Below are 60,948 nucleotides of genomic sequence, written 5' to 3' on the forward strand. Positions count from 1 at the left end.
AAACTGACTGTTGGCAGCTGATGTCTAACGCACAGCGGCAATGACAGTCAGAATGGGTGTAGAAAATATCTCCAGATGCATTGCTTATTTGTCAAAGATTACCATATTCATTTTATCAATATGGATTTGAAAGATGTTTTTCTAAAGAGAGCACATTCGACAAAATTGCACTAAAGGGTTTTTAAAATGAGGTTAATCCATAGGAGGGAAAACAATATACAGAGATTATTTACCTTACGTAGTGAAGTCACTTGTGGTACAGGTGCATCTGAAACATTTACATTCCAACCTTCAGAAAGTGGAGCCTCCTCGGTGGTAGAATAATGTGGTGTAACGTTAATTTTGTTCTATTGATCGTCTCAATTAGCATTCTTAAACGAGCCAGAGAAAAAGTCCACGAAATCAAAGGCTATACCTCACGGTTTGCGAAATGGACTGATAACTGTGGTTTTGTCTGTTTTAAAATTGGTATGAGTACGAAGGGTTATTTCTAGTTGTTTTCAGCATATGCGACTGATACCCTAAATGTTTGGTTGGTTGCCCCACCAAATGTTTAGGGAACCAGCAACTACTGCTTCCTAGTACTCACTGTCTTGTTCTTATCCTGTCACATTTGCTGTGCATTCAAAGACAGAAATGAAGGCCATCATTATGAGTTTGGCAGGCGGAAAAGGCGGCCCGTGAAACTCCTGCGGGACAGGAGACTGCCAATGCAACCGGCTTCCCACTGGACCTATTATGTGTTTCCCGCTGGCCCAGCGAGAAACGCACAACATTGATGCCGGCTCATAATAGAGCTGGCGGCAATGCTGTTGTGCGTCGGGTGCACCAGCACCCGTCAGGCACATCACTGTCTGCAAAGCAGACTGTGATTTGCACGATGGGGCTGGGTAGGCCCCCCCCCCCCCCTGCACTCAACATGCAAAGTGCAAGTGCAGACGCCAACGGCACCCTGTCTGCACCAGCATTTACAGGGAGGTGAAACCGCCATATTAACGCTGGCGGAGAGAGGGGCCATAATCCCCAGGACAGCGCTGCCCTAGCGGATTGGGACTGCCGGCACCGCCAAGCTGTCTGGCATCCGAAATGTGGTGGTGCTGGTGGTCCAACTGCAGCCGTGACCCTGGCGGTCTGGTGACCGCCATGGTCATAATGAGGCCCCAAATGTCAGGCTTTGTCTTCCAAGGGAGCTTAGTGTTTACTTTTCTTTCTCTGACTTCAAAAGTGAGAGAATTTATGTGACCATCCTGGAATGGAAGAGGAAAGGCTGTAGGATGTTATTTTTCTACCACACAACAAAAATGAACTGTGCTGATATTTCAGAATAAGGAAAGTACAAATGAAGCTCATTTTTTTTTAATTCTCAAGTGTGGTGGAAACATTTGACTATGATCAGAACACATCAGTACACAAGGTGATGACATTTCTACAGATTATCGTTTGTGCACAGTAGAACTGTATGTCTGTGCAAATATAAAGGCCATTTCAATTGGAAATGTGTTATCTGTAATGGCATTGCACTACCATACTGCCCCCCTCGCCCCTCTACCCCACTCTATGGCACGCTACTCTACAACATGCCATTCCACTCAGACATGTTATGACACGCTACACCACTCCACTCTGAGCCACCTCCCCTCTTTTCTATGTCACTCTACTCTGCGCCCCTCCACTCTATGCCTCTCCACTCTCGACCACTCAACTCACTCTGCTCTAATCTACCCAATTCTATTCCAGTCTACCCTAATTCACTCTACTGCACTCCAATCTACCCAAACCCAATTCATTACTGTCTACACCAATCTACTCCACTCTACCCTGCGCCACTATAATCTACCCCAATCTACCCCACTCCATTCCAATCTACTCCTCTCAACGTACCCCAATTTACCCCACTACAGACTACCCCACTCCACCCCAGTCTAATCCATTCCACTCCAGTCTATCCAACATCACCCCAACTGCCCCACTCCAATGCACCCCACTCAATCTACCAAAATCTACCCCATCCACCCCACTGCACCTCAGTCTAACACATTCCACTCCAATCTACCCATCTCCCCCAGTCCGATTTACCCACTCCAGTCTGCTCCACTCCAATAGACCCCACTCCACGCCAATCTCCACTCATCTCCACCCCACTCCAGTCTACCACAATCTACCCACTCTAATCTACACTACTCCAATGTACCCAGATCCACCCACTCCACCCCAATCCACCTCACTATAACATATTACGCTCCAATCTACCCAACTGCACTTCAAGCTACACCACTCCGATCTACTCCATTCCACTTCAGTCTTCCTCACTACGCTCCAACCTACCCCATTCCTTCCAATCTACCCCACGCTACTCTATCTCACTCCACCCCGGCACACTGCAATCCACCCCTCCAATCTGCCCCACTCCAGTCCATCCCAACGCATGATACCCCCCTCCAGTTTACCCCATGCCACGCCAGTCTGCCTCAGTCCACTCTACTATGATTCATTCTACCCCACACCACTACAGCCTACCCAAATCTACCCCACTCCAATCAACTCCACTCCACCCTACTACCCGACTCTACTCTTCTCCACTCCAATCTACCCCACCCGCACTATACCCTAAACCAATCTATCCCACTCCACCCCATTCTAATCCACTCCGATCCATTCTACCCCCACTCCATTCTACTCCCCACCCCATTCTACTCCACTCAATCTAACCCAATCAACCTCAATCACTCCACTCTACCCCAGACCAATCTACCCTGATCCAACCCTGCTTCACCTCAGGCTACCCAACTCCAATCTAAACCGCTCCACCCCAATCTACCCCACTCTATTCCAATGTACCCCATTCCTTTCCAATCTCCACTACACTCTGTCCCACTCCAACCTACCCCACTCCAGTCAACCAAAGTCTACTCAACTCCACTCTACCACAGTCTACCCCACTACACTCCTGTGTATCCCACCCTTCTTCACCCCATCTACCTCAATCCGCTCCAATCTACCCCACTGAAATCCACCCAATCTGCTCCATTCCACCCTACTCTATTCCATTCTATCCCACTCAGCCTCAATCTATTCCACTCCACTATAACTCAATCCACCATACTCCTCTCTACCTCCTGTTACCCAAATGTACCCTACGCCACATTCCAATCTACCTCAATTTACTCCACTGCACATTACCCCACTCCAAACCCACTTCAATCTACTCCAAAATTCTCTACTCCAAACTACCCCACTTCAATTTACCTAGTCTACCCCTCTCCAGTCCAATCTACCCCAGTCTAACCTACGGCATTCCAATATACCCTACTCCGAGCCACCAATCTACCCCACAGCACTCCAATTTACTCCACTCTACCCCACTCTTCCTGTGTATCCCACTCCACTACATTCTGCCCTACTCCACTCCGATCTACCCACCTCCAATCTGCCCCACTCCTTTCCAATCTACCCCAATCTACTCTGTTCCAATCTATCTCACTCCCCAATCCAATCTACCCTACTGCACCCCATTCCATCCCACCCTCTCCAATCCACCCCACTCAACTCCAGTCTGTCACTCTGTTCCACTACAATCTACTCCAGTTTTCCTCATGCCAGTCGACCTGACTCGACCACAATGCAATCTACCCCACTCCAGCATACCCCAGTTTACCCCACTCCACTTTAACCCAATCGTCCCCATTCCAGTCTTCCCCAATATGCCCCACCCCTCTCCACGCTACTAACTTTAAACCATGCTGAACAGCAGCCACGCTGATGTATAACATGACTAAAACACATTGCCAAAGCCAATAGGCCTCGCACAAGGTGACTTATTGCATTTGCCAATGCTTGTTTAAATGTCTACTACTCTAATACTACTCCTGCAAGAGGACCACTACCTACCCTTACCCTCTTCTATGCCAGCTGCTCCTTTAGCCGAGGTTCATACGGTATTGCTTGCATTAGCTGTTTTCAATATACTGTAATATCTAATAATGAGAATGCGTGTTTTGTGCACCAAAAAACGTCTCTTTTAGCACTGGTTGGTAATGTTTAAACCAACCGTAGTAGTATTCGAATGTAACTTAAAGTAACACTCAGCTCTCCTCGCACTTGTAGAGCTAAAAAAATATAGCGCCTCCAGTTGTAAGGCAAGGCGCTTTTCTGCACACCCGGCAGTGTTGAGAGAAATATTTCAAAACCTAGAATAATCCAGTTTGAAGCCAAAAAAAAACAAAAAAAAAAAAAACGAGCAACTCTGTTCTACCCTGCAGCGCCATATTAATAATCGGGCTCTCTCACCTGTCCGAACCCCGCCCCCTCATCTCTGACGGCTGTGCATCCCAGCCCTCTCCTCTCCATCCCATCTGTTCCCCCCTCCCTCCCATCTCCGCCGACTCATCGCTCCATCTCCCGCCGACCCCGCCAGCCGACAGCCTCCATCTTCTCCCTGGTAAACGGAATTTTATATTTTATTCTCTGCGCGCGGCTTGGGGGGGTGGGAATGAATTTCGGGCTCCGTACAGAAATCAGGGGCGATAAAATCCTATCAAAATATTTCATGGCCGCAGCAGGACTCGGCTCGCATTTGTGGTGGCACCAGTCTGCTCTGCATTCCCTGATAATCTGATTATCTAACCAAGTTTCTCGTGAAAAATACGTCTAGACTGGCGAGAAGAACCCAGTGGGTTGAGGGTTTGTCGCAGAAGCGCCCCGTTTCAGCCCTTTTCATTTCTCAGTTTAATAACATAGGATATTTGATATTGTGTGATCATAACATCTAATTTATCCCTGAAAAGAATTCACCGTGACGTGCGTTTTCTCGACAACGATAGGTTATTGAAAATTGGTCAGTTATCCATACGGTCTACGTTATATAAAAAAAAAAAAAACTCTTAAATAATAAATGGCCCATCTGGTTGGAGCTGAGGTAACCCTAGACAACTGTTTAATCAAGTGTACAGTAAGTGGTTCCGGTGGAAAATCAGCCAATCCGAGGAAGCGTGACGTGTCACGCGGTCCAGGTGCTGGACAGTGTGTGTTTCATAGGGAAAGTACCACAGCTGCTGTTTTCCATGGCAACAAGGTGATGTGGTAGCCAAGCGGGACTGGTGTTTGGAGGTAACGGCGACGTGGGGACATCCCTCAAGCTAGTCACCGTGGCCTCCTTTAGAAAAACTGCGTGCAACCTGCAGATCCCAGGTTCAAAGCCTGGTTGGGGCAGATGTATACTCTCATTCTTCCCAGGCCACGCAAGATTACTGTTACGAGTAATAATGACGCCAAAAGACAACCCGGTTGTAGAAGGCTAGCACACCGGGGTTCTGTAATAAATTCTTTTTTTTTTATTGTTAGGAGCATTATTTTTGTTATTACTATTAAAATGTTTAAACTCGTGGTGTTAAATGCTCTATTGCTCCCGGGTCACTACAACAGTGCCCCTTGAGGGTGTCTTTCCGGAATATCTTTACTGAAACCCTTGTTCGGCTGGCTCCCTGGTTGCCCCAGAAGAGTCACAGGATGGGTCTCGTCCCCTCTCTTCCCAGGAGGAAGGGGGAGGTGCTAAATTCGTGTAATTTCCTTTTGCATAATTCTGCCAAGTTTTGGAAAAAATTAGCAAAATGCAAATCTAGCATTCAGCACTGTACTTTAGGGCAAAATGCATCTTTGCTTCCATTTTGGACATAAGGGCGCATTTTGTGCTAAGAAAAAGTAGTGAAAAGGACACACGTGCTGCAAAAAAATAGCCACCTATGTTCTGTTCATTTGCTTTGTTGCCAGTGCTCTTCCAATAGGATTTTTACCGAACAGACTTGAAGTTGTGTGACGTTGCATAATTTCAGAAATACCACCTGCATCAAAATGCAGAAGTTCCGTAAGATTACACCAGTGTGATGAAAGTTTCACCCAGGGATAGCTCGGACACCCCCCAGTGCAGATGTTTAAACGAGGGCGCAGACGCCATACATGTTGTGAATCAGGGTAAGGAACGTTTGGGGCCGGCGCTGCATGAATGCCACCGTGGATAGTTGCCTTATGGCAACTCCTTGATTCGCCCCAAGAGGGCACCATGTGGCAACAAATTGCCACAGAATTGTTTTTTTTTGTTTGTTTTGCAAAGGGAGAGGAGTTCCCAAACATCAAAATATAATTTTCTCTGGAGTTCTGAGTACTGTTATGCTGGAACTGGGAAATTCCTACAGATTAAAAAAATCTACACCTCAAGAAGCAATTTGTCAAATTAAAGAAGTTCTGGGTATAATTAAAGGTTGCTCTTCTACATAATTGAGATCCAGACACAGGAGAGGGGTGCGTTGGATGTTTATCTATTCAAAATATTTTATTATTAATTACTGAAATATAAACATGTACTATACCCAAAATATTACCCTAGCTGTAGGCAATATGTGTGATAAAGATAGAAAAGAGGTAAACAAAAAATACTTACATAACCTTATTAGAATAAACAGGCAATAGCATAATCAAACTAAGAGGGCCACTATATTGAAAATCGTATAATAAAATAGATATCTAAATTAAGTTATATTAGCTTGCATCATGTATAAATCATCACTAAACCACATAGAAGAAGCATTTTCTGCAAGTTCAGTATTAGGAGATTATATATATACATATATATATAGAAAAAAAATGTCCACGTCTAAGAAAAAGGACCCATTCCCACCATGCAGGATTAGACAACGAACTAGCATCTTTCCAATTTGACGTAATGGATTAAATAACTGTAGATGGAAGGAAGTCGAAAAGCTTACAATCCTTTGGAGAATTTGATTAAGGAAGGACACAAGATTTACCAATAACAATCTTATATTGATAACGGTAACTGTAAATGGAAAAAAAAGAATTTTAAATTATAATCACTTTGGATGTTTTTGATGTGTGATGTAAAATTTGGTTAAGATATCCTCAAGTAACGCAACCTTTGAACAACACCAATCGCTACACCTTCTATCAGCTCACAGTGAAGTCAGATGTTTTATGCTGAAAATGATGGATGTGTTTCCCCACTTAAAGAGGCAAGTAGACCCTGGAAATGAGAAACATGGCAAACACGCTTGTGTTGTTGAAACCTCTACTCATTTTCTTATTGACTGTCTATCAAAGCAAGATCTGAGTTTTTTTTTTTTTTTTTAACACTTCGACTGGGGTTTTCACAATCTTAAACACGTATTGAATTTGATTGAGAGCTGGTTTATAAAATTTTTGTTTTCTTTTTTTTTTTTACTAAAAAAAGATTATGAATTACATGTGGAGTCACTGTACACTGTTGTTTTCCTGCCTAAAAATTTAGGTTAGTAACAAATTAATAAAGTTGATTTTAGCAAAGAGTAAACTTCTGACTTGGACTGAAAGGTACCAAGAGGGTACACTGGAAGGAGTAGGCCTACTTTCAGGCTGGAAACAATGCATACTTATAATAATGTGAATTGACATATCCCAAGTTCCATCTGAGATTATTTGCACATTTGTTAGTCACTGACAACCTGGCTGTGTTTACTATTCACGAGGGACAAGCACATCTCTAACTGGAGGCCCAGCAGAGCTCAGGACTCCCACATCCACGCCGGAGCAGTTCCTCTAGGGACGTTTTTTTCTTTCATTTACAAGAATGCAAATAAAGAAACCTGGACTGGATGAGTAGGTAGTCCTGAGTATGTAAGAACTGGAATGTAAAGAAAAAGTTGAGTCGTGAGGAACATCTGTGCTTTCCGGACAGGTAAAGGTGTGCAGAATAATTACTGCAAGGTGCGATTCTTAGGCCAATGTCGACATGGCGAAAGTTCATGCCAAGAAACATTCTGTCCCCCACAACCATAGAAATGAAAAACCACACTCGAAATAAAGCCATGCATTTCCTTGTGGCAGGTCACAGGGAGTTCATGTAGCCTGGTAAGTGAAAGTCACCTTTTCTACCTAAGCGACCCACCCATCCCACCAATACCCTGATATGTGGGCCGGTAACCCTGATAGGGTCGGTAACGAGTGTTAACAGCCTTATCAGGGTTTCAAGTTGCGATGGAAAAGTGAGGGTCCAGTGTCCACAAGAAACTAGGCAAAAACTAGTTGGAACTGGTGCATTAATAAAGATTGCTGTATGTTATTCCCCAAAACTTGTAATGGGCAAGAACTCTTCCCCACTAAAATAACCAGTAGTTCCTGGACGGTTTTCTGCCCTACTCATACTAGGGTCCCAAGGGATCAAAAAAAAAAAAAAGTTAAGGAATTTTGGGTTTAGGTGCAAAGGGTTCAGAGCATCAAGATTTAGTGGGGTGGAGGTAAAGGTGAGGCTAAAAGGAGCAGATATCTTGTAAATATTTGTTGGCCTCTAGTCCACAGATAACGGCCTATTGCCCGCCTGCCTATCTCCGGGCCTGAGTAGGGCCCACCAGGGCTAAAGCATCTCTGGTGCTCCTATGAGGTTTCCTATGAGGCTCTTCTCAAGCTCTCAGCTTCTTCTGCCTTCATGCTTCTCTCAAGTCACTTGATATCTTTTTGTTTACCAGCTTCCCCTGGGGAACAACAACTCTAGCTTTTAATAATTTTAAGTCATACGCATGGTTGTTTACACACACTCATTCCGGAGCAGTACATATATTCTGACTGACTCCAGGACTTTCCTTCCATTGCCATGCGAGCTCTCCGCAATCTCTATCTGAGGCCACAAGCAGCTCCTCTAACTCCAGGTGGAGATTGTGGCAGCGCCAAGCTTGTACCTACCTAACCAGACAACCAACATTCAGCAGCAGCGTGCCATCTAACCAGAGAGCTCGTACCCTCTTTCCGAGGAACATCACTAGGTCTTATATAGGCCAGGACTCTGCTGTGTCAGCTAGGTGGCCCAACTATTCTCCATTTGGAGAATAAAGGCTAGAAAAATGGACGGCCCAATCACTAGAGGAGATATTCAAGGAATGTAACCAAATTCCAGAAGGAGCAATGGTCCTTGGCTCTGGTGGCCTCCAAGAGGCTTTCCCTTTTTCCCTTCTCCGCTTCTCTTCTGGTGTCTAATAACGTTTTATATTTAAGAACATCAAGCAGACAAGATCATTGATCTGTCCCACCCCTTCACTGTGTTAACCAATATGGCTCTGGGCCTTCTACACATGGCATCAAACCAGGGGTGATGGTGCCAACCCCTGCTAACTTGCCCGTCCTCTTTAAAAAAAAAATAACTATCCCCTAAGTTTTAAAGTGATTATTAGATAAGACAGCTGCCTCCAGATTCTCCCGATCACGCCCTAGATGATCCACTGTTAGCCATCCCTCCAGGTAGTCAGGAGCCTGGCTATAGAGCCCATTAATGGAATCCTGCCGCAATTGCACCCTACTCCACTCAACTCTGCGCTTGTTACTAGTGACTCCCAGCCTTACGGTCAGTAATATCATCTAAGGCATTAGGATTTATGTTAGTGATTATACTCAATGTTAGTGACAGGGCAGTATGGTCACTATCAGAACGTGGGAGGGCTATCATATCAATTAAGTTCTCCAAGAGTCTAACATCTAACAATATTTAGTCGATGAGGCTAGTATGGGTGACTCAATTGAATTAATTTGTTTATCAGAGATAGTTCTCCTATTACATGCCTGCATTCCCCGATTCAGAGTGAGAGCTTTTGTTGAAGCGCTACAGTTGACCATTTCTTGATGGCCGCAATTCTTATCTCAGGTATATGCAGGCAGTATCCTCTTCAACCAGGGGAGACCAACTATCAATACTGAGAGGTTCAAATTGGCAATTAAAATCCCACCCACTAGCTTCCTTGCTGTTGCAGGAATAGAAGACATATGGGCCTTCATAATGTCTTAAACGTTTGACTCCAATATGACGCCAGTCAACCTACAGTATACATTATAGATAAAATATGTTGCTTCGCCAGAGTCAATAAGACTAACGCAAAGCAGGTCGCTTGAATCAACCTAAACTTCCCTTAGCTGGCCTGCTATGGCAGATTCCATCCAAATCATTAAGCCCCCTGAGGGCCTACCCAGCCCAGATGAAATGGCCACGTTAGCAAAATTAACATAGCCGGGAAACTGCATGGGCTTCAATGCTCAGGTCTCCTGGAGCAAACAAATATCATAGTAATTTATAAATTCTTACTACTCAGGGTCTTACATTTTTGGACTCAAGCCCACCACGTTCCACAAAATTAGCTTTATATGAATATTCAGTACAGAGTTTTTTGCCTTACCACCTACTCTAGAGGATTGTACATCAGGGGCCACATTAAAAGGGTCAGTATATGGTGCTCATCTATCACCACAAAGTATTGTGTGGAAGGGAAGCTACTGGGGGACTAACAGGGCCTTGCCCCTTACATGCCATTGGTTGCAAATTGTCTCCCGGAAGTCAAACTACATCTAGGGATTCAAAGTGTAGGTGGTTATTGTAAGAATATCACCACCTCTAGGCAGAAAAGAATTGGATTGAGTGCAGAAGACGGGGGCTGCCGTAGCTTCCTATGGGTGGTCCTCTGATGTCGAGCAAGAGTCCTATGAAATATCCCAAGGGGAGGGGCTCAGTATTGCTATGAGTCTCATGGGGTGGGACTACATTCCCCAGGGTCATCGCTATGAGTCTCACGGTGGTTGTGTGCTCTACCAGAGAGCACCGATCGGGCCAGTGATGGAAGCCTAAAGTTGACAATAGTACAGTCCCCTTCACGATTCACCCTACCAGGACCTAACCAGGGAACCCATCTAATGAAAAGTATATCACAGGCCTAGGCCAATGGAAAATCTTTGTGTTTGACAAGCCAGACCAACTTTTTGTTAAATAATCCTTCATAGGACTCTTTCTGTTTAGCGAGTAGCTTCAGAACTCTACTCAGAAATACAACAGATGAACAAGAGGCTGGCTGGATATTAACCCTTGGTGATTTTATTCTCTCTGAGTAGCTTCCCAATCAACAATCATTTTGGGTATTAAAATCCTTACAGCTTTTCTTATTACTCTGCTGTGGCAGATTTTGTTGTGATAGGGAGGTGGTATTGGGGTGGGCAACATTCAGTGGACTACCAGTCTGCCGGAGAGCAGATGTAAAAATCCCATCTCATGTTGGTTTAGACTGGTGGGGGCCTTAAATTGATTGGACTCTTTTCCCCGCTACAGGTCCTCCCTGGATGGGCCTTGTTACCCTAGCAACTGTATCAGTACCTGAATCTAAGTGCACTCCATCATGCCTTAAAAGAGAGTTTCTCTTCAATGGACTCAGGTCGGGCATAGAGGGAACTAAATTCAGCCCAAAGGAGCTCTTTGATATTGGCCATGCAATCTGCTATAACTTGCTCAATCCATACAGGTCTATGTGTGTAAGCATCATGGGTAGACACCTCACTAGAAGCATCTACTGAGGCATCAATATCACATATCTGCCTACTAGAACTTGAAGAGGGAGCTGTGATGGGCTGGTGCAATGGATGTTTAGTTCACTTGGCTTTCCCTGACTGCTTAGGGGTATGACTGCTGCACAAGAGCCGAGTATTAGAAGTCATACTTATGACAGGTTCTAGGGGGATGTGACTCTGTGGGCAGATTGATTGCCCGTCTAGGTTACAGGTTTGCGGGGGGTAAGGAGACCCTGTAGGATAAGTCGACGTTCTGTGAGCTCTATCTCAGTGCTAATAAGATGCTCCATAAGGCACTGGGGGGTTATCGATAGAGATGCACTTAGGAGGGGTTTGTAGATGTGCGTCAGGGTTCTAAAACTTTCCTTTTACCCATCCTGACAACTACTTAATAGGAGTAAGGACAGTGGTAGGCAAGGGTCTTATCTGAATGTGCCTCTGCTCTCGTGGGCTTACCACATTGATACCAGTAACACAACCCTGCCAACTCCCACCCTGCGAATAACTGTTCCCCACTCAAATAAGGCTCTGGATGGTTAACACCTATTACCCACAGCTGATGAAGCAGCCTGGAAATAGACTACCAAGTCCTAGGTAGGGAGAATTGAAGGTAAATAAAGAGGCTCTAAAAAGGGAGAGTCAACAAGTCCAATTCTCTGGTGAAAAGGCAACCAGCCCAAATCCAAATTCTGCGATTGATAGGTGAAACGTTTGCTATGACAGTGTTGAGATGGGTGTAAGTGACAAGATTATTAAGTAATACTGTCCCCAAATGTGACGAATTATGCCACATAATTTGGCTTTTCTTGCGTCATAATCTAGTCAACGTTGCCGCATAATTTGGTCCTTTCCTGTTGCATAATTCCAGTTACCCTGGTGATATGGTTTGTCAATGCTGTCATTGTCCAGCTCAAAGAAGAGTATCACCAACCCTTGAACTCAGTGTGCTCATTAATAGTTTTGAACCAAGCAAACGCTCACCTTTATTGTGGCAGAATGTTGGCGATTTGACTCTGACAGTGAATGCAGGGGTCTGACATGACAGAAAAGGGGGTAAGATTCCACTGTATCCCATTTCCCTAATTAGTGGGTAACATTAACCTGAAATGAGGTATTCACCCGTTGAGATAAATACCTCCTACTCCAAGTTTTGAACTTGGAAATGAGGCATAACATGCAGAACCAGTATATCACACCAACTTTCACATTTTATCTATTTCACCTGCTGAAATCTGTTAGGAGAAAACAAAACACACATCTGATTGGATCAGAGCCCCAGCTCGTAATCGGGGTCTTTCTGTGGCACTTAATACCAGGTTAAAAAGTAGTACCGGATTGTAGGAAGTTGGCTCTGTATATACTATCTCACAGTGAGAGATGGTGTGCACAGAGTCCAAGGGTTCCCCAAGAGGCTTGACGGAGGCAATAATAGATAAATCTAATGCTCTATTTGTGGTAGTGTGGTCGAGCAGTAGGCTTATCAGAGGGTAGTGTTAAGCATTTGTTGTACACACACAAGCAATACGTGAACACACACTCAATGACTTAACTCCAGACCAGTAAGTTTTTATATAGAAAAATATTAATTTCTTAATTTATTTTAGAACCATAAGATTCAAATTGCAGGTAAGTACATTGAATGTAAGGTAATTTGCATAGGTAAAGATAGGACTTTGAATTAAAACAGTAACGTACATGGTTTGGCATAAAATGGCAATAAGCTATTTTAAAGTGGACACTGCAAAATTCAACAGTTCCTGGGGAAGGTACATACAGGTTAGTTTTTGAGGTAAGTAAAGCACTTACAAGTTCAGTCTCCGTGGCATAAGCAGCCCACCGTTGGGGGTTCAAGTCAACCCCAAACACCCAGCAACACAGGGATGGTCAGGTGCAGAGGTCAAAGAGGGGCCCAAATAACATAGGCGCCTATGGAGACTAGGGGTACTCCGGTTCCAGTCTGCTAGCAGGTAAGTACCTGCGTCCTCGGAGAGCAGACCAGGGGGTGTTTTGTAGAGCACTGGGGGGGGGTCCCAAGCAGGCACACATAATACACCCTCAGCGCACAGGGGCAGCCGGGTGCAGTGGGCAAACAAGGCGTCTGGTTTTGTATAGGAATCAATGGAGGGACCTGGGGGTCACTCAGACATTGCAGGCAGGGCACAGGGGGGCTTCTCAGGCCAGCCACCGACTGGGCAAGGGTGAGAGCCGCCTGCTGGTCACTGCTGCACCGGTGGTTGGTTCTTCACGGGCCTTGGGGCTGCGGGTGCAGTGCTTCTTCCAGGCGTCGGGTTTCTTTTCACCAGGAAGTCGCGGTCAGGGGGGTCCTCAGGATTCCCTCTGCAGGCGTCGTCGTGGGGGTGCAGAGAGGATGGCTCAGGGTAGACACGTCGTCGGAGTCGCAAGGGGGTCCTCTCTGCGGCATTGGTTTCTCTGGACACGGGCCAGGGGCGTCTGGTGCAGAGTGGTGGGGACTCACGCTTCTGGAAGGAGGTGAGAGTCCCTTTAAAGATGGTTTCTTCTTGTTGCTTTAGACAGGGCCGCTGTCCTTTGGAGTTGCAGAGCAGGATGCGTCGCTGTTGCAGTTTCTTTGAATCAGGAGACAGGCCAGTAGGGCTGGGGCCAAAGCAGTTGTCGTCTGCTTTTCTCTGCGGGGTTTTCAGGTCAGCAGTCCTTCTTCTTGTTAGGCCGTCAGGAATCTGAAATCCTAAGTTCAGGGTTGCCCCTAAATACGGAATGTAGGGGTGTGTTACGGTCACAGGGCAGTAGCCAATGGCTACTGTCCTTGAGGGTGGCTACACCCTCCTGGTGCTCCCTCCCTTTGGGGAGGGGAGCACATCCTTATCCCTATTGGTCTAAATCCTCCAAAACAAGATGGAGGATTTTCAAAGGAGGGGGTCACTTCAGCTTTGGTCACCTTAGGGGAGGACCTGGCTGAGGGGGTGACTCCTCTTTGTTTTTCTGATTATCTCCCTGGACTTGCCACCAAAAGTGGGGGCTGTGTCTGGGGTTCGGGCATCTCCACTAGCTGGAGTGCCCTGGGGCATTGTTACACAAAGCCTGGGCCTTTGAGGCTCACTTCTAGGTGTTACAGTAACTGCAGGGGGGAGGTATGAAGCACCTCCACCCAGTGCAGGCTTTGTTTCTGGCCCCATAGAGCACAAAGGCTCTCACCCCAGGGGGTCAGAAACTCGTCTCCAAGTGGCAGGGTTGCACAGACCAGTTAGTCCTGCACTGAAGTTTTGGGTAAAATACAGGGGACATCTCTAAGATGCCTTCTGTGTGCATTTTGTTAATAAATCCAGCACTGGCATCAGTGTAGGTTTATTATTCTGATAAGTTTGATACCAAACTTCCCAGTTTCAGTGTAGCCATTATGGAACTGTGGAGTTTGTGATGACAAACTCCCAGACCATATACTTAATATGGCAACACTGTACTTGCAATGTCTAAGAATGGACTTAGACACTGTAGGGGCATATTGCTCATGCAGCTATGCCCTCACCTGTGGTATAGTGCACCCTGCCTTAGGGCTTTAAGGCCTGCTAGAGGGGTGACTTACCTATGCCACAGGCAGTATTTTGTATGAATGGCATCCTGAGGGGGATGCCATGTCGACTTTGCCTTTTTCTCCCCACTAACACACACAATCTGCAATGGCAGTGTGCATGTGTTAAGTGAGGGGTCCCTTAGGGTGGCACAACACAAGCTGCAGCCCTTAGGGACCTTCCCTGGTCACAGGGCCCTTGGTACCACTGGTACCTTTTACAAGGGACCTATCTGTGTGCCAGGGGTGTGCCAAATGTGGAAACAATAGTACATTGTTAGTGAAAGAACACTGGTGCTGGGGCTGGGTTAGCAGGGTCCCAGCACACTTCTCAGTCAAATCAGCATCGATATCAGGCAAAAAGTGTGGGGGGGGGTGGGGCAGCTGCAACAAGGAGCCATTTTCCTACACTGAGCTAACACTGGCGCGCGCACAGTTTGACTTGTGCTATGTGCCAGTGTTAGAGTTTGCACTACTATGCTTGTCTCAATGACTCCCTAGAGCCACAGCAGTTTCATTACTAGCACCAGCTGCAGAATTATTAACTTATATTTGTATATTTAGAATTTGCTATCTCTGGTTCTGCAGATTGAAATAGCGTAAATAGCAAGTGTTTCTACAGGGGCATAGCTTTGGGTGGGGGGGGGAGTGTTTGAGGTGCGACACAATCTTAATAAATGCTTCCTTGTTTTGGTAGTTGGATCTGGTGTTCTTAGGGCTGCTATGTCTGTGTGTTTTTTCTCATCGTTCTCACTTCGCTGACAGGTTTAAATTGTTCATTTTTTGAATCTGGAACTTAAATATATAGTCACTGGTTTAACAACAAAAAAATAGTAAGTCTTCACCCATATAAATATTCTTTCCGTGGGTGCAAATGTACTACTTTTTGGAATTCGCAAACATTGGCATGGAAGATTTAGAAAGCTATGCCAGTCTCCTGTTTCCAGGCATGCTACTGGAAATCTAAAAAGCAAAATGTGATGAACGAGTGCGTGATAATAGTCTAACCACTGGCAATCACTCGGGGTAGCTCTCCAACCCATTGGCTTTCGCCCACTGTGCAACCCTAGACGGAGGCCAACCTAATACAGATCAGTACTGCCCCCGTTCCTCATGGGAACATTTCATCCCAATCCTTGGTCATCTCACCCCTCCAATGTAAGATTCACACCCCCAACTATCACTAAGCTATGTCCCTGCGTTTCTGTTGCTCAATTCAATGATACACATTTTATAAACCTCAAAGAAAGTGGGACTGGTTCTGCTGGGGCTCGAACCCCTGGCCAGTGGATAGTGGACAGATCTCTGAAGGAGGGTCCTGGAAATCTATAGCTGTTGCACAAGTGTTTGCAATAGTAATCAGTAACTTGCAGCATTAGTAGGCCTCTGCGATCATAGGCCTCCGGGAGAGTTCTCATTTTATCTTTGCATCCTGCCTCGTCACAGGCTGTAGCGCCACACATGTACACCCACAACATACAATTACATATGTCATCTACATCTGTGCTGTAAGCAACAATTTACAAGCTGCTGGGAGGAGCCGTGTTGTGGCTACCTCCGAGACCGCCTTTTTATTGGTTGTTTCCAATCTGATTAATGCCTGTTTGTCATCCATCCAGGTGGAAACCATGGGATCTCCATTGCTGCAGAGTGCGGCCATTTTGTTGGTCCTTGGATCAGCGCTGTGTTCATCTTACAGTCAGCGGAGTCCAGACCGTGTGTCGGAAGCTGATATCCAACATCTCCTCCATGGCGTCATGGAACAGCTGGGGATCGCCAGGCCTCGCGTGGAGTACCCCGCACACCAAGCCATGAACCTGGTGGGACCCCAGAGCATTGAAGGTAGCGACTCCAAATGGGTGTTTTGTGTGTTTTACCTTTTTTACTTTTTTTTCTCGGACTTGAATGCTGTAAAACTATAGCCCTCAGCCACCCCTTATTGTAACTCACTAAATATGTGGCTAGTAGATTGGTCCTGTGTCTCTGCGTCACCCTGGCATTGAACGTTTCTTCTTAGTGATGTGTTACACAAAGTGCCCTACAGGTGCAATTGGTTTTTGCATCTGCTTTCAATTCCCCCAGCTAATTTTGGTATTCCAGATGGGGCGGCAGACACCTGTGTGACCTCTTTTCTGATATGGATCAGACTGATGCTGATTTGTTTGCCTTCACGACCATAATTGGTTGCTCCCTCTCTTCTTTGAGGGCTTAGCCTCATGCAAGTGAAGGGAAAGTCTTTGCCATTGTGCCACACCATATTACAGACTCATGCAGAACAGCAATGAAGGTGTTAGGAAACAGACTAATTATGCGCCACAGGGAGGTGGTGCATAGTCAGTGCATCCACTAGTGCTGCCCTTGGCAGGGGCACAAGGGGGACTGATGGACCTTCAGACATCCCCACTGGAGGCAGGTACAGTCACATACAGGATATCCCTGAGCCCTCCTAAACCTGAATCCAGATGAAACTACAGCTCTGCCTCTCAGTGATGTGCTCTCTTCATTACAGGTGTATGTATGCCGTTTTTGTAAAGCGCATTCCGACTCACAAAGAGCATCGAAGCGCTAACAGCCAGAGTATGCACCTGTGCTGAGATTTGTGTATTTTCTTTCGTGATTGGGCACAGTGTCTCTATCTTTGCCGGAGCACCCATAACAGGAAGGTGTACTACGGTGTAGGCATGGAAAGTTCACCCGGTCATTACTATGGACGTGGTCTTTACATTTGCAAACTATTACAGTCTAACACACTCCACCAGTTGGTTTAATTGAATCTAATAACGACTACAAATCCCAGAAAGCACTATTTTGCAGAGTGAAAGCCTAGAACTGGAAACAGGCTGGCAACAACCTTCCAGAAGCACTGCAAAGCTGCTCTTCCCTTATTGAGTTTTGCAAGGGTTTGAAGATCTATCTGATTTTGCAGAAGGGTTGCTTGTCTTTTCACCTTGCCTGGAACTAGTGCCAGGAAACCCTTTAGGGTAGCTGTGCATTTTATAAGACGCAATAATAAGGTTTTTCATGGCGATATGCACACTGTAATCTAAGGTTCTGGCTCCTTGCATCTTAGCTTATCTGTGAGTGCATAGGGAAGGGTGTGAAGGGCGGCTTGATTTAAACTGATCATCATTGGTCAGATGATGGCTGTTGATTATGTGGCTGCAGTTCCTCATTGGTCGGATTGAAGCCTTCACAGCTGTTATTTCTATGGCTTTCCTGTAGTTCTGCCACTGGCTAATCATTAGTTTTTGAATAATGTGGCTCGAGGGTTGTGTGTTCCCTCTTTGTTCTTCCATAGTGACAGTGTGCAAAAACATAATCTGTGCCGAAGTCGATCTTGAGCCCAGGCAGCAGCTAGTACCATAGTAGGATGTCAGCTTCATGTTTGACATCTGCACGGGAGAGAAATACAGCAAAGAGAGATGGAAAGAACAGTGACAGTGTGTGATCAAGTGGGTAAGGAGACACTATTTTCCATTTGTGCGACTGATTTTTCTGTATGTGCTTGCGAGGAGTTTCCAGCAGTCAGTGTAAGCTGTAACTAAATGTTTCTGTGGGCAGAAGGAGCCATAGAGGTTTATCTGTTTTCATTGTGGGTAGTTTTCCAGTGCCAGGAGGATGAGGACTTCATGGGTGGAAGAGACCTGGATCTTATGAGTGTAGGCTGAGCTTTAGAACATAGGAATTCTTTTTATAGAACAAACCCTCAGACAAGACAAGTCTCTCTTACTTGTGGACAGTGATATGTATCCAGTGTCACTGCCAAGGCTTGCCAACTATTAGGGCCACATTCAGGATGCAAACCTCTTCTAAACTAAACAACACTGGCTGGATATTTTATTGTGTGATTACTGTGTCATCCTATATCTGGACCTAAACCTGTGCCACCTCCTAGTACAAGCGTTGACAGGGGAATAGAGCTACCCTTAGAGAGTCGAGTATAAAGCGCCTTGGCTACTCACTTGTGGAGTAGCACTATCCGAGCCCTGGAACACTATTTGTACCCAATATACTCACTGGGGATATTGCATCTAGCACTTTGACCATGTCATTGGTCACACACACACACATTCCCACTCCTTGTCTATGAACAGATCATCTATCACTGGACACCAATAAGTTGCTTATGGGTGGTTTGCACAGTAATCAGCATCCCACACAAATATCATTAAAATGTTAATTTGCCCAACAGCAGGCCAAAGACTGTTTCTCTGCAACCAAAGTTAAATTCTCTAAATTCTAGCTGTGAAAGCTATTGCACCACCATACCATCTACATTGTATACTAAAATCACTCTGGGCCCACATCTACTCATATCAGTTGTAAGCGAGGGTCTGCTTATCGCATCAATCCTGCCAACAGTGGGCATTAATCTCAGTTTAGTAGCAAAAATAGAGCCAGCGCTTTCACCTTGTGTTTTTGTTCAAGGAATCTCAGTTTACTCTCTGCGTCATCCGTGAATAGTGCTGTGAGTCTGAACCTGTAGCTCTCCAGATATCTCATCTTCCTCTTCTAAGGCTTTACCTCCTTCATAGTCGTTTTCATGAACAAAGATAATTGACAGGGTTTGCAGAGAGAGCACCCTACTTTTGAATAACTATTTGGTGGGGGAGATAGACCTTCGACATGGAGTATACCTGATTTCATACCATCCTTAGAATTTGCTTTCATCTTTGGGTGGCCACTTCCTTCTCATCTGCATGTCAGAGATCGAAATCTCCTGGCCACTCAGACACCATCAACCCACCCTTGTGAGTAAGAAAAGAAGAGGAACTGAAATAGAACAGGTAAGAAAAGCATAAGGAAAGTGAAAGATCAGTGGTTTGACAAACATCTTCAATTTTCACAAAACAATAAATTAAACACTCTAACACTGTTTCAAGAATAGTTGTCACAGAAGTGCCATTGTGTTCCAAGATAGAATATGGAATGGCATTTGCCTGGAGAGGTTTTAAATCATCACTTTCTAGACTCCTAAGGGCATTGAAAAGCCCACTTTGGCCCTGAGTTCTATCTTCCTCGGGATCTCCTCTTGCTGATCAGGAACCAAGTAAATTGTAGCTTGCATGTTTTTTTGTGTTGACAGCATCTCTCAGCATTGACAGTTCCTTCTTTCTCCATCCCATTCAGAGACCCTTGCATCCAAGTGGGACTCACTCATGCATTCTCTCTCTTTGACCTCTTGTAGACTGCAAATTCTTTTATCTACTCTGTACAGGTGATTTTGCTGTGCTGTGATCGAGCCTGTTGCTTCTGCTTGCATCAGTCATAATTAATCTAAAAGGCTTCTGATATCTCCTTTAGCTGCTGCTTCCCTCAGGCTTCTCTCACACAAAACATTGGGGTGCAGTGACGCCATACCTTTACGTGACAGCCACAATTCCTTAAAAGACCCAATGAACAGCGTTTATACACTCAGTCGTTACTCTGTCATTACTCTTATTTCTCTGTTCCTCTTAATTCCAGCAGCACATCTTGTTTGACTACATTGTTGTAACCCAAAACAAGTTATCACCCTCTAACAGTTTGATTTCAAGTTGTGAAATAAGAGTTTCTTAAATTGAGTAATTTATTTTTTAATTTAGACACGTCAACGTACTTAAAGGTCTAGCTTTTTTATTTTAACCTCGTCAGCTGGAATGGGTATAATTACTATGTTAACTTCTAATTGATAATTAAAAAAAATTCTACAGAAATCTAATCTGGGACTGTTGGCTGAATTTCATCCAGATTCGTATATGAAGGCAAACCTTTGTGTACCCCCTGTTAAAAGCCTAATGAACTCTTGCCTCATGACCCTAATATCGATCTTCTCTACAGGTGGTGCCCAGGAAGGCCTGCAGCACTTGGGACCTTATGGGAACATCCCAAACATCGTGGCAGAGCTGACCGGTGACAATATACCAAAGGATTTCAGTGAAGACCAGGGTTATCCCGATCCGCCAAATCCCTGCCCAATCGGGAAGACAGGTAATCTCCGTCTGTCACAACTATCTGGTTTTGATCAATGTTCAAGGAGAAAAGTGAATGCATAGGTTGATCTGTGATGGTGATTGTTGTGTTTCTGGCTGTGGAGGGGGTACTTATGAAGTGATAAACCTGGCTGAATGAGAGGGAGACAGACAGAAATAAATAAAGATTCAATATGGAAGAGGATATTACCAAAATGTTTAAAGAATCTAAGATAGAACTGATTGTATTAAGTACAGTACAGCTTACAAAATTACCTAAGCAAACCTGGGGCATGTTACCTTTAAAGATGTCATAAAAAATTGTCTTTAAGACCTTCAGCTTGAGAAGTTACATGTACAACTTCATCCTAACACAACTTCATCCAGAATTGAACTTTATTACAGTAATATGTGTGGGAAAACCTGTCCTAGTAACTTGCAGACAGTAGCAGCAACCTGCTGAAAACACAGGCACATTCAGCGGATGTTGTCCAAAAACTAAGGTATTGTTGCATAGTTTCTGCAAAGGTCACAGCCCATTCACAACCTCACGTGGGTATTGAAGGTGTGCTCAATAAATTTGAATCAGGTTTCAGAATGAGGCATGGATGTTCACAAGAGATGATCAGCGTGACGCCCAGCAAAGGTCCTCTTCTTCAGCAACATAATTTCTAACAAGTTCATTTAGTTTTAGGGAAATAAATAAAAATGCCAAGCCATCAGTATTTGTAGAAGGGCAGATGCAATCCCTGTGAATCATAAAAAACAGTTGGAGGCATTGTTCACTGGTTTTCAAAATAGAAATAACACAACAGAAGCAGGCAATTTGTAAATATCTGCTTAGACACGCCCAGTTTGCACCTTTGAGAATTCCAAGAATGATAGTTTAATACAAAACACTATCAATTAAAAAAACAATTTTGCCAGACAAAGCCATCTATTTCTCAAAAAGATATGCCAAGCAGGTGCTGATTCATAATAATATACAATGCATGTTTGCTCTGCTACAAATTGTATTTGTGTATGTTTGTGACTGATACAACACAAACCTAGTACAAAGTAAAGGAAAGCTGTACTAAGAAGGTGGTGGGGTATTGGGAATGAGAGAGGGTACCGCAGGACAAGGGGATTACCAGCAGAAGCCCATCATCCACAGGGTTACACAGGTGTTGCTTGACATGAAGGGATGAGCAAGGGGATGAAGGCAGAACAAGAGGGTAACACAGGTGTTACTTGAAGTAGAGGGTCTTCAGTTCCTTTCTTAAGAGCAGGGTTTAAGACACGTAAAACATTTGGTTAGGGATAGGGTTCCAGATCCTAGGCACATGGCAATAGCAGTGGCCTGTCTTCTCCTTCAAGCATCTGTTTTTATCTTGAGCCTGATGACGTTGCTGTTGTGAGTGTCACAGCTCACTAGAGGTCTTGATGTTGTGTTATGGATATGATGGAGTCCTCAAGTTTACCATGTAGTTGGGGATGCATCAGACTTGGATGACAATGTCTACTTCTAGAGGAAGACACTGCAACTCTTGAAGGGTTGGTGAGATTCCTCAAAACTTAATGAGATTCTTAATTCATCGGGCAGCAGCATGAAGGGCGATCTTCAGGGGTTCAGAAGAGATCTGAGGCTGCTGGTGAGCAGCGGTTTGCCTCCATCCAGGTGAGAGATGACATGGGTTTGTACATCTAGTCTGAAGTCTTCTTCAAGCAGAAACTCTTTCACTTTGCAGAACTTAAGTTGTTGGCAGGTCGTCTGTGTCATTCATTGGAAGCTGGGGTTGCACTTCTTGGTCACTTCTTGAATTCCATATTATAGGCAACCTTGACTGTTTTTCAGTTATACGACCTCTGAACATGTGCTAATTGCTCCAAATTGTTAGAAACTACATTAAACTACAATAGAAATAATCACCAAATGGGCAATGAGTGTGAAAGATGAGATAGACAACATAGGATAGAGAACATAAAACTGTACTTGGACATCTTTATACCAAATCATTACATAGTATAAAATATGAACACAAGGAGTACAACTCTTTGCAAAATTGGATCACTTCCACCAGATGTTTTGTGCTCTGCTGTTGAAAAGTGACATAAAACAATCCTTACACCCAAGAGACAAGAGGCATGCTTTCCTCCATAGCTTAGGCTGAATTTGTGCTCCAGGGCCACATTAATCCTTTGGGACTTCTGAACAGCGTTGTGCTAATGAGGGTCCTAGAGGGTTGAAGGGGACACTGAGCTCTTCCTATATATGAAGATGTCGGAAATTCATCCTTAAGAAGTCTTCAGGAGTTGTAGATACAGCTTGGTTTGAGCGGAGGGAGCTGTGAGTGGCATGCATTCTTCTCAAGTGGTCGAGATGAGCTACGCCTGGCTCCTTAACAGCGCTGGGTTAAGAGGGTTAAAGTGTACATGTCGGGTTGGACACTGTAAGAAACTTGTCCAGCCCGACATGCACACTTTACCTTATACCTGCTGCCTGCCAATCAGTAGGTTTGGTCATGCCTTGCCCTGCCAGCAACACATGAGCAAGAGAGCCATGTTGTATTTTCCGTCAAGAACTATTAATTAATTTAGAACACAATTGCTTTTTTAAATTAATAGTAATGCATGTGTTGGCTCTGAGCAGAAGTGGGTTGGCAACGCTCCAATGAAGAAACCGCCCCTGCACATAGGTACTTGCATGCATACTTACACGAGCTTGTAGAGGGAGCCAAATAATCTGCCACAAAACAGTTGACGTGATTGAAATTATCGGATCCCAATACCTGTCTGACTACAGTGTGTGTGAGGAAGGCCTTTTGTGTAGTCATCCTCATTTGTTTTGCAGACTGGTATTGTTGGTTTTTGATCTCTGCACATTAGGGCACCGCTGTCCAGGCCCCAGTATGCGTCTCCGACTCCAAACACATGGTGAGAGTGGCTAACTCCTAATTGGCCTGCCTAACCGTCCAGGAAGCCACAGTATATGGTGTAGGAAAATACACCAAAAGCATAGAAAAGTTAGTTGTCACCTGTGGACTGCAGCACTTGCTGGACCATACCTAGGATAATATAGAAACATAGCTTCAGGAAACCTGGGTAGCCTTTTAAACATGCCAGTGAAACAGTCAAAATAATAACCCTTTTGACAGGAACAAACCCTACTTTTGAATATCAAGTTAGTCACCTCTACGTAGTCCTTGTAGGCCACATGGTAGGGTGTCTATTATTTAAAATTGGCACATGCATTTATTGTTGGCTTCTACCTACAACAACTAGTATCCAAAAGCTATTTTCAGTGTGAAGGGCTCTAGCTGTCCTCTGAGCAAAACAAAGTTCAGAGTAAAATCATAATTCTGGTATCTCTGGTTTTGGACAAGCTATTGATATAATTCACTAATTGTTTAATGTTTATTAAAAATCCAATTCAGTGGTGGTTAGATTTTTAATAAATATGTAGGAAAAGTGACCTTTAAAAAGTGAAACTTTGTCTGCCTGAGTCTCTGGTAGGCCAATTAGCATTAACATTCCAGCAGCTTTCCTTTCAGTGCATTCCCTTAAAGAGGTGTGAAACAATGGGTTAGAGCTTGTGGCAAGAACATCTGGTTGTTAGTTATGTAACATACATGAGGTGAGGAAGGGCAGCTGGGGAAGTTTTGGGAACTTCACTAACTTGAAAGGGACCAGGGTGAAGCCTGCCCAACCAGGGATACTGAGCTAGTCCCAGAACCAGTTTTATATAGCTGGGGAGGAGGGGGTCTGCTAATTTCTCTAAACACACTCCTGGGTTGCACACAAGCCACCTCCAAGGGCAAAAAGGCTGTGCCATTTTGGATTTTACTTAGAATAGTACACTGATGGATATTTTGTACTAAGGCAAACAGGATGTGCTGCAAAAGTGGTAAGGTTTGCCCACCTCACCCACTGCTCATCAGAACTCTCAAGAGAATACTTCTAGACCAGCAGAATAATGGAAGAGGACTGAACTGGTTGTGTGAGACGTGTGGAAACTTGAAAGGCTGGACCCACTCCCGTTTGTACCAAGGACTAAGAAGTGGACTTCAAATGTCAGTTGGGTGACCCCTAGTGTGGCTACAGAAGCACAACAAGCTGCAAGAGACCATTTTCCTGAAAGATCCAGTTGACCACTAGCAACTGGACCCTGCAAGTGATCTCTGCTGAAGTATGACCTGGCTTCTGAGTGCTGTCCCATAGTCCTTGGAGCCTCACAAGGTACCAAGAGTAGCTGCTCTAGAAACTCTGAAAAGTTGGGACTTAGAAAATATTTGGACTTCCAAGACATCTGCAGCATCACCTATTTCGAAGGATCTTCATCAGATACAGCTTCAAACTTGACCCAATGGAGGATATTGAACTCTGTAAAAAAAGATTAGGGGCCTGATTCAGAGTTTGGTAGTGTATTTTTTTGCTTTTAGTGGCAAGCACACCTCCAGAATCGACTCTGACAATGGAATACTTAATCTGATGTCCAAATGCAGTAGGTTCTTTCTGAGGAAGGACATTACACTGTCCGCATTATTTCTGATGAACAGTGTAATGCCTTTTTTTCCTGTCCACCACTGCCAGGGAAAACCTGGCAATGAGGGACAAGAAGAAAAAGCTAATGACCCCAACACACTGGGAGAAAGCTCTCAGGGGTCATTAGTTGTTTGTTCTTCAAAAACAAACTCTTGCTTTGGGAGTTTGTTGGTTTTTGGAAAAAAAATGTCAATAGTATGATGTATGGCTGCCAAAACCGATGGTGACCGTACATCAAACTTTTAGTCCATTGAAAAGCGGCACTGTGAAATATCCTTTGCCAACCCAATGGACAACATTGCTCCATCTGCCAAACTTTAAATCTGGCCCTAAATATGAAGGTAAAAATCTTGACCGGGCAAAAGTGCGAAAAGAATCCACCCGACACTAAGATTTGAGTGGCGTCAAAATTTGAATTTCTCACACTCTGAACTTTTCCTATCAAAACCAACAGCGAAAAAACAACCTCGTCCAGCGTACCGCAACAATTACAGTCTGCAAACATGCACCAATGGAGGATTTTGACTTCCAGTTCAGAAACTGAGGGCCTGATTCAGAGGTTGACGAATGAAGTGAAGGCACTGAGGGTGGCACAGGACTTTATATCCACCACCCTGCGTTTACTCGACCCACCATATTTAGAGTTCATCGCCCACCCTGTGGTTAACCCAGTGGGTTTGTGCAATCCCGTCACCAGTGCTCATTCAAAGCCATTTAAACGTTTGGTGTATGTCTATCATTGGTGACGGATGCTTACACTGAACTTTCAAAGGTCTTTATTTTTCCAAAAGCAAACCCTCAAAGCAGGGGATTGTTTATGGAAAAGTAAAAACTAAAGGTCCCAACACCACCGGAGTTTTAAAACTTTTTTTTTACTGCCCTACACAACCAGGATAATAGATGGTAAAAAATAAAAAGTTATATGACTTCTCACTCTAAATGGGATGGGTGGTCGGATGGCTTACCTCCAATGGCCCATTATCCCTCAGGCCATATGTGGAATGTTTACGCCGACTGAGTGAATTTTACTCCATCAGCATAAATCTGGCAGTTAGCCAATCTCCAAATCAAGCAGATGGACTCATCCATCGCCGTTGCCCTGCATCAGAAGGTAAAATTTTAGACCGATACAAACCCATTTGGTGTATCCAACCCAGGCTCTATCGTGGTCAGCCTGAAATAGCACCTATATCCCATCCAGCCACCAACAGTGACTACTGATTGGCGCTTTACTTTTCCTTGGTACTTTCTACCTTACATCTTTAGAAATTCTTATCTCCAATTCTCCGTATTGGACTTTTTCATTTAGATGTCATTTTACTCATTTTCTTTATTTTTCTAAATTGGTTCTGGGGTTTATATTGTGCTGTGTTTTGACTTAACTGTTTTGTTACTGCTAAATACTTGACACTTTTTCCTAGGTTAAGCCTGTCTGCTATGTGCCGTTGCTACCAGGGAGGTGAGCCCAGGTTTACGTTATTGAAGCTCTGTATTACTTTAACAAGGTTGTGGCCTTATTCCTTGTGGTTGTCTCCCATACACCCCAATTATTAAGCCAATTTCTTCAGGATGGATTTGGGAAGACTGATACAAGTATACAATATCATAACTTTGTGTGCAAAATTTGGTAAATGATTTTATTTGGCTCATTTTGGGGTAAACTTTTCCTATTGAAAGTGTTTTTGTAGGAGACTTTTCCTGTAAAAAAAAAACATTTCCGAGGCTTCATTTTTCCCCTAAAAATACAGTTTGGTGAGATTCTCCCTCTCAAAACGTACTTTAAGCAGATCGTTTCAACCAGCTTAAAAAAAAAACCTGCAAAATTTAAGGTTAAAAAAACTCCGCGGAGTCTGAGTAGGTGCAATTACATAAATGTCCCCTCCACTAGAGACTCTCAAGAATTGCATTTTTCATTAAAAAACTACTGTACTATACCTTTTTGCCCTGATTTTGATAGTCAAATAAGACTAGAAATATGCAAATCCGGGGAAAGTCTTTGAGGAAGATTGATTAGTAGCTGATGGGCCTTCTTCAAGAATGTTTTAAGACCAGTCCTCCAGAAGGAGCAAGTATATTGTAAGTTCTATGAACTCCTAAGGGGCGTTGCCATTCTTGTCTGTGGTGTGCAGAGCTGAATCCCAGGCTCAATCCAGATTTTAGTCATCCTCTTATTCGGATGGAAAAAAGCACAAGAGCAGGGGGCACTATAAAGTCACAGACCACAAACCCCTGGAACCTTTGAATAGTCCTAAACACTTGGTGGAATGTATGTGCCAAATCAGATTCTGTTTGGCAGCTGGGGAGAGAATCAAGATGACTTCATTACAACATAACCCAATTGTGATTGGTTAAATGGCTGCCAATCTAAATAGGTCCCTAGGATCCGGCTCTGACCATTTTACCATCTTTGGAGGTATGGGCATTCCAAATAAAATCAGCATTCCTTTATTTGCGCCCTGGAATCTACCATGTTATTCCATTGAACTGTGGTGTCATTTTTTTGCAGTTTTAACATAGTTAATCTTTTCCAAAGATGAACTAAAACATTGCTTGTTCTCGCTCTGTCTGCTATCACATTGTTTCGTTCACCGACCCCTAATCAAGAGGATCTTATTAAATGTTTAAATTATGTTTGATCAATTTACTTATCCTCCTACTGTGGGTTCTTCTCAAATGTTGACCCTTCTTGCTCTACTTTCCAGTAGAGTAGCACCTGTAGTGGGATTATGACATATGACATGGAAATTATGACATAATATGACATCCTTTAGGCCTGATGTTTGTATGAGGATCTTTACATTGCTTACAACCTACAGTGGTTTACTTAGGCACCTTCACTTCCTTGTTCATATGATGCTTTTCATGGTTTCTAGTTGGTGATGGCTGCTTGGAAAACACACCAGACACAGCGGATTTCAGCCGAGAGTTCCAGCTGCACCAGCACCTCTTCGATCCAGAGCACGATTACCAAGGCCTGGGGAAGTGGGTGAGTAGATTTGGGACATGTCCCTTCACATGTCCTTTTCCATTGCTTTATTTCTGGGAGAGAGATGGCTGACCAGGTGCAGCAAGTAATAACAGTATTTAATCTCCAAAGAACCTTGAATAAGATTCCATCTATTAAATTACACCAACTTGTTGTGAGATCCCTTTTTGCCCAGTCTGCCCTACTATGTGCACCCCAGCAGCCTATGGGATGCTGATGTTGAGTTGCTATCTCTGCTGGGCAGAGGAGGGGCCTGTTGGATCTTATACCTGACAGGTCTCTGAGAGATACGCCAGAGCCTCCACAAAAATGTCCAGCAATAGGGCAAAAAAAGGCTGGTCTAGTTTTGATAGAATTTTTAGGCAGTCACCGCCAACTTCGTGTTATGGGAATGGTATTTGGTGCCATCAGAAACTGTGGGCTGAGTGGTTTTGCATAGGGCAGGTCACATGCCAAAGATGACTCAACCCGCTGACCACCTTTCATTTGTGATAGACTGTGAGTTTTGCCAATGGGGATAGCTCACCAGTGGGAGTCACCAGCAGGGAACACCTCCTGGATGGTGGCTCCCACCTTGGCAGCCTCTTCTACTTCCAGCCGAAAGCTACTCAAACCATCCATAATTGAGGCACAGCATTTATTACCTCACCCCCAATTATTTTAATGCACATTCTTTCAAGCTTGTAATGCAAGAATGTATTAAGGAGCTTATTTTGAGCAAGTAAAGCACACATCCATTTCTTAGGTTGTCACAAATCTTCGTGCAGAAAATGGAGTACTTCTAAAACTGCCCCTGTGGCTGTAGGTGAACATTAACTATTGCAAGCTAATAAGTGCATCAATGCACATAATGAAGGGACTAGATGAGATTAAAGGAAAAAAGTATTATATGATCTTCTGAAAACACGGCCCTGGGCATTTTTTTGAATGACATCCAGCAGTCTGCTCCATAACTTAGCGACTAGGAAGCCAGAGGTTTTGCTGCAAGCGGTTACTCTCTTGCGAGTTGGTACATTGAGAAACATTTGGTCCACAGTCACATGGACTCTGTGGCTTGGTTTATAAAGACTGGAGCTTTCAATAATTTATGAATGATATAAAGCAATCTGAACTGAATACCACCTAGCTGGGACCCTAGCACCGGAGCAATAGTGTATGTTCCTTTCAATGTGTGCTGGAGATCGTCTTGTCAGCTGTATTTCAGTAGGCTGTGTATGAGAGGCTCATTTTTCAGCTGTACTTCTGTAAAGTGATTTGCAATTTGTCAGCCTTAGACCCAACATCTGCTCTAGCTCTGGTGGCAAGACATTGTACGAGCAGAAAGAAGACCCCGGAGAAGTATTTCAAGATTCCGGGCAGTATATATTGTAACTGGCTAGGCCCAAATAGTCGTCTCACCCAGCTTGGCCTCGTTCAAGAAGGATCTGAAAACATTATGGTTCATAGAGACTTCCTTCAAGTGATGCTCCATTACAAGACCAGCTCCAGGTCCATCAACGGGGGCAGTGGGGTGGCTGAGGAAGAATTATTACTAAGGCTCCGCACTTTTTCAGAGCTCTGTATTTGTGCTACAATTTTGTACACTACTGAATTCTTCTTTCTCTCATTCTTCTAATTTCTTGCTCTACCCTATCCTCCACTTTTTAGCGCTTCATCTACTCCTCAGCTTCCTCTCCTCAGCCCTCCAGTTATCTAGCATTTCCCCACGTTTACCGCTACAAGGACCTTTGTCTTATATTTCTTCACGTATCCTTTCTCTTCATCTTGATCTTCCCCAACTCCTTCCGCCTCCCCATGTCCTCCAGCCCTTCATCCCCCCGTTCATCTAAGTTCTTGCTCCTCCGTCATCCAACCCTTGCTATTGTTAAAGAAAAAAGGCTTCTCTCCCCAGCCGTGTTTCCATCACCACCCATTTTCCTTTCTCCTATTTCAAACTTGCTTCATACTTCCCTTTTTTAGCCCTACCCATCATTAATCTTGGACTTTTATCTTGTCATTCCTTCTCTCCCACCGCTCCCCTTCAACCTTTACCTCTCCCTTGTGGCCCTCCTTCTTCTGCCTTATGTTATGCAGATTTCTAGAGTGCACCGTCACCTACTAGGGTATCCTGGCATCTTCTCCTCCCTTGAGCACTTCTTCCTTTCATCACTTTTGCCTCTTCCTCCTTCCGTTGACTTTAGCTCACTACCTCCACCATCTCCTCCAGTAGTTCATTTTTCCTTTATTTTCTCCAATATTTATAGATTAATGTGTTTTGTGAAATTGCAAGTATTTCAGTGGGCTGAGATACACAGAATGTAAAAGGAGAAACAAGGAGGAAACCAAATAATGGGGCGCGAGTCATGGACGCTGTAAGGAGATTCCCAAGCTAACAGTGCAGAGACTCAGCAGGGACCTTTGTCTCACACCAGCTCCTTTGTTTCACACCAGCTCCTTTGTCTCACACCAGCTCCTTTGTCTCAGCCCACCTCAGTCTTGCCTTCTGCTCCCCCTGCATAAATCACTTCCACAGAGCAAGAGTAAGCAGAATGGCCTTCACTAGACACCTATTTGATCAACCAGCTCATAGCAATGGTAGCTCGCTTATTGGGCCGTGGAGGTGCTGGCCCACCAAAAGACCATCTGTCCGTATCCAGTCCTAGATCTGCAAAACTCTACCATCTGCAACCTATGGGAAATGTCTATTCTTTGATCTCTTGTGAGTGGCAGTCAGCATCCACAGTGACCCATGCATGTGTCGTGGACTGAACAGTTCACCACATTTGCACTCTTTGGGCTTGACCTCAACCCTCAGCTCTCAGACAGACCGCCCATCATCTTCAGCATCTTCCTCCCCCAAGAGTCACTGCTCTTGATCACAGATGCTGAGTGAATTACAGCTCAGAGCTTGCAGTACATGGCCAATCACTCCCTGACGTACCCAAAGCTGTGTTTCGATTTGGCCATATAATGCAGACCCCATGCTCTTATTTAAACCTATATGTGGGAGCGTAGGACGTGCAAAGGAGGAGGTTTCAGGAAGAGGCCACATTGTTCCTGGCTGCGATGCGCAGGAGCGTAGGATGACAGACCAAACACTAAGGCTGGGTGAGTGCAGTTGCTGGAAGAAAGGGGATGAGAGTGAGAATGTGTTTGTCCGTCTTTGATGGTGGGTGTTTGATTGTGCACAAATGTTTGTATGAAAGAGCATGCACCTGTGTCTGCTGTGCAGTCCCCTTTCTAACATATAATTCTTAAATATTGTAGTCATGATTGGCATTTTGGATGGTGCCTCTGGCATGATATTGCCCATTGCTGATATATTATGGACTCTCCCAACATAATTCTCTCCAACATAGGCATAATATATAGAAAACCTTTTGGCATATAATGCACATCCCTTATACTTGGTGATGTTGTTTGATGGACATATTAGGCATAATCTGCCTTGTTGTGAGTGTTGATTGTGATGAACATAATCTGTTTGAGGACATGATTTTTACTAAAAATAAAAAGCAAGTATTTCTGGACAAAATAGTTATTTTTTTAATGAATATTAGTTTGCTGTGAGTATTGAGTAAACTTGTCCAAAATGAAAACTTTTGCATTTGGAAGCAAAACAGTAGGCTTTTCATAAATAGATAAGCTGATGCTTCGGCTTAAGTGATTTGTCAAAGAGTGGACACGTCAGCGGTCTCAAGTTTTCTTCCACGATGCAAACGCTGTAATTACCCTACATGTGAAATGTTTCAGGTGTCTCCTATCAAGAACAGGGCCACAGGGGCTTCAAATTGGGCAATTAAGCAAAATAAGCAAACTATTGTGCTGTGTGATGCATCCATCTCAAGCCAAAGCCTCTTATATAGGGTCCCGGCAGGACATGACATCACAGAAAGAGATTGGTACCGTCTTTGAGTGGGAATTGCAGACTACAAACTTGGAAAGGCATACTTTAAAGGCTAACAATGCCATCAGGAGAATGGTGTCCTACATCAGAAGAAAAACCCTTTGACAATCTTCCTCCTTTCTGTTCTCCCACACTCTGCCCATCACCTGCCCAGGCTGGTGCTCCTCAAGGCCTGTGTTGTAGACCTCTAATCAAACAACACTGTCAAAGTGGTTTAGGAGAAGACATCACTTACCTTGCTGAATGCAAGGACCAGAGATGCACTGCATCTACCATGATTTTGGAGCCCTACAAACATGTCTCTTTCTCAGGTAAGTGCTGTATGCAGACATAACTCTATGACTCCCTTCTGAAGCTCTGAGCAGGTCTGAATGCTACTGCCACTGCCAAGAACATTGTACCAACAACGGGGCATGAACTGAGGAAGCAGCTACCTGCCAACACTCACTAGCTGGATAATCTTTCCTAAGGATCAAAGATTAAACATGACCTCAAATCATTTTAGAATTACACATCTCCAGAACCACATAATCTGGCAGTTTCATCATGATTGGTGGTGGTTCATAAGGTAGCCGAAAAAAAGGATCACAAACATATGGTGTCAATTGTCAAGTACGGAAATCAGGAAAAGTGCTTTAGGAGTAACCTGATGAAGGATGACAATTAGAAGAAGCTGTTGTGGTCAAAACTTGACTGTCAATGTAAGAACAGGCTTGTAGTGAGAAGACAACCACACTTTTGCAACAGGAGCAAAAGGAGTAATTGTTAAACTTGACTTGACATTTTGATTTAGAATAACATAAGCCTTCCAAAACCAATTGTTTTAGTTTATATAAATGAGTTAATATAGTAGGTAGTTGTTGGAAGTGACATGAGGTGAAGAAGGGAAAATTCTTGTTTGAACACCTTGCACGCAGAAAAATGGTGAAACAATGGTGGCATTGTGTGAGTTGCATTATTATAAAAATAAATCTGTAAGTGGTAAATAAAGAGCCTACATATCCTAAGAGGCTTTGCAGCAGCATCAAAGATATTGTCCTTTGATTAGTTCCATTTGTCCATTAGGTTGAAAAAACAATTGCAAGAAAGCTTGTACAAGTACTATTACCTTTCAAGGATCTTTTTAAAAAATTTGAAACATATCACGTTCATCTATCAGAAATGATGCTATTTGGTAAACTTTAGAGGCGAAAAATGTCTAGAAGCATTTAGACATTTCTTTTGCTGTAGGTGACTTAGACAAAAGGAAAAAATGGGCCATCTTTCAAAAAGTGTTAGCTATAGTCAAAATAACTTGAAACCCTTATGAAGGTGGACGACACTTCATAAAATAGGTAGTGGTTGTATGCCGTGGTTCAGGAGCCACTAGGAAAGGCTACAAAAATCCAGAAGCCTTTAATGTAACAACTTATATTGAGCACATATGAGGATAGAAATGACAGACTTCACTGTAGGCCACATTATGATTGCAGAAGAAGACCTAATGCCTAACGTGGTCTTTGCTCCCCTTCAGTCTGATATTGTAGGTTCAAGACACATGCAGTACATCAAGCTGTAATTCTTTAATAGGAATATAAGTAGCTTGTTAACTGAAGTGAAAAACATTGTTGTATAAATGGAGTATTGCAATACAAATCATCCAACTCTTTAGGATCCATTTGTTCCTGAGCCTCTTTAAACGTTTCTAAAAAGACTGAACACTTCCAGTCACAACGAGAAAGAGTTAAAAGTTGATCATAACTAAATGATGACTCTAGATAATGACGAGACAATGCATCAGCCAAAAGATTCTTTGAACCAGGAGCATAAGTTATGATGAAATCAGACTGTGCAAAGAAAAATTAAAATTTTGCTTGGTGACAGTTTGCACATTAAAGATTTTGTAAGCATTGTAAGCTCCTGTGATCAGTCCGAATTTCAAAGGGTTTCCTGTTGTCCATTAATAGATGTCTCCATTCAGTACAAGCCACCTTCAAAGTTATTAGCTCTCTCTAAAACTGAATAGGTCATTTTACTGTCAGACAAAATGTCAACCAAGTAAAACATGAGATTTTCATGTTCATCACTTTCTTGCATTTGTAACAAAACAGCATGATAGCGTGACTGTGACATCAGCATCTACAATACATATTTTATAGGTGTCAAATAGCACACAAATGGAGCTTGAGTAAACATCCTTTGATCAAATTATGTGCCTTTTTACCTTTCACATCCCAAATGGAAACCTTACCCCTGTTCAATGTGATGTAATTGTCCAAATCTGCAAAACCCTTGAATAATTGTAATAAACATTTGCAAATCCCCCCAAACGATTTGAGTTTTTTGACATTGTTAGTTGAAAGCCATACACAGATGTCTTACACTTTCTTTGGGTCTACAGATAAATCAGAGACATTCAACATGAACCTAAGGCACTCAACCTTCTCTTTGCCAAATTCACATTCCTCAGGCATAAAGGTTAAAGAGTGTTGCTGGAGCCTTGATAATACCAAATTCATAGTTTCTTCATGCTCACTGATTTTTTTTTTAGAAAAATGCTCAACAACATCCAGATAAATCACAACAAAATGATTACAGGCATTACAAAAATGTAACCCAATTTTGTTAAATGGTTGAAGCATTACACAACCTGAATAGCATTGGGCAATATTCAAAATGTTTAAATAAGGCGCATAAGGCCATTTGTCACTTGTTGCCACTTTTTATAGGCAAATGATACACACCTTGTAAGTTATGTTTAGTAAAGATTTGAACTACTGCTTCCACAATGTATTCAATCAGAGACAAAGTGTAGTGATTCTTAATTTTAATATGATCTATCCCTCAGTAGAAAATGCAGGGATTAGGAGCTTGATCATTCTTCTGGGAAAAAAACCAAAGGTGCCCAGGAGTGGAGAAATGTACGGTCAATCCATTGTGCAAATTCTCCTGTAAATAAGTTTTAGGAATCACATTTCATTCTCCAAAGAGAACAGATGTGTTGTGATGCATCAATTTCAAGGGTGAGCTTTTCTATATATGGTCCAGGTAACACAAGACATCAAGCAAAAGATATTTGCACCATCTTGAATTGAGAATTTCAGACAAGCACGGAGACCATTTTGGAGAAGCACAGATTTAAGAAAATGGTACACTTCAGCTAGAAGAAGAACCTCCTTTTTTTTTTTTTTTTTTAACATCCTTCCTCCATTTCCTGCTCCTGCTCTCTGCTTATCGCCCTCCCAGGTGGGTGCTTCTCATGATCCAGGGAACATCCCTCCAGTCACCCATGGACAGGAGGGCACTAACATATCTATAGGAGAAGATGTCACCCCTTGCACTGAGTGTGAGGACCAGAGATGTGCTGCCACCTTCATGAATATGGAGCCCTGTGAGCACACTGCTGCCTCCGGTGAGCCACCTGTGCACATGTAACAGGAGTTTTAGAATATATTTAAAGCTGATATTTCAGTGATAACTCATGGTGAATTTGGAAGACTCATTGATGTTCGATCATTGGTGGGAGACGGTGTTAGCTGCTTGTGATCATATGTCATAGACCACGTTGTGCTTGGTATAACTTTCACAAGGTCAGATTGCGCCATCTGAAGGTAAGCATGCAGAGAAAAATAGTTCACTGACTTAATAAAAGAAACAAAAAACTAGATAGAATTGATACTTTAGTAGGAAGACGGCAGAATCCTCTAAAGCATGTGGTCTCGTCCAAAACCAGGATTTGCCAGAAATATTTCATTATGTATGAATATATTCAAGGAAACTTTCTTAACTATTATGGCTCTGCAAGAGTCCTCCACTGCCCGCCAAGAAGAGTTGGCCCCATTTTAAAAGGACCCCTGATATTAAAATGTTATTAAGTGAATGTTTCTTAACTACTTTGGTTATTCGCAACTTCTGTTGATGCTTTTTGCTCCCAGAAGTGTCTTCGAAAAGGTGATGCTTACGACTGCTGCACCTCTACCCCTTCCTTAGACTAGGCTCTTGTGTATATTTTCCTGCATTACGTATAAGGCATTGCTTTTCGAAGCTCTCCACTCCAAATTTGTTAACATGCAAATATTTACTTAATCTATAAAGGTGTTTCTTTCTCGTGCAGAACAAGAAGTTGCTGTTCGGAAAAATGAAAGGCGGACAGAAGAGGCGAAAAAGGGTAATTGTGAACATTGATATTTTTATTTGTATATTTGATTATGGTTACAGTCTGATGGGCTTGGGGATGTAAAATGTAGAAGGAGTCCCTGGGAGAGGGAGGTTGTTCTCAAAGTTTAACTTTTGCCTTCCAGCTGTGGGATCTGACTACTAAACCTGGGTTTGCTCTTAAAAACAATATGATCCTGAGCCAGTTGTTTTACCTTTCTTACACTCAATGCCCTTATCTGTCAATAGTGTGAGCATTTATAATTAGGGATTCTGGATTCCAGGTACACCCAATTATAACTGATTAAACACCACCAAAGAGATTATTTCCTTTTCAGTAGAAAATTGGAAAACAAACAGATTTTGCTCCACTGTTACTGCTTTGCCACCTTCTAATTTCAAGCTGTATTATACCTGCAGCCCCAACCTCTAAGCTATGTTCTGTAGTGGATGTTCCCTTTATTACCCATCCAGGCCATGGTTAGCTACTTAATAACCCCTTTTGGCTATCTGCAGGGCCACTGGACCCCCAAGGTCTACTTCACACCTGTTATGGGATCCTGGCTCCTGGCAGGTGTCCTCAGATCACTGCTTGCTGCTGTGTAGTGGCCAGCAGATGAGTAGCTGAATTCTGAGCAGTGCCTCAGTCGAGGGAAAGTGGGATCTCCATGATGTGTTCCTCCTTCATTGAGACAACAAAGATCTCTGTGCTTACGGATGCCTCCAGAATCAATGCCCCCCTATAAAACAAGGCACCCAGCACTCCTGTTCCCAGCTTTAGTTGATGGTGATCTGAAAAGTGAGTTGATAGGAGGCACATCCCCTCGCACAGAAGGATCAGAAGACATATCATGAACATCTTCTCTTCCTATGTTCAGACCAAAAAGGGGTTTATGCCCCTTAAATTGTGTTTCTGAAATTGTGCTGCTTGTCGCACTTAGACTCAGAAAGCTTACAAATTTCTGTATGTGTTTTAGACAGGTCAACGCGAAACATGAAGAAACATTGACTGCTCTGTGTTTTATAGTATTGCTTGCAGATAGGACAATTTCAAGAAAAACAGGTGTATTGGCCTGTTCTGAGCACACAAGTTTAAGTAGGCTATGTTCATAGAATTGCTCCAGCATCACCAAGTACAGCTTCTATTCCTCCTTCCTCCATGTCAAAATGAAGATTGGCACATATGGTGCTGAAACAAGGTTTGACACTTAGCAACATCACTTGTTCAAACCTCTGTGACTACACTTGATAGAAACATTTTGAGATGTACTTATTTTTTCTCCCAAGATGGAAGATATTTATAACTCTACATGCTGCACAGAACACAAAGCTAAAGTGGCTTGTGCGATTCCCACAAATGCCCAGTTGGAACACAGCCCCACAATGCTTCCAAACAATGTCCGCATGATTCGTAAAAATCCATGCTAAGATGCCCTTCTGGTGGCTTGCATATAAACTTAAAGGGCCTAAGTTATGTGTTTGGCGGAGAGAAAACTCTGTTGCAACAGTGACTGTGTTCCCTCCCCACCAACATGGTGGTCCACCCACCCGATTTAAATACTGGCGGACCATAGGTTTAATCTCCGCCATGATTAAACCCCTCTAATGGCACTGGGAGCCATCCAAGGCGGACCTTTAATTCCGCCCACCTGACTTAGATGGTTTTCACTTCCCGTCATTGCCAGGAAAATCCTTTCAGCAATGGGCAGTGAAAACTGCTAAATGCTCCCCTTGCCATTAGTGACTCCCATGGCGAAGGGACCGTTTCCTTCTTGTTTTTCAAAAAGAAACATCCACATTGTGATTTCATAAAAAAAATAAAAATACAGAAAACAGTTTGATGTAAGGCTACGTCATGGTGACAGAGCCCTGCACCAAACTTCAAAAAGTATTGACAGGAGCCGACATAACGGTTGTTGCTGCTACTGCTTTAGAAAATGACCGCCATCTTGGCCGACGTCTCTAAATTAGGCGGGCGGCACATCCGTCAGGGCGACAGAATAATTTAATCCATCGCCCTGGCAGAGAAATGGGCCACCCAAAATGTACTACCTCAGCTACTTCTTCATACAGCAGCACACTTTGTCTTCACCAAAGCCCCCCAGTATGAATCCTGATACCCCAGCAGTCTCCTCCCCTGTGACCAGGTATAGCAGAAGCAGGGCTGGGGCTGACAGTAAAAAACCCTCTTGGTATTTCGAGACGAAGAACGAGGCGTTGTGGTACTGACTTGCAATAGCAGAGCGCTGAGAAGCCCCCATTGCATAGATCTCTTGCTGTAAATAGAGAATATTATTTGGCTGATCTTTGCCATTTGTCTAATGAATACAACAGCAGGAAAGTGAATACAATGTCCACAATAACCTTTTATCAACCACAACGAGGTGTTAGTTAGGTACAAACACCCTCCATCCGTGCACATGGTTGACAGGAGCGGTCCTCTGCTGCTGAAAAGACAGCTTTGAGTACCTAGAAATCAGAGGGGCAGTGAGGTGAAATGATGAAAAGTTACTTGAAAGAGAAAATTCAAAGAAAGTGAGCAAAGAAGGGAGTTTAGAGCAAGACGAAGTCAGGAATATTTGGCAGTACAAACAAAGAGACGTCAATAAAACTAAATGCCTTCAAAAGTACTGGAAAAACCCCACCCCTCTGATTTTTTTACCTAGCAGTAAACACTGATAACCACTGATTTTCACACTTTTAGAAAGCACTGGAAAACACTGGAAATAATTAATAGAAAATAGAAACTGAAGAGAGGAATGTTGATTTATAAACATAGTAATTGACACAAGACCTTCATATTCCCAGAATATTTCACTGGTATTTTGTCATTCTTCCCCTGAGGTGTCCGCTCTGGTTGGCTTTTATTGTGTGTCAGATCGTCCAGAGTGGCATATTTTCCTTTACATTCTGCCCTTTGTTCGGAAGCCTGGTTACCTATCATTATACTCTTTGATTACACATATTTAACTATACACAAATTCCTTTAGTTACACACTACATCTCCTGGTTATGCATTATTTCCTTTGCTTACTTACTATGCCCTTTGGTAGTCACTGCACCCTTTACTTGTGCACTACTCCCTTTGGTAATGCACCACACAATTAGGCTATTCTTTACTCTACTGGCCTATGCATTGCATCCTTTGATTACGAACTACACCCTTTTGTTACACGCTGTACCCACTTGGTATGTACTGCACCCTTTGATTATGCACTGCTTCTTTTCCTTATGCACTACTCTCTTGGGAAACGCCTTACATTCCTTATTTACGCGCCACTTTATTTGGCTAACTACAAACTTTTGTTATGCCCTACACTGTTTGGTTATGTACTGGGCCCATTTGTTATGCACTACACCCCTTGGTTTACACCACTCCCTTTGGTGTTGCACTACTTTCTTTCAACCTGCACTACTCTAGCAGGTTCTACACTCCACTCCACTGATTGTTGACTTCACTGTTCGGTTTGACGCATCATCGTACCCTACTGCTCAACTATCCCCTTTCCACATCACTTATGCACTAACTTTGTTCTTCATTACACTCTTTGGATATGAACTATCCCTCTCAGGTAGCACTGCTCCTCTTGACCATGTAGTACCCTCTGGGCTATGCACTGCACCCTGTGTGATGCACTGCTCCTCTAGGCTACGCACTGCACCCTGTACTGATGCACTGCTCCTCTTGGCCATGCAGTACCCTCTAGTCTATGCACTGCACCCTGTGCTAATGATGCACTGCTCCTCTTGGCCATGCAGTGCCCCTCTAGGCTATGCACTGCACCCTGTGCTGATGCACTGCTCCTCTTGGCCATGCAGTGCCCCTCTAGGCTATGCACTGCTTCTCTTGGCCATGCAGTGCCCCTCTAGGCTATGCACTGCACCCTGTGCTGATGCACTGCTCCTCTTGGCCATGCAGTGCCCTCTAGGCTGTGCACTGCACCCTGTGCTGATGCACTGCTCCTCTTGGCCATGCAGTGCCCTCTAGGCTGTGCACTGCACCCTGTGCTGATGCACTGCTCCTCTTGGCCATGCAGTGCCCTCTAGGCTATGCACTGCAGCACCCTGTGCTGATGCACTGCTCCTCCTCTTGGCCATTCAGTACCCTCTAGGCTATGCACTGCACCCTGTGCTGATGCACTGCCCCTCCTCTTGGCTATGCAGTACCCTCTAGGCTATGCACTGCACCCTGTACTGATGCACTGCTCCTCTTGGCAATGCAGTGCCCCTCTAGGCTATGCACTGCACCTTGTGCTGATGCACTGCTCCTCTTGGCCATGCAGTACCCTCTAGGCTATGCACTACACCCTGTGCTGAGGCACGGCTCCTCTTGGCCATGCAGTACCCTTCTAAGCTATGCACTACAGCCTTTGCTGAGGCACTGCTTCTCTTGGCCATGCAGTACCCCTCTAGGCTATGCACCGCATCCTGTGCTGATGCACTGCTTCTCTTGGCCATGCAGTGCCTCTCTAGGCTATGCACTGCACCCTGGGCTGGTGCACTGCTCCTCTTGGCCATGCACTGCACCCTGTGCTGATGCACTGCTCCTCTTGGCCATGCAGTTCCCCTCTAGGCTATGCACTACAGCCTTTGCTGATGCACTGCTCCTCTTGGCCATGCAGTACCCCTCTAGGCTATGCACTACAGCCTTTGCTGATGCACTGCTCCTCTTGGCCATGCAGTACCCATCTAGGCTATGCACGCACTGTGTGCTGATGCACTGCTTCTCTTGGCCATGCAGTGCCTCTCTAGGCTGTGCACCGCACCCTGTGCTGATGCACTGCTTCTCTTGGCCATGCAGTGCCTCTCTAGGCTGTGCACCGCACCCTGTGCTGATGCACTGCTTCTCTTGGCCATGCAGTGCCTCTCTAGGCTATGCACCGCACCCTGTGCTGATGCACTGCTCCTCTTGGCAATGCAGTCCCCTCTAGGCTATGCACTACACCCTTTGCTGCTGCACTGCTCCCCTTGGCCATGCAGTACCCTCTAGGCTATGCACTACACCCTGTGCTGATGCACAGCTCCTCTTGGCCATGCAGTACCCTTCTAAGCTATGCACTACAGCCTTTGCTGAGGCACTGCTTCTCTTGGCCATGCAGTACCCCTCTAGGCTATGCACCGCACCCTGTGCTGATGCACTGCTTCTCTTGGCTATGCAGTGCCTCTCTAGGCTATGCACTGCACCCTGTGCTGATGCACTGCTCCTCTTGGCCATGCAGTGCCATCTAGGCTGTGCACTGCACCCTGTGCTGATGCACTGCTCCTCTTGGCCATGCAGTACCCTCTAGGCAATGCACTGCACCCTGTGCTGATGCACTGCTCCTCTGGGCTATGCATTGCACCCTGTGCTGATGCACTGCTCCTCTTGGCCATGCAGTACCCTCTAGGCTATGCACTGCCCCCTGTGCTGATGTACTGTCCCTCTTGGCCATGCAGTTCCTCTCTAGGCTATGCACTACAGCCTTTGCTGATGCACTGCTCCTCTTGGCCATGCAGTACCCCTGTAGGCTACGCACTACAGCCTTTGCTGATGCACTGCTCCTCTTGGCCATGAAGTACTCCTCTAGGCTATGCACCGCACCCTGTGCTGATGCACTGCTTCTCTTGGCCACGCAGTGCCTCTCTAGGCTGTGCACTGCACCCTGTACGGATGCACTGCTCCTCTTGGCCATGCAGTGCCTCTCTAGGCTATGCACCGCACCCTGTGCTGATGCACTGCTCCTCTTGGCCATGCAGTGCCTCTCTAGGCTATGCACCACACCCTGTGCTGATGCACTGCTCCTCTTGGCCATGCAGTACCCTCTAGGCTATGCACTACACCCTTTGCTGATGCACTGCTCCTCTTGGCCATGCAGTACCCTCTAGGCTATGCACTACACCCTGTGCTGATGCACGGCTCCTCTTGGCCATGCAGTACCCTCTAGGCTATGCACTACACCCTTTGCTGATGCACTGCTCCTCTTGGCCATGCCGTACCCTCTAGACTATGCACTACACCCTGTGCTGATGCACTGCTCCTCTTGGCCATGCAGTGCCTCTCTAGGCTATGCACTGCACCCTGTGCTGATGCACTGCTCCTGTTGGCCATGCACCACACCCTGTGCTGATGCACTGCTCCTCTTGGCCATGCAGTACCCTTCTAAGCTATGCACTACATCCTTTGCTGATGTACTGCTTCTCTTGGCCATGCAATGCCCCTTTAGGCTATGCACTGCACCCCTTGCTGATGCACTGCTCCTCTTGGCCATGCAGTACCCCTCTAGGCTATGCACCGCACCCTGTGCTGATGCAGTGCCCCTCTAGGGTATGCACTGCACCCTGTGCTGATGCACTGCTCCTCTTGGCCATGCAGTGCCCTCTAGGCTATGCACTGCAGCACCCTGTGCTGATGCACTGCTCCTCCTCTTGGCCATGCAGTACCCTTCTAAGCTATGCACTACAGCCTTTGCTGAGGCACTGCTTCTCTTGGCCATGCAGTACCCCTCTAGGCTATGCACCGCATCCTGTGCTGATGCACTGCTTCTCTTGGCCATGCAGTGCCTCTCTAGGCTATGCACTGCACCCTGGGCTGGTGCACTGCTCCTCTTGGCCATGCACTGCACCCTGTGCTGATGCACTGCTCCTCTTGGCCATGCAGTTCCCCTCTAGGCTATGCAGTACAGCCTTTGCTGATGCACTGCTCCTCTTGGCCATGCAGTACCCCTCTAGGCTATGCACTACAGCCTTTGCTGATGCACTGCTCCTCTTGGCCATGCAGTACCCATCTAGGCTATGCACGCACCGTGTGCTGATGCACTGCTTCTCTTGGCCATGCAGTGCCTCTCTAGGCTGTGCACCGCTCCCTGTGCTGATGCACTGCTTCTCTTGGCCATGCAGTGCCTCTCTAGGCTGTGCACCGCACCCTGTGCTGATGCACTGCTTCTCTTGGCCATGCAGTGCCTCTCTAGGCTATGCACCGCACCCTGTGCTGATGCACTGCTCCTCTTGGCAATGCAGTCCCCTCTAGGCTATGCACTACACCCTTTGCTGCTGCACTGCTCCCCTTGGCCATGCAGTACCCTCTAGGCTATGCACTACACCCTGTGCTGATGCACAGCTCCTCTTGGCCATGCAGTACCCTTCTAAGCTATGCACTACAGCCTTTGCTGAGGCACTGCTTCTCTTGGCCATGCAGTACCCCTCTAGGCTATGCACCGCACCCTGTGCTGATGCACTGCTTCTCTTGGCTATGCAGTGCCTCTCTAGGCTATGCACTGCACCCTGTGCTGATGCACTGCTCCTCTTGGCCATGCAGTGCCATCTAGGCTGTGCACTGCACCCTGTGCTGATGCACTGCTCCTCTTGGCCATGCAGTACCCTCTAGGCTATGCACTGCACCCTGTGCTGATGCACTGCTCCTCTGGGCTATGCATTGCACCCTGTGCTGATGCACTGCTCCTCTTGGCCATGCAGTACCCTCTAGGCTATGCACTGCCCCCTGTGCTGATGCACTGTCCCTCTTGGCCATGCAGTTCCTCTCTAGGCTATGCACTACAGCCTTTGCTGATGCACTGCTCCTCTTGGCCATGCAGTACCCCTGCAGGCTACGCACTACAGCCTTTGCTGATGCACTGCTCCTCTTGGCCATGAAGTACTCCTCTAGGCTATGCACCGCACCCTGTGCTGATGCACTGCTTCTCTTGGCCACGCAGTGCCTCTCTAGGCTGTGCACTGCACCCTGTACGGATGCACTGCTCCTCTTGGCCATGCAGTGCCTCTCTAGGCTATGCACCACACCCTGTGCTGATGCACTGCTCCTCTTGGCCATGCAGTGCCTCTCTAGGCTATGCACCACACCCTGTGCTGATGCACTGCTCCTCTTGGCCATGCAGTACCCTCTAGGCTATGCACTACACCCTTTGCTGATGCACTGCTCCTCTTGGCCATGCAGTACCCTCTAGGCTATGCACTACACCCTGTGCTGATGCACGGCTCCTCTTGGCCATGCAGTACCCTCTAGGCTATGCACTACACCCTTTGCTGAAGCACTGCTCCTCTTGGCCATGCCGTACCCTCTAGACTATGCACTACACCCTGTGCTGATGCACTGCTCCTCTTGGCCATGCAGTGCCTCTCTAGGCTATGCACTGCACCCTGTGCTGATGCACTGCTCCTGTTGGCCATGCACCACACCCTGTGCTGATGCACTGCTCCTCTTGGCCATGCAGTACCCTTCTAAGCTATGCACTACATCCTTTGCTGATGCACTGCTTCTCTTGGCCATGCAATGCCCCTTTAGGCTATGCACTGCACCCCTTGCTGATGCACTGCTCCTCTTGGCCATGCAGTACCCCTCTAGGCTATGCACCGCACCCTGTGCTGATGCAGTGCCCCTCTAGGCTATGCACTGCACCCTGTGCTGATGCACTGCTCCTCTTGGGCATGCAGTGCTCTCTAGGCTATGCACTGCACCCTGTGCTGATGCACTGCTCTTCCTCTTGGCCATGCAGTACCCTGTAGGCTATGCACTGCACCCTGTACGGATGCACTGCTCCTTTTGGCCATGCAGTGCCCCTCTAGGCTATGCACTGCACCCTGTGCCGATGCATTGCTCCTCTTGGCCATGCAGTGCCCCTCTAGGCTATGCACTGCACCCTGTGCTGATGCACTGCTCCTCTTGGCCATGCAGTGCCCTCTAGGCTATGCACTGCAGCACCCTGTGCTGATGCACTGCTCCTCCTCTTGGCCATTCAGTACCCTCTAGGCTATGCACTGCACCCTGTGCAGATGCACTGCTCCTCCTCTTGGCTATGCAGTACCCTCTAGGCTATGCACTGCACCCTGTACTGATGCACTGCTCCTCTTGGCAATGCAGTGCCCCTCTAGGCTATGCACTGCACCCTGTGCTGAGGCACGGCTCCTCTTGGCCATGCAGTACCCTTCTAAGCTATGCACTACAGCCTTTGCTGAGGCACTGCTTCTCTTGGCCCTGCAGTACCCCTCTAGGCTATGCACCGCACCCTGTGCTGATGCACTGCTTCTCTTGGCCATGCAGTGCCTCTCTAGGCTATGCGCTGCACCCTGTGTTGATGCCCTGCTCCTCTTGGCCATGCAGTGCCTCTCTAGGCTATGCACCGCACCCTGTGCTGATGCACTGCTTCTCTTGGCCATGCAGTGCCTCTCTTGGCTATGCACTGCACCCTGTGCTGATGCACTGCTCCTCTTGGCCATGCAGTGCCTCTCTAGGCTATGCACCACACCCTGTGCTGATGCACTGCTCCTCTTGGCCATGTAGTGCCTCTCTAGGCTATGCACCGCACCCTGTGCTGATGCACTGCTCCTCTTGGCCATGCAGTACCCTCTAGGCTATGCACTACACCCTGTGCTGATGCACTGCTCCTCTTGGCCATTCAGTGCCTCTCTTGGCCATGCACTACAGCCTTTGCTGATGCACTGCTTCTCTTGGCCATGAAATGCCCCTCAAGACTATGCACTGCACCCTGTGCTGATACACTGCTCCTCTTGGCTATGCAGCGCCTCTCTAGGCTATGCACTGCACCCTGTGCTGATGCACTGCTTCTCTTGGCCATGCAGTACCCCTCTAGGCTATTCACCGCACCCTGTGCTGATGCACTGCTCCTCTTGGCCATGCAGTGCCCCTCTAGGCTATGCACTACAGCCTTTGCTAAAGCACTGCTTCTCTTGGCCATGCAGTGCCCCTCTAGGCTATGCACTGCACCCTATGCAGATGCACTGCTCCTCTTGGCCATGCAGTGCCCTCTAGGCTATGCACTGCACCCTGTGCTGATGCACTGCTCCACCTCTTGGCCATGCAGTACCCTCTAGGCTATGCACTGCACCATGTACGGATGCACTGCTCCTCCTGGCCATGCAGTGCCCCTCTAGGCTATGCACTGCACTCTGTGCCGATGCACTGCCCCTCTTGGCCACGCAGTGCCCCTCTAGACTATGCACTGCTCCTCTTGGCCATGCAGTACCCTCTAGGCTATGCACTGCACCCTGTGCTGATGCACTGCTCCTCTTGGCCATGCAGTGCCCCTCTTGGCTATGCACTGCACCCTGTGCTGATGCACTGCTCCTCTTGGCCATGCAGTGCCCTCTAGTCTATGCACTGCAGCACCCGGTGCTGATGCACTGCTCCTCCTCTTGGCCAGTCAGTACCCTCTAGGCTATGCACTGCACCCTGTGCTGATGCACTGCTCCTCCTCTTGGCCATGCAGTACCCTCTAGGCTATGTGCTGCACCCCGTACTGATGCACTGCTCCTCTTGGCAATGCAGTGCCCCTCTAGGCTATGCACTGCACCTTGTGCTGATGCACTGCTTCTCTTGGCCATGCAGTACCCTCTAGGCTATGCACTGCACCCTGTGCTGATGCACTGCTCCTCTTGGCCATGCAGTGCCCCTCTAGGCTATGCACTACAGCCTTTGCTGAAGCACTGCTTCTCTTGGCCATGCAGTGCCCCTCTAGGCTATGCACTGCACCCTATGCAGATGCACTGCTCCTCTTGGCCATGCAGTGCCCTCTAGGCTATGCACTGCACCCTGTGCTGATGCACTGCTCCACCTCTTGGTCATGCAGTACCCTCTAGGCTATGCACTGCACCATGTACGGATGCACTGCTCCTCCTGGCCATGCAGTGCCCCTCTAGGCTATGCACTGCACCCTGTGCCGATGCACTGCCCCTCTTGGCCACGCAGTGCCCCTCTAGACTATGCACTGCTCCTCTTGGCCATGCAGTACCCTCTAGGCTATGCACTGCACCCTGTGCTGATGCACTGCTCCTCTTGGCCATGCAGTGCCCCTCTTGGCTATGCACTGCACCCTGTGCTGATGCACTGCTCCTCTTGGCCATGCAGTGCCCTCTAGTCTATGCACTGCAGCACCCGGTGCTGATGCACTGCTCCTCCTTTTGGCCAGTCAGTACCCTCTAGGCTATGCACTGCACCCTGTGCTGATGCACTGCTCCTCCTCTTGGCCATGCAGTACCCTCTAGGCTATGCGCTGCACCCCGTACTGATGCACTGCTCCTCTTGGCAATGCAGTGCCCCTCTAGGCTATGCACTGCACCTTGTGCTGATGCACTGCTTCTCTTGGCCATGCAGTACCCTCTAGGCTATGCACTGCACCCTGTGCTGATGCACTGCTCCTCTTGGCCATGTAGTGCCCATCTAGGCTATGCACTGCACCCTGTGCTCATGCACTGCTCCTCCTGGCCATACAGTACCCTCTAGGCTTTGCACTGCACCCTGTGCTGATGCACTGCTCCTCTTGACAATGCTGTATATCCTTGGATGTGAACTACCACCGGGGTCACTAAAGGCTTCGAAAATGCACTTCACCGTTTGCTTATGCACTCTTTGAGTAGTTTGTGGTCTGTACCTCCTTTGTTATTCACAGCAGCATTCATTCGGATATGTGCTACTCACCATATACCCTGATCCATTCCTAATGTGAAAACAGTAGCCCAGTTGCCCAAAACCGCCATACTGTAAATAGCTCACAGTTAAGTGAATGAAAGAAGCCAATGAGCAGACAAACAAGGAATACATTCAAATAATCTGTTACCATATAGACACATTAATTTACTTAGCTGGCACAATGGTTCCTCTTTAAAGTTTAAAGGGGCTATCATTAAACAGAGTGACATTAGACATCAAACCCCATGGAGATGTCATCAGGCAGAGGGGCATTCTGCAATGTATAACCTGGGCAAGCATTATAAAATAAAGAGCATTAAACCTACAACCCAACCAGACATCATCAAACAAAGGGGCAATAAGGAACCAGGCGTGCTAGAAACCATGTCCGCATCAATATTCAGATCTGACAAATTACAACAATTTTCAAGCCTACCGTGCACAACTGAAGTACAGCTGGTGGGGCCACAACAGACAGACACAATCCAAAGGCCAAGCACACTTGGTAGAATCACACTGATATAAGGCACTGACAGGCTCATTATTATGTGCTGGAATTCCGCATGCGGAGGACCAGAGTTACTTGCACCATTGCACTTGCAAATTCTGTGGAAATACAAGGGTCCGGTCATGTGTCTCCTGGAGCTTTGGTGAGGGAAACCGCAGGGGAGAATGAAGAAATATTGAGGGAGTTGGACCTATAATTAGCAATTCCCCAATTAATGACTTACAGTTCAGTTCTATCCCCTTTAATTTTGTGCTTCCGTAGTGTACAGGACCCACTGGTGCATTAGTCATCAATTGATCAGCAGCTGATACCTTAGCTGTCCAGTTAGCAATACTATGCATTAAAGCAATTTCCTTTCCGGGTCTCACCAAGACCTGCCTTACTGACTCCTCATAGCCAATAATAGTAACCTTACAACCTGGAGGTTATAACATTATACAGGAAGGCACATCCTGTAAAATCATCACAATCATCTGTGTAGATGACCTTCCCTGTAGTAGCATCAGCACGGAACCCTTCTCCTTTCATGCTCCCACCGTGCGACATTATTGCCCGCCAGGTAGGAATAAGCCAAACAATGAGACCTTCATTGCGTCCATCTCTGGCCAGCTACTTGCAGAACAGATTGATAGAATTGTCAACCTGCAAACGTCAAATCCTGATCTCAACTCAAAGCCTTTCTGTATGATCACACCCTTGTCAAACACTATCAGTTCCCTACTCCTGATAAAGGATCCATACTGGATATTATATTCATCTTAAATGGAAACTTAGAAACTTAGATCTTCCTCCAGTGGAGTGCCTGGTCATCACCTGCTCTCCTTCCACGTCTGTGTGACCATCCACTCCCAAAAGCAGATCTGGAACAAAAGCCTGTAGAATCTCCAGAAACATCAAAGATGGTAAAATAAAATGCCCTCATCAATTTGATTACTTCCCTGATACAGTTGTGACCCGAATATGTTGATCCCTTCCACACCCTGCATGATTACAGCAACATTCCAGGCTTCTGCTAGATTAAGCTGTCCTTACTGACACGAGGCACAGATCGTCTAAAAAATCTTCTCATTGGCAAAATCATCTATTTAACCGCCAGTGGACATTTCTATGAGAAGGCAAAAGAAACTACAGGAAAACCTCTTCAGAAAACTCACTTTTACTCCTTTGAAAAAAGAGAGAAAACCTTACAAGTAACGCCTTTACAGTGCTAAAGCCACATTCTTCAACATCAGACTAGAGTTGGCCAAAAATTGCTATGAAGAACCTTTCTATATTCTAAAAGGCACCTCCACTGGAAATAAACAAGTCCATATCAATGTATCAACGCGAGAAGAACCGGTCCAGTGCTTCCCTCTCAAAATCACAGACATCAGAATGACATTGATTTCCATTTCCAAACACACCCTTAATTATCTTGGAAATCATACTCCTCCAAATGGTGCGCTTTCACACGCACAACTAGGCAGGCTAACAAAGAGGCTGTTAAAACTTGACCCTCACTTTACACAGATGTCCTATCCCTCCACACCTCACAAATTGACTCATGGAAGCCTTATTTCATTTCTGGGTTCATACTATACAGTCCATCCTTGAACAAAACTCCTTTCTGGACCCTCTGAAGTTGAACATGTTGACCACTTTTTAAATAAACTGATTATGATTCACTCAAAATGTAGAATTTTAGACCCATTGTGGCCTCTGTGTTTTGTTGAAAGCTTCTGCCTTCTAGCATTGCTAGGCTTATCCTCTGCATTTTACCCAATTGCTTACAACATTCTCCTGGTATTACTTCATGATCCGATGAGCATCAATGACAAACTGGACATTTAGACTTTGGGGTTACATCTGTGCCAAGAATGGATTTCAGAGGTAATGAGAGACTTTGTTCACGCCAAAGAGGAAGAAGCTGGTGTATTGTACTCACAGCCTTTTGGAAGGGCGCTCTGGAAGTTGTTATGCCAATGGAAGCTGCAGGATTGTAGTGCACCATGGCACAGTGGTGAAAGTGTGCCCTTACTGTAATAGGGCGTCTGATATTTCCTTTCTAAAGATGAAAATCATTCTTCAGAATGCACTGAACTCTTGTTCTGTAAATGGGATTGCCTTGCTCCCCCAATGTCCGATTCCATTTCAGGGGCCTCGGGGCAGGCAGGGGCTGCTGGGCCACAACTGTGGTGGTTGGGGTAATTTCCTTCTGGTATTGTGGGGTCTGTAGGAAGCTGGCTATTTATGTAGTGTCCCAATGCAAGGGGACGCTATGCAGATAGTCCAGGGCAGCTCTTATTCGTTTACAGGGATTAAAATAATAACCCTAAAAACTCTTTTGTGGTAATGTGGGCGAGCAGTTAGTCTTATCAGAGGATAGTGTTAATCATTTATTGCACACCCTGTCAGTAAGCAAGACACACACTCAATAACACAATCCAACACCAATTTATAAAAAGTGACAGATTTTTATATCAATTTAGACCCCAGGTTCACTGTAAACGGATAAGTGCTTCTCGAGTTATCAATTTTTCAGTCACAGTAAAATACACTTATACTGTGGGCTTCAAGTGGTAATGTTATATGATGAGTAAACATATACTACAAGCATGCAGTTAACAATGGTTTATGGGACCAGTCTTCTGGAGTTAAGGTGAGTATGGGGCAAGGTCCGAGGCAGCACCAGGAGTTCACTTCGGAAGGCACTGGGGCGTCCGGGTGCAGAGGTGCATACTGCGTTGGGTGTCCCATTCACTTTAATGGGAATCAGTCCTGGGGTAGAGAAGCTGCAAGTGGGGGCTGGGTGACCAGCTGGGCTAAATATAATGGGGGGCTTAGGTCTTGAGGGTCTTGGGCACGCAGGAACTCCATTGGTCCACTCTCTGGCTGAGGGGCTTGTGTGCAGTAGTGCGTTGTCCAGTGGGGTTGCTCTGTTGAAGGTCCTTGCGGTTCTTTCTTCCAGCAGAAAGAGGCTGCAGGTGGTAAATGAGGGACCAGTGTGGCCTAACCCAGGGGTGGACTCGGCTCCAGTGGGTCTCAAGACTCCGTTGGCACCGTCACCTGCCTTGAGCTTGGCCTGTGGGGCTTGGGTGCAGTGGACAGACTTACTCTGGGAATTGGTTAAGCAGAAGAGGGGCAAACAGGACAGCTGGGTCACTCTCTGCATTGGTCTCACTGACCCTAAAGTCCCTCGACATGCTGGTCGATTTTCCTCAGCGTTTGTGCCTGGACTGGACACAAAAAGCACTGTCTGTTGCAACTGCTCAGGTACCCAGGGTATTGTTGCTCTGGGGCTCCTGGAGGGGTCAGCATCTCGAAACTCGCAGGAGAGACGGAGCCGGCCTCCTACCCTCAGTGACTTCAGAGAGCAGGAGCTCTCACCTCCAGTAGTCAGAAACTCATCTGTGGTGGCAGGCTAGTCAGCCAGCACACTAGGGGGCTAGTATGTTTCAGGGGGCACCTCTGAGGTGCCCTCTGGGTGCATGTCATAATACATCCAATACTGGTGTCAGTATTGATTTACTAAGACAAGATGTTTGACACCAAACACAATTATTTTCCGTGCAACCCTCATGTAGCTGGGTCACTTGGATTGACCAGTTGCCAGTACATGTCCTAAGATGGTTGCCTGGTCACTTGTAATATCTAGTAATAGAACTAGACATCACAGGGGCATATCTGCTTGTGGAGACATGTCCTCATGTGTAATATAATGCACCCTGCCTTGGGGCTCTTAAGGCCTGCAATAATGGTGACTTTATATAATACATGCATTGACTTTGGTGTGGCACACAATAAAGGTGCCATGTCGTGTTTTCACTCGGGCCTGGCACCCTCACATGCAGTCTGCGATGACAAGCTTTGTGAAATTTGTGAGTGGGTCCCTTAGGACGGCTTAAGATACAGCAGTGGCACCTGTAGGGGCAAAGCGGCAGGTGCGCAAAAGAAACACAACATCAATAAATATTTTTAAAAAGAAACTTACCTCACCCGCTGCATCGCCCTCGCCGCTCTTCTGGCTCCGCTTGTAGGCACATGCTCCCAGCCTGCCCTCCAACCAATCCTAACACTGCTCTCACATCAGAAAAGCATTAGAATTGGCCAGAGCACCTTGGCTTGGCGCTCGTAGGCAGATTGGGAGCCTGTGCCTGCTCTCTTTCCAACCCGGCAACAAAGAGCATTTCCAAAGGTAAGTAACTTGTTTATTGAAGGTAAACCTAAACATTTTAATTCCAATCAGCGCCCATTGTTACTGCACTTTGAAGAAAACTTTTTTCCCCAAGTTGACTACTCCCACAATAAACGTAATAAAAAATACAAAACAGGTAAAGTGTAATATGGCCCTAAATTCCCATTTGGGATTTCTGGTGACATTTATAAGCCGCTGGGCTCTCAGCATTATGGTTCATGATGTCATCGAAAGCCCTTGATAGCAATATTGGACATTATTTCTCAGTGACCCAGTTTGTACCCTCTATATATTTGTTTTTCACACTGTTTAATTTTCAACTAGAGAAACCATAGCAAAAGATGAGTTGAAAACCCCTTTCTTCCTCCCATAGTCATAAAGTTATCCCTGAAGTTTAGAAACACTCTTGGCAGTAATTGTATCATGCTTTCCTCCGCGTAAACCGATCTCACGTCGACAGTGGTGTGGTCTGTGCTACATAAAACCTCAACCATGTGTATGAATTTAAAAAAAACTGTGATCAAAACCGGAAGTAGACATCCTCAAAAAAGTGAAATTCGAGATCCTTCTAGTCGGAAATCGGTGGTGAGTTAGAATTGTTGAAAACAATTGTGTTTTCCTTCCTTTTTCTCAGTATGGCCTTTTAAGACCGGGTTCCATTCCTGTGGAATAGTCCGACATAGACGGCGGAATCCTGCCATCTAGTGGCCAAGAGGCATATGCAGATTTCTGTTTTAGTATTGAGAATATAGGGCCTGATTACAATTTTGGAGGAGGTGTTAATCCGTCCCAAAAGTGACGGTAAATTGACGGATATACCACCAGCCGTATTACGAGTCCATTATATCCTATGGAACTCTTAATAGGGCTGGTGGTATATCCGTCACTTTACCGTCACTTTTGGGACGGATTAACACTTCCTCCAAAGTTGTAATCAGGCCCATAGTGCCCGCAGCAGAAATGTGAAGTTATTTTATTGTTTCACATAAAGTGTTGGATGGCCCCGAATTTAGTGATATTAATTATTGGCTAGTTATGAAAATCTTTACAATATATCAAACCACTCTAGCTGTGAGCAGAATAAGCAGTATTGAAAAATTGGACTGTGATTAAAAGGCTTATGGAAGCATTCTTTTAAGATTTTGTTTTACTAGTTAGTTTCAGAAAGAAGCCAGTGGGCGCTTCGCCGCCCTGTAGCTAGTTTAGCTACCAAAATAAAATAAAAAATATTAGCCACGGCTCGGTAGCATCCAGCTTGACGAGTGATCTATTAAAATGTTAAAGTTTAACAATAAAATAGAATAAAAGAACAAATTGTACTTACAAAAAATATAAATAAGACCTAATTGCCCTGCTAAACCATTGTGTAGACGCAAAATACACGTCTGTGCAAATTACACTATCCGAAGCCACAAGCAGTCGTGTGTTCTTAAAACGCACTTCAGAAGAACATTTTCTTAAAATCAGAGACGAAAGAAGCTCTAGTAAGACACGAAGGCCCTCATTCTGACCTTGGCGGTCGGCGGAGAGGCGGCGGTCGGACCGCGAACAGACCGGCGGTCAGAAAAATGGCATTCTGACCACGGCGGTCACCGCCGCGATCGACCGCCACTTCCCCACTCCGACCGCCACGGCGGTCATGACCGCCGGGCTGGAGTTTGCGCACTCCGGCCCGGTGGTCGTCCCAAGACCGCCAACGGTATCATGACCCTGCCTACCGCCGCGGTTTCTGGTGGTCGGGAACCGCCATGCGAACCATGGCGGTAAGCACTATCGGGGCCAGGGAATTCCTTCCCTGGCACTGATAGGGGTCTCCCCCACCCCCCGCTACCCACCCGAGTCCTCCCCCCACACCCTCCACCCCCCTGCCACCCCCCAGAGGTGGTACGAACCCCCTCCCCACCCCCACCCCGACATGCACATACATGCACCCCGACATGCACACACCCCCAACATGCACAGATACACACCCCCTACACACACATACACAACGGGGACACATACCCGCACACATACATGCAGACATGCGCACCTGCCGAACAGCACACATTACCCATAGACACAGCAGCACCCCCCGCCCGCATACACGCACTCACACACCCCCTCTACACACTCACACGCACACCCCCATGCACGCCCACATCACACAACACCCCCCCTCCCCCCACGGACGGTCAACTTACCTTGTGCGTTGGTCCTCCGGGAGGCGACGGGAGCCATGGGGAGGTGACCGCCAACAGAACACCGCCAACAGAAGACCGCCACACAGATATGTGGGTCGTAATTCTGTGGGCGGTGTTCTGCTGGCGTGGCGGTGGAGGTTGACCAGTCTCCACTTTTCCGCCGACCGCCAGTGTGGCTGCTGGCGGTTTCCCGGCGGAACGCTCCCAGCGGTCGGAATGCGCACAGCGGCATACCGCCGCGGTCGGCGGTCTTCACCGCGGCGGTAACTCGGCGGTCTCGCGAAAAGACCGCCAAGGTCAGAATGAGGGCCGAACTGTTGTGCGCTTGTACAGTTTTGTTGCAGCTGCTTTTTGTGTAGTTTGTTTACCTAGGCCACTCCTAAAACCTTAGCTCCATTCCTAATTGGAATGTCTGACAAGAAAAAAAAACCAACATATTACATAAAAACAAAATGCTCTCTGCTGTGAAATTATCACTAATCTACGCCATAGTTAGTTGAACCCGTTTTAGGCGCACCCTGAACTGCCTGTTTGGGGGTCGACATATGGGCCCCAACTCTTAGTTGACAGATCTGGGGGACACGAGAATAATGGGGTCTGAATTAACACTTCCAGTACGTCCACCTCCGTACTGTGCAATGCTTAGTGTGCACGGCCGGAATGGGGAATAACACGTGGCACCAGAGTTGCTGCCCCCACTTCCTTTCCTTGCAAAGACTCCTCCGTCTTGTTGCCGAAGGCGTCTGTGCGTGGTTTAAGTACAGTGACGCGAGGGAGGAGCCAGAAAAATAACAACCCCCCCCCCCCACACACAAACACACACTTTGACCCATACTTGGCAATAAATAAATGTGCGAGTGAAGTGAGCAACCCCAACCCTTCCTATGAAGTGCAGTGGCAATTGTACCACGGGGAAAAACCGCAGACAGAGCTGTAAAATGATGAATATTATTGCATGAGATTAAAGGGATTTGGCAAAACTACACAATTATCAGTACTTCTTTATTTCTCTCATTCATCCTTTCCATCTTCTTTTTGCCTTTTATTGTTCTTTCCTTCTATCATCTTTCTTTTGTTTTTATGTGTAATGTATTCTTTCTTTTCATCGTTCTCTCCTTCTGCCTATTCTACTCTCATTCCCATCTGCCCTTTTTTCTAGTTTTCTACCCTTCATATTTAGGGTTAAGCCTGCGTCTCATGTGCTTGCGCATGCGTTTTGCTTGCGAGACGCTTTAGTAGTTAGAAAAGGGCTCGGAGCCCCGTCCACGTCACTTCAGTGTCTTTCATTGGTTCATGGGCTTGCCTGTTAAAATCTGCTTGCTTCCATTAGTTGAAGGCACCCATATATCATGCCTTTTCCGGTGGTTAGCCCTCCGCGAGCGCAGCGACCAAGTACTGAAAACATGTGAGGCTCGCTGTTTTCCGTCTGGTTTGTGGACTACTTTTTATCTTTTGTTCGCAGCGTGATCTCACTTGGCAGAAGTCGAGCGCTTTGCATAACATCGACCCTGTTACATAGTTAATTGCACTTTTGCTGGTTACGTGGATAATTGCACACTTTTGCTGATAGGTTTCATTACGAGTGAACTGTACCTTCGCGTTTGCGCTGTTTTTTTCCATTCAGTGTGGCAAGAAAAATCCGGTTGGGAGTTTACAACTGCTAATAGCTGTAACTCTGAGACATGCGAGACCCTAGTGCATTGCACATGCTTGTTTTTATTACTATCGTGCTCCTATCATTCCTTTGCACCTTCTTTGTGTCTTTTCTTTTTGTATTCCTTCCATTCATTCTTTCTTTCACTTTTTTCCTTAAGTTGCCCATCCTTTTATCACGCATTTCTTTTTCATTATATTTTTCTGCTTTCCGCCTTGCTCATCTTCCGTTTTTCTTTTCTTTTTTCCTCTTTTCCTTTTCACCCTTCAATCTTCCTTTTCTTCCTTACTTCTTTTTCTTTTACATTTTCCCAGTGTTCTTTTTTTATCCACTTTCCTTCTTTTCCGTTTTTCATTATGCTCATTTTACTTTCTTTCCTTTGCACTGCCTCACTCCATTTGTCTCTTATTTTTCTTTGGAATTTGAATGATTTTTCTTTTTCGCAGACCATTTCAGGCCACTTTTAGATTTTCTTTTAGTCCCCCTCCCACAGCTATGCCATTGTAGTTTATTCTTGCGGAATTTTAGTTCTTCCTTTTGACCTGCCATGATCTTCAAGCCAGAGATGAAAGTAAAGAATGCCCATAAAACTAACCTGCGCTGGTACCACCCACACTTAAACTGGCATAGCGAGTGGTTCACTGCTCCCTTGCAGTGGTGAGAGTCTGATGGAGCCTCGCCCTGCGCAGGCCGGAAATCCGGTCAGATACTTCCACACTCGATAAATCTAGGCAAGGGAAAATCGAACTACTAACAATTGGGTGGAGTGAAATGAATTATGGGTGAATATTCTTGATTTTGTTTTTTTAAATCATTTAAAAAAAAAATCTCAAACCTTTTATATCTCAAATTCCGAGGTGAATGGCAAATTTTTTTTTTTTTTTAATTATGGGGGAGACCCCTCATAACCACAACCATTCGCCTAAAATGGACATTAACAGTTTTTCAAAATTTCTTTTTTACCCATAACCCTATTTACTTATCTACAGTCATCCTTAATTAAAACATTTTCTTAATTTACAGGTAGGGTGCCCCCTTTTCTTTAAAACTAAAACTATCCTCCATAATTCTTTTTAATGATTTAGGGGGTTATTCTAACTTTGGAGGAGTGTTAATCCGTCCCAAAAGTGACGGTAAAGTGACGGATATACCACCAGCCGTATTACGAGTTCCATAGGATATAATGGACTCGTAATACGGCTGGTGGTAAATCCGTCACTTTTGGGACGGATTAACACCTCCTCCAAAGTTAGAATAACCCCCTTAATGATTTAAACTAAACCAAGTCCTTGTTGTGTTTAGTGTCGTAAGTGGTCCAACTCATTAACATTGGCACCATTCGAAGCAACTACGACCTCCTCAACAGCTAGTTTTTCCACAGATAATTTCCTCCACTCAGTGGACTTTTGCCAAGGCAGACAGGGTGTGATATTTCTGTTGGCCTCTGATTTACCTGTTCTGCAGTAGCAATTTTGTCCACCAGGTCAAGGTGTTCACGCCAGGGACCTCAGATCTTCCGGAGCACCCTCTGCCTTTCTGTGTTTTCTTCTCTGCCTCTATTACATCGTCCAATCCTATTGACCATCTTGCTCTAGTCTTTGTTCCCCAGTCTCTCATGATGTCTCTTTTCACCACAATAAAGCCTTGTGTACAGAGAGTCACCACATGTTTTGTTAATTCTACATTCTTAATCACTCCTAATGTTGTGAATTGTGGCGTCATACCCACTTCCACTCCCAAAACCCTGATAATTCATCTCAAGGCTCTTTGTAGCTCATTACAAGACCAACTTGAGTGCAGGAAGGTCCCCACTCTCTACTGCATTTGAGGCATATTCCAGACTTTTCTTTTTAGATCGAGCCTGCCAGATAGCGCAAGCTGTCTGGTTACAAAATATATATATTGTGGACTTATCAAGAACATACAGGGGCTTGCTGCCAGTCAGCACCTTGCTTACCACTGATTGTATTTGCTGCCACTCTTATTTGTTTGCTTTCTATTCAGTGGCTTTCCTTGTTTCAGTCTCTCCATATTACGTTTGTTCCTCCCATGGAGCATAGCCTATTCACCATTTCTGTGATTCGTTAGCTTCTATGCTTCCTCTGCTCGTGTTTTGGGAACTACTTTTTTCTTTTTGTGCAAGCACTCCATGAGAGTGCATGAGTTGTCCAGCTGTTGCTTTTGTGTGCTTTTCTCCTCCCTGCCACATTGCGTTCTCCCCCAACGTGCTTCTCACCCCCTTCTTCAATTGTGTTGCTCTTTCGCCTTTGAGCTTCAGCTTCACCTGGTCTCCTCATCCCATTGCAATGTGTTCTCTCCCTTGTGTTGCTTCTCCCCTCGCCCACTGTTGTTTCACCCCTTACCCCCTCCCCAGCCTAGTCCCGTAGCTCATTTTAATGTAAAAAAAAAAATACAAAAGCTTTATCACTCTACGTTTTTAAAATGCTCTTTCAGTTTACTTTTTTTTTTAAATGTGCTGATCCATGGTGGATCGGTGAATAAAAGAAGAAAGCCGGTGTCCTTTTGTAGACACGTGCGTGGGTGGTGAACGCATGAACACGCCTAAAAATGGCTCAGGGGTAGTGTCATCTAGCTTTCCTTTCTCGACAGCCTCAATGCTGAATAGCATGGCTAACAAACGTTGGCAAAGCCAATAGGCCTCATACGTCAAACATATTGGGTTTGCCAATGCTTGTTTAACCTTACCCCTCCTCCTTGCAGTGTAACTCTTTTCGAAACCAGTTCTTTAACTCCTAGTACATACCTGCATTCTAGCAGATTTGTTTTCATCCAATGTTATTGATGTCCCTTTTATTTACCCCAAGCTTTATGCATCCTGATGTTGTTAAACCGAGATGATGACGTCATTGTCCAGCTATTGTTGGCATTTAAAGGAGCCCACAAGAGTGAAAGAGCCACACAGTAGAAATTGGCTGCCATTAACACTGAATAACCAGAGAAATGAAAGTACCAGCACCGGGTATCTGGCAACTTTCAAGGGTTCGAAATTTTATCTGTTGGTTGGAGAGGAAGTCTTAATTTTGGATTAACTCATAAAAAAAAATCTGTCACTTTTCTGTTGCTAATTTCATCGAACGTGGACATCTCATGAGTCTGCATAACTCTTTTAAAATTCTGAGTTCATTGATATTTTTACTTCCTTCTTTCCCAGATGAGTTTTTTCCCAGATTATTTTTGGCCACCTGTCACCTTGGAATAAATATGGTTACATTGTTGCTCTGTCTGTCAGGTCAATAGAACACTTAAAATAACTTGCATTCTTATGTAGCCTTTAGAATTACATTACATTGTCTGTAGGTTCACGTCTTCAGTTATCTTTTGTGCAGAAGAAGTTCATTACATTTTGGAAGTCATTCTACGTTTTTTGGAAATGTAAATATTTTATGTCTAAAACGCTGGAAGCATAGCACCTCCATGGCAACATGAATGGGAGTCGGATGAGGTGACGTGAAATATTTATTATTTACATTTTATTTATTCTAAGAGGAAGGTAAAGCAGTCTCTGGGGTTATTGGGATTACTGTCTTGGCAGGGGGTGGTGGAAGGGATTCATGGACCCAGTGATGTAGATAAAAAATGGGCACATGCCACTTTCAGATCACGTGCATCAAAACTGGAAGTCCTAATTCAAACCCATTGAAACCCATGGGACTCTGACTTTCTGCTCCATATTTGTAAGTTGTTTTGGCTTTTCCTGGATTTAAGTGTGCAGAACCTCTTAAGTGGAGGAAGGTAGGTCCGCGTACCAGGCCCTCTAATGCCTGATGGGGCGGCCACAGGACTCTGGGTGTAGACCAACACACGCCTCTGTGTTGCTTGTTGGTGGACCCTAGACCTTCTTTCGTGGTTTCGCTTTGCCAGCTCTGATGTTGTGGATTAACAGTATCTGTTTTTGCATTTAGAGCGCTAACCCATACCTCCAAGGACAGCGGCTGGACACCGTGGTAGCCAAGAAGTCAGTGCCACATTTTTCAGAGGAGGAGAAAGACGCGGAGTAGGCTGGACATTGGCTGTGGGCACCGCATGCAGTCCCCTCGACCAGCTCCCCATAGCGCCTCATAGGCCCCTGATTGCGCCCCCTGGTGGAGACAGCTTCTTTTATTATTTATAAAGTTGTGCCTGGAGCGAATCCCTCTTCACATCATCATGTTGTCATAGTCAATAAACTATAGTTTGTTTCTGTTTGAAGTTCTTCTTTCATTGTCTTATTTCAGTGCTGGTTTCAGATTTAAGACCACACGTTTCCTGCCACCTTGTATATATGTATATATGTATGTATGTTTGTATAAATGTATGTATGTATGTATGTATGAGAACTTGTAGCGCACCAAGATGGCTCTGTACCTATGGAGAGTTGTACATGAGCACCCCCACCGGAAACAAAAGGTGTGGTTGTCGAGGAATTAGTTTCTTCCTAAACAAGCACATTTAAAAAAAAATATGCCTTAGGTAAACGGTATTTAAACTTGACTTTAAAAGTGCACTATTGTGTATTAAAATTATCTGTATCCTTCAACTTTTTTTTCAAGTTGCACATGTTTTTGGGTACATTTTATTTTGGAAACAAACACGTTGCACAGCAGTGTAGCAAAGCTGCAGGCTTCCT

At 45.5% G+C, this 60,948-nt stretch overlaps 1 protein-coding gene across 1 annotated transcript; it reads left to right on the top strand.

Moving 5' to 3' along the window:
* The first annotated feature begins 4,308 nt into the window (after nucleotides 1–4,308).
* Nucleotides 4,309–60,530, top strand: SCG5 (secretogranin V). The gene is made up of 6 exons (XM_069209002.1): nucleotides 4,309–4,438; nucleotides 16,522–16,744; nucleotides 20,723–20,872; nucleotides 28,251–28,363; nucleotides 36,343–36,396; nucleotides 60,245–60,530. Exons 2-6 carry the CDS (start codon nucleotides 16,531–16,533, stop codon nucleotides 60,338–60,340), a joined length of 627 nt encoding a protein of 208 aa, XP_069065103.1. The 5' UTR covers nucleotides 4,309–4,438; nucleotides 16,522–16,530; the 3' UTR covers nucleotides 60,341–60,530.
* Nucleotides 60,531–60,948: the final 418 nt, after the last annotated feature.

Source organism: Pleurodeles waltl, chromosome 9, assembly GCF_031143425.1.
Source record: "Pleurodeles waltl isolate 20211129_DDA chromosome 9, aPleWal1.hap1.20221129, whole genome shotgun sequence".
Classification (NCBI taxonomy): domain Eukaryota; kingdom Metazoa; phylum Chordata; class Amphibia; order Caudata; family Salamandridae; genus Pleurodeles; species Pleurodeles waltl.

Excerpts from the sequence above, each read along its gene's own strand:
- SCG5 (XM_069209002.1), top strand. The coding sequence starts at position 16,531 with ATGGGATCTCCATTGCTGCAGAGTGCGGCCATTTTGTTGGTCCTTGGA. Across the intron at positions 20,873-28,250 it reads CTGCCCAATCGGGAAGACAG|TTGGTGATGGCTGCTTGGAA; the intron begins GTAATCTCCGTC and ends CATGGTTTCTAG. Across the intron at positions 28,364-36,342 it reads ACCAAGGCCTGGGGAAGTGG|AACAAGAAGTTGCTGTTCGG; the intron begins GTGAGTAGATTT and ends TTTCTCGTGCAG.